The sequence below is a fragment of the Emydura macquarii genome, unplaced genomic scaffold (assembly GCF_026122565.2).
Source record: "Emydura macquarii macquarii isolate MOO-44397 ecotype Brisbane River unplaced genomic scaffold, CSIRO-AGI_Emac_v2 contig_2988, whole genome shotgun sequence".
Classification (NCBI taxonomy): domain Eukaryota; kingdom Metazoa; phylum Chordata; order Testudines; family Chelidae; genus Emydura; species Emydura macquarii.
The window spans coordinates 2,091,828-2,163,916 of NW_027133125.1; the positions used below are offsets into that span (position 1 = coordinate 2,091,828).

At 42.5% G+C, this 72,089-nt stretch overlaps 1 protein-coding gene across 1 annotated transcript; it reads left to right on the top strand.

The window, feature by feature from the left end:
* The first annotated feature begins 9,651 nt into the window (after positions 1-9,651).
* Positions 9,652-43,182, top strand: GYPC (glycophorin C (Gerbich blood group)). The gene is made up of 3 exons (XM_067570097.1): positions 9,652-9,827; positions 34,260-34,310; positions 38,506-43,182. Exons 1-3 carry the CDS (start codon positions 9,794-9,796, stop codon positions 38,700-38,702), a joined length of 282 nt encoding a protein of 93 aa, XP_067426198.1. The 5' UTR covers positions 9,652-9,793; the 3' UTR covers positions 38,703-43,182.
* Positions 43,183-72,089: the final 28,907 nt, after the last annotated feature.

Genomic DNA, 72,089 nt, shown 5'->3' on the forward strand with positions numbered 1-72,089 from the left:
GTCCAGTGGGACTGCATCCACACTGAAAAACAATAGGGCTTGAACCCCAGGTCTCAGCTTGACTCATCATGGGACTCTGGATCTGAGCCCTGGGTTAGTGTTATTTGTGTGTAAATGGAAAGGGGGTGAGGCTTGAGCCTGAGTTTGAACCCTGGGCTTACACTGTAATGTAGACATAGCCCAGATGACCTACATCTCCAGTTCTGTTTTGGATGGGGTGGAAATCTCACAAGATCAAGTAATCTTATGAGATTCCTGCAATTTCTGGGCTAAAATCTTCCCCAGAACACCTGAACCCTAAACCAGATCCAAATCTGAACAGCGTCACTCACACCTACATCATCTTTTACCCTAACTTCACTAGAGGAAGCTTATGTTAGGGTTCTTGGCAGGGAAAGGATAAAAATGGATACTTCAGAAGTGACAATTTCTTCTGAAGATAATTGTATTGTCCCACAAACATCCCTTCAAGATATCAGACCCAGGATTTAGAGATAACCAAAGAAGAAGCTCTTTGTAAATAAACCAACCCAGGTTTTACATTGAGCTTGTAGTAAGAGAAACCTTTGTGTTCTGCTACAGGGAGTGAAGTGGCTGGATCTACTTGGACTAACAGCGTGATCTCTGAGCAAATGTCTGTTTGCTGGACCATCTTGGGTTTTGTTTCCGTGTTAGCTGCCTCTGTGCCTGATAGGAAACATGGGCTGTTAAAATGCCAGTACAGGGTTTTGAGAATGTAGTCAGTGTGAATGTAGTGCAGAAATCATCAATAAACCTCATATGTGACCTTCATGTGCCTCATTATTGGGTCTAATGATCTTAATTTAAAAGCTACATGTACTACAATGACGCATGTGGTTTCTAGAAGCAAAGATCTGCAGATTGCCATTATAAAAGCTACTTTGGCTGAAGTATATATTGGTCAACAAATACTGTCTCTGTATTTTCTACCGCCCGATTTGTTGTGGGTGGTTATAATAACTGTGGACTCGTTGTAATGCTTTTCTTCCCACTGTGTATTCTTCTCCTGCTGAAAGTCAAAAATCTTGAATTAGAGCCAATCAGATACAGCTAAACTACGCCCAGGCTGCAGTAAAAATATGATCAGCATGCAATTTATTATTAGAACAGGCCAGGCTACGTCTTTGCTCACATCACGGCAGGCACATATATCCAATTTTTTAAACGTATTTGACTCCTGAGCAAGTGGAAGGAAAAGGGACAACAGATTAGCCAGTTTTAAAAACATAACATACTTTTAGCTGGAGCCGCTGGGACCCTGTGCTCAAGGACTGTACCATCCATTCTGCTCAGTTATACACTGAAGATCTCGCTCTGTCTCTCTCTCTCCCCCTGCAATGGCCTGAGAATTTTAGCTCTTGAACAGTATGTTATGAATGTTGCCCCTCTCCCCAGTATAGGAAGGATGTGGACAAACTGGAGAGAATCCAGCGGAGGGCAACCAAAATGATGAGGGGGCTGGAGCACAAGACGTATGAGGAGAGGCTGAGGGAACTGGGCTTGTTTAGTCTGCAGAAGAGAAGAGTGAGGGGGGATTTGATAGCAGCCTTTACCTACCTGAAAGAGGGTTCCAGGGAGGATGGAGCTAGGCTGTTCTCGGTGGTGGCAGATGACAGAACAAAGAGCAACAGTCTCAAGTTGCAGTGGGAGAGGTCTAGGTTGGATATTAGGAAAATGTTTTTCACTAGGAGGGTGGTGAAGCACTGGAATGGGTTACCTAGGGTGGTGGAATCTCCATCCTTAGTGATTTTTAAGGTGTGGCTTCACAAAGCCCTGGCTAGGATGGGTTAGTTGGTGTTGCTCCTACTTTGAGCAGGGTGTTGGACTAGATGACTTCCTGAGGTCCCTTCCAACCCTCATCTTCTATGATTCTAAGCTCAATGGAAATGTTGTCATTTGAGCAAACTGCAGTAAATCAAAAATGTCCAAAGCACAAAAGTCACTAGAGCACCTAGACCCAGCTCCTGAAAGGAATTTAGGCACCTAACTCCCATTGAAATCAATGAGTAACGGGCATCTAATGACCTCTAAGTATCTAGACTTCAGCTTTCACGGATGCCCGACTCCCATTTTTGTCTAAAATAATCCCACCTTCCCAAGGCCCCAATTGTGCAAACATTTAAGCGTAAGCAAGGTCTGAGTGGCCCAGCCAGCTGACAGGAGGGGCACTTTATTTGCCTGGGTTCTGTATTTGCATGAGTACAGTTAGGTGCTCTGCATGATTGCACTGTACCTGCACAAGTACACCTGGGAGCTGAGCATGATGGGAAATGGTCAGCCTGGCTGGTATCGGGTTACAAATCCTGTCAGTGTCAACTGCAGGGGAAGTGAAATGTTGTCTGAACAAATGGCAGCAGGCCTGTGCTTCGCCTGGTCTGATGAAAGACTCACTCTCGTCTAAACAGACCGCGATAAAGGTGGCGTACGGATGCTAGAGCACTGTAAGAGCAAGCTGGGAGGGGTGGGGGGTTGTCCTGCTGAGGCTGCAACAGCCCTGAATAAGGGCTGCCCTCAGGCGTGGAACGGCCAGCTCCTCCCACTGTTAAAAGGTGGAGTTAATCATCCCTCATTAATCATTCGGGAGTCTTTTCCTTTTGTTAAAAAGCAGGGATGATGCTCCGGTGTCAGCAGCGGGTTTTCCTATGAACCGAGAGCTGAAACTCACTACAGCTGGGAAACCTCGAGAGACAGCAGCAGCAGAGGTCTGCAGGCAACAAGAGCAGTCAAGGCCTGTGTGCGGCGGGAGCCAACAGAGGGGGCAGTCGAGGCCCATGTGCGGCAGGCGGCGGGAGCCAGCAGAGGGGGCAGTCGAGGTCCATGTGCGGCAGGCGGCGGGAGCCAGCAGAGGGGGCAGTCGAGGCCCATGTGCGGCAGGCAGCGGGAGCCAGCAGAGGGGGCCCGCAGGCGTTAGGAACCAGCAGACAAGGCCCACAGTGGGGACCGGTTGAACACATGGCTGACAGGCAGAGGGAGCCAGCAGAGGGGACTGGTTGAGCCCCACAACCGAGAGATGGACAGTGTCAGTGAAGGTCACTGGGGCAGGGGAAAGCGAGAAGGGGGAGGCGAAGGACACGCCCCACGTACTCTGGGGTGGGGTGGGTTCTGCTCGTTGTGTTCATGAATTCCGTTTGCACTGTTTTCCCAAACCAGTGCTGTGTTACTTCCTTCCTTTTATTAGAAGGTTTACTTTCTACGCGCAGACTCTGTGCTTGGAGAGGGGTAGTATTGCCTTCTGGGGGCGTCCAGGGGATAGTGTGTGATTTCCCAGGTGACGGGGTGGGGGCTCGAGCCGGTCTGGTGTTGTATCATTGACTAGATATAGACCCCAGCCCTTGCTGCTGCCCACTCTGTCTGGCAGAAGGGTTACATAAGCACGCGCTTAACTTTTCTAATGGGAATAGTCCCTATGAAATCAATGGGACAACGCACATGCATGACATCGACCAGACTATCACATCATTGAGTTAAGCATCTGTATGTTTGCAGGACTGGAGTCTGGATCATGTTTTTCTTTTCCTGAAATTACAGAGCCAATTAGATCAGAAATTTAACTACAAAAAGAAGAAAAATAATCCAAATGAAAAGTGGGTTTTTTTAATAATACAACTCTGAGTAGCGAGGAGAATGCGGCTCAGACATCACGGAGTTAGGGCTACCACGAGTTATTTATAAATACTGTAATAATAGGAACTGTGCTAAGACACAGGGTCTTTGGGTTGCCACAGATATTCATTCAGTGCTTTGTTTTCCTCCACTGTAACTAAGTCCTTATTTTAGCACAGAGGCTGTGTGTTAGGACGGTGGGTTGTGACAGTCAAGTTTGCACTGAAGCATCTCTGCTTTTATGATGAATACAAAGCAGTAAAAGGCAGACAGGTACCAAGACAGATGGCTGAGAATTCAAACATCAAAGATGATGGGTATCTCCAGGCACATTATGTTAATCTAATCCTTGCAAAAATGATCAGAATCAAGCACTGGTTGGCTTTGATAGAGAACTACTGTCAAATTAATGCCCTGATCCTTCAGACATCTGCATGGAGCTCACTGGAGGCTGGACATGGTAGATGCATTCGAGAGGGAAATGGATGAAGGAACCTTTCCTCCAACGCATGAGCATAGGAGGCAGATTTGGTGCCCTGCTCGCTCTCCAGGGTGTGGGGGTTTCTAGTACTGAGGAACCTTGAAGGAGGGTGGGGTCATAGTCAGTACCTAGGTGGCATTAAGCGATGCCTTCTTCCAGCTGGGCTCTGCCCCCCAGAGGCATAATTTAGCTCTTAAGTAATAAACCGTATCAGGATGTGCGGCTGTCGGTACTCACATGAGACACAGTCGTGAGGTGGGAGATCAAAAGTCATTCTCTCAGCCACCTCAGAAGTAGCCCAGGAATAGGCACCTTGTTGATATTATTATACTGATCCTTAATGTTAAGCTCCATGCTCCAAAATCGGCTCTCAGGTTTCTCCTCGGGGCAGCACACGTAGACATTTGAAATGTTCCACGGCTACTCCTACATTCATCCGACTTGCCTGCCTGGATCCCTCTTTGAATCTTCCCCGGCCCAGCACTCCAGGCATGTCACATTTAAGCTCAGTCCCCTTCCAGGCTAACAAAAGTCCAGCTAAAGAATCCAAAATAAACATCCACACAAATGGTCCTTCTGCCCCGCGCAAAGGATGATGACGTTCCCTGCTCTCTACCCGTACTCCAGGGCCCGGCAGAGTTCCTTCTTTGCTCCTTAGGCCAAGCGCTGCCTCCCAAGACTTTTTTCCTGGAGGCACTTCTTCCTCACAGGTTTCCCCAATGCCTCCTGTCCCCGGGGACTTTGGCAGGAATTATGCTAGGGAAGTCCTGTGGCTGGTGTTAGGCGGGAGGTCAGACTAGATGAACATAATAGTCCCTTCCAGCCTAGAATCTAAGGAACTATAAGCTTCTTCCAGGAACTTGCCTGTTTTTTTACAGGCCCTATCCCTGGGCCTAGCCTGCCCTATGTGGTTCTCCCCAGCTTGCCTGCCTGCCTGCCTTCAGCAGGTCCTTCCCGGAGAGAGGAAACTCCCCTGGCTCCTCTCTTGGGTTTTTTGACCCTGACCGAGTTCTCCTCTTTCTGTTTGCAGTCTGCCCTGCCCCTTTCACAGCTCGGATCACGGATGTAATTAAGATACCCACTCCAGATCAGCTGGTAGAGAACTGTTATGCAACAGGAAAGGCTGAGTTCCACACCCCTGAATGGGCCAGCCGGCCTGTGACAGCCTGATTCTCAGTTTACTCTGTTGCTGCACCAGGGACAGAGAGGAAGGGCTGGTGTGGGGGGGAGCAAAAGTGGCTTTGAGCTGCTGCCCTGCAAGGGCCTGTTCAACCACTGGAGTAAATTAGAACAGCCTCAGGATGGCTCTTGCTTACGCTGTTCTTCCCATGGCCCCCTATAGGCCCTGAGAAGCAGAGATATTCATAGTCCACTGGACTCTGGCAATGTCCCTACTAACCCACCAAACTGCACCCTATACCAGAGGACTGGGAGCAGGGCCATTTTGCAGCCCTTACTGCCTCTCTGCACCAGCCGGGGTGGCCCTCTCTGTAGCGGGTGTTCTCGGGGGACTATTTGTTCCCACTTTAAGGCCCCATTAAGCTGCGTAAAGTGGACTTAGTGCACTGGGAATCATGAGTATCTGAGGTGTCCACTGTCCTGGGTGAGCATGGTTTTGAAAGACACAGCCTCTGGTTCAACAGCTCGATTGTGCATGAAATATTCTTGAGAAAAACGTAGGACTCCAGTTACTATTGACTTCTGCCAAGTGCCCATCTCCAGTCGTGCTCCTGATTCCTGAGCACTCTTTAGCTATTTGGGAGCATACGTCAAGTGGCTGAAATGGAGGAAAGATGGTGCAGTGGTTAGAGCTAATGTGGATCTATTTTCAATTCTCTACTCTGCCACAGATTTCCGGTGTGATCTTGGGCAAATCACTTATGCTCCCTGAGCCTCAGTTCCCCATTTGTACAATGGGGAAAAATCATACATCCCTACCCTACTGGTGTGTTGGGAGGATAAATACATTAAAGATTATGATATGCTCCGATACTATGATAATAGAGCCATATAAATATCTAAGATATGTAAATAGGAGGACAGAGCACTGGACTGAAGCTCTGGGGACTTGGTCAGCCACAGATTTCCTGTGTTACTTTGCATAAAGCACTTCCCCATCTGTAAAATAGGAACAGTTCAGGTCTCTCCTTCCCAATGGTATAAAGGAGATTGAATGAAGCTGCTCGATGGTTTGGACTATTAGAAGTAGTTCTGATAGACCTGGATTAGTGGGCAGCGTGCTGGAAAGGTGGCCAAAGGTATGCATGTGTGTTGCACCACTGCCACACCAGTGGGACCCCACTATAACAGGAGTTTTCTTCTATTACCAATGAATAGGCTTAAATCGTCTCAAAATTACTGGAACCGGAAAAAAAACGGAAATAATTTTTCAGCGTTTAAGTTGGTTTCTTGCGAAAAGACCAGGGGAAAATAAAAATCAGTGGCTCAAATTCCAGTGGTTCTTTTCAACATTTCTGCTTAATCAATCTGCCTCATTCAAAGCCTGAAAACCATTGTCAATTTCAGATTTCATATAGAGATTTCCAACAGTAACCACGGGAACAAGCGTGATCCTGTGGGATAAAGGCGCTACACAGGCAAACAGGGAGTTCTTGTTTCCATGTTCTCAGGACGGATCTAGAGATGGGAGGATGAACAAATGCCTCCACTGAGGCAAAGAAAAAAACCCAGTTAAATTGCCCTTTCCTCTGTGGTTTAGTGGAGACGCTGCTGGCCAAGAAGGCTGATGTATCGGCCAGTGAAAGACTTCCATGCAGGCTTCTCAACATACCTTGGTTATCGGCTAGCTCTGGACGACTCTGGACAAATATTGTAACCTTTGACAAAAAGGGCTTTTAACCACTCGTTAGTTGCCCTCAGCCTTCCAGCTTTCACTGCCTGCAGGAGCCCCTGGGTGTAAGGGCAAGAGGAGAGTTCAGACCAGGGGGACATTAATGACCAATCAGATTGTTTGAGTCCCCTCCATGCTTCTTATTTCCCGGCTGCCTCTGCTCCTCTCAGTGTAGCTGGTTCTGGGGCCAGAGGAAGAGAGAGCACGCTATGGCTTTCTGTGTTCAGCTTCTTCTCCCATTCGCCTGGGGAAGTGTTGTGGAACTGGGTGGGCTCTCTCACCTTTAAAACTCATACATTTCCTTGCTGGCAGATGGAAAAGGTCCACGATCCAGCAGAATCACTGAGGTTCTGTTGCGTAGCGGCTGAGGGCAGGTAACAGGGGCCTTGTAAAGTGGGCCCCCACCCCCTGTGCACATTGGGTCATCGTCTTGCATGGGCTCCCAGCACAGTGGACAAGCAGGAAGTGGGGATAGAAAATCCACTAGAAAGGATGGATGGTCCAGTGGTTAGGGTGGCCTCCATCACCTTGGAAGACCTGGATTGCATTCCCTGCTCTGCTACAGACTTCCTGTGCACCCCTTGGGCAAGTCACTTATGCTCAGATCCATGCATTTCAATGGAAGTTCAGAGCCTAAATACTTTGAGGATCTAGGACTTAGTTTTACCTCAGTTCCTCATCTATAAAATGAATGGAGATAATAGCAGTTATCACAGGGGTGTTATGAGGATAACTATAGCAAAGAGTGTGAAAAATATTGTGAGGTACTATGGTAATGGGGACCATATCGCCCCTTCAGGGCAGGGACTGTACATCACTTTCTGCCACAATGGGGATCCTGCTTTCGGTTGGTCCCTGGGCGCTACCGTATTAAACATGATTAATAGTAAGTACCTAAAATTAGATAGCTATAGGAATCTACCAGGCCTCTGGCTCACTGTGGCCTGGCAGGTCACTTTCTTTCCCCACAACAGATTTCCCCAGAGTCTAGACAAATTACACCAGCATGGAAACTGAGGCAGAATTTGAGGCTAAGACCAGATCTACTGTTAAAATTAGATTGTTCTAACTACTTTGCTCAGGGCTGTGAAAAATTTTGTGCCCTATGTGATGTAGTTAGGTTGACTCACCCCCCGTATAGATGCAGACAGGTTCTTCCATTGACCAAGCTACCATCTCCCGGAGAGGCGGATTAACGACACTGCTGAAATAACCCCTTCCACTGGTGCAGGGTGCGTCTACACTCTGGCGCTACTGCTGCAGTGCTGTCTCTGTGCTGCTGTGGCGGCCGTAGTGTAGACACGCCCTATGTGACTGTCAGCACTTCAGCCTCCTTTCTTCCCTCTGTGTAGGGCCAGAATGCGATGTGCATGCGGCGTGTCTTAGGTGGAGAATGGGGAAGCAGAAGACAATGATGTAGATTTACTGAAGCCAATGGCATCACATCAGGCTTGGGATTTTTTTTTTTTGGTCGCTCTGGTCTTTGCCTTGCTGGGCTCTGCCTGCCCGTGACTATTTAAGGTCTCTCTAAATACTACGAGAGTCCGTTGCAAACAGTGCTGATACGGATCATTTACAGCATTGGGGCCCATGAACAAGGCTACGTTAGTTGGAGTTGGTATGTACATCGCCACTCGTTCCAGCCTACAGCTGGCAAATAAATATTGGGAGTCCACATACACCGCCGTGTATTTTGCAACCGGTCACTGCGGTGACTTAACAAAAACAACCTGCAACACCTTTGCATAACAGAAAGGGGTTCAGTCTTCATTCTGAATGTCCTAGCTTCCCCCCACCCCGAACCAAACTGTGACTAGATTGTTGACATTGAAGGCAGGATGTGAATTCATACTGACCCATCGAGTCCATGAGAACTGAGGATTGATCGATTCTTGACGAAACCACTTGGGTCTAGATTCTAATGAACTATTATTAATAATAATAATAATTCCATGTAATTTGGTGGTACCTTGAGGCCTTCACTGAAATAAGAGCATTCTGTTAGGTGCTATGCTGACACAGTAAAAAAAAAATCTCTGCCTGAAGAGCTAATTAAGTAGGCAAGAAAGGAAAAGCATAGGAGGTAAGAAGTACTATCATGCCCATTTTACAGATGGGAAACTGAGGCATAGAGAGACTAAGATACATGTGCAAAATCACACAGGAAATGTGAGGCAGAAGCACGACTGAACTCCACCTTCCATAACAAAATCACTGGCTTCACCCTTCCTCTTATTTACACCAGGGTAACTACTCGGACTTCAGTGGATTTATTCTGGATTTACACCAGTTAAAATGAGAGGGACTGTTAGAATCTCAGGGTACGGAGGCTTCCAAACCAGAATGGAACTTGAAAGCCCCATTGTGAAATCATCCCGGCAGGCCTCTGCTCTTTTGGCAGTGGCAAATCCAGCATGGTTATTTTGCACTTCAAGGGAAGAATATTCACGGTGCTGGTAACTGGGTCCGGATGACAGGCTGGATTGAGGTTGAAACCAAGCACTTTTAAAAGCATTTTCTTTCTACTTGTTGCTGAAGATTCAAAAGTTCCTGGAAGGCAGAGGGGTTGGGATACGTCAAACCTGAAAACAGTTACTGCTATCTGAAAGTGGGGGCCCCTCCCTGCTCATGTGAGCTGGAAAGGCAAAAGAGAATGACACATGTACTGTTTCCTTTTCCAGTTGTAAAGGGGTCAGGAACTAGGCAAGAAGTATCTGAACAAGTGCTGCATTCTCCTGGGTCCCTGCCTTTCTGTCTGCTCTGTTTAATCCAGCCTGCGATTCTGAACAGGGGACAAAGCTGTCGGAACAAATAAGGCATTTCTGAAGGCGTAAATTATGAGTAAGCAAAACAATTCGACAACTCCATCATGTGAGTACCTCTTTTTCCCCCCTCCCTGCAGTAATAATGAACTTACAAGTCTGTTGTTTAACCAGATAATTTTTAAACACAGTTCAAGTTCGGCAAAAAATTGCCTGGGATCTCCTTAAAGGAAAAAGATATCAATGACACACTGTGTGTGTGTGTGTGTCTCGAAGTTACAGAGAGAATCGAAACAGACATCTGCAAAGTTTAATTCCTGAATATATCATATGGAAATTTGTTACATTTCATTCTAAGTGCTAGTTTAGAGAAAATATAAAGTAAATGTTTTTCCCTTAAGGAATGAATATATAAAACGTTCAGAAGGCTTAGTGTCTCTCTTCTGAGATATTAATGGTGCCTCCTCCCTCGTATTTAGCGACTCCAAGCTGTCTGTATGTAATATGAGATGCAAGCCAAAAATTGTCAGTCTATATTTAAAGTTACAATCCGTTTTTGCTATGGGAACTTTGGAAACACAGTCTTAGGGCAAGTGACTGGTTCTCTCAGAGTACGGATGTAGGAGGGAAAATTCAACGCTGGCATAACTCTGTTTACTTCAGTGAGTGCCACAGGAGAGAATTTGGCCCAGGGAGTTCCAGTGACCATGCTATTTAATCACTCCACAATAAAATATTTGGGGTAACATTAAAAAATTGAGGGCCAGATTCTGATCTGGTGCAAATCCAGAGTAAATCCTGTGACATCTATGGAAATACTTTGGGTTTCAGTGGTGTAATTGGCAGCAGACTCTGACCCACAGTGCAGATCACAGCTCTGGAACAGGCTTTTCCCTTTTAATTCAAATGTAACCAGTTCAGTAACATGACAGCAGATTTGTAATGAATCCACGAAAACCCCATTGATTATCACAATTGATACCTGTAATAAAAGCACAACCCAGAGTGGAGTGCTGGAAGAAGATTCAACTTCAACTCTTGGTCCTGTGGTTACTGTTGGAAATCTCTATATGAAATTAACAATGGTTTTCAGGCTTTGAATGAGGCAGATTGATTAAGCAGAAATGTTGAAAAGAACCACTGGAATTTGAGCCACTGATTTTTATTTTCCCCTGGTTTTTTTGCAAGAAACCAACGTAAACGCTGAAAAATTATCTCCATCTTTTTTTCGGTTCCAGTAATTTTGAGAAGATTTAAACCTATTCACTGGTAATAGAAGAAAAGGAAATGTTCAGGCAGAGATTGGTACTTTAGAAGAAACTACGGTGTCTGGGAGCTTCTGTGCACTTATTTTCAGACGAGTAAATTACTGTAACTGTTGCTCTCAAATTTTTTGTGGGGTGGGGGCATTATAATCATTAGCTGAAATGCAAGGTGTTGATTGTAAAGTGTTGTTGACTGTGTAGAAACCCAAGGCACAAACTTGCATCCTTTACTCAGGGGTTTTGCATGGATAAGGAATACAAGAGAGGACTCCTAGGCCCTGATTCTGATCTTGCTTGTGCTGGTGTAAATCAGAAGTAATTCCACTGATTTAGTGCCACAAGTTTAAAAGTAGTGTAAATGAACTGGGAATCAGATCCAACATTTGGCTTATCTAACGTGTTAATTTGGTGTGTCAGTGTCTCACTATAGTACAGAATGAGAAAACTCATTTTCTGTAACATCTGGGAAGGAATGCTCAGTTTTGACCATGTCAGACTTTCCAAGCCATTTTTACCACCAATAACTATAGATGGTTATATGCAAAATTTGCACCACCTTAGCTAGTGTTGGATAGAAATAATGTCGCTGTCTGCTTTCCAACTCTCAGAATGCAATTTCTCCTGCAGATTCGGACAGGGTGTTCCTGTATCCTGTTTCAGTTTGCATCACTGTAAATGTGATCCACATTGTTTAAAAAATAAAATAAGAACCAAAGTCAATTAAAGGGGAAGCCTTCTGGTGACTACATACGCAAGCTCAGTGCATTATTTCCATGAGGATCTGTTTTGTTTTCCTGGCACAAATCCAGGAACTTTTGCACCAGTCAGTTTCCAATCAAGGAGATGTTAAAGTTCAGTATGTTGAAAGGTACCGTACAGCATAGACAACAGATGTTTAACAGAGAGGGACTGTGTCTGGCAAAACAAAGTTGTACTGCGTGATAAGCTGCATGAAAAGTATTGAAGCTGGTACAAATATTCATACAACATGAGCAATGCATCAGACAGTGTTAAACATCTTAGACTAATTTTTTGATACATGCTGGATATGCCATGTAACAGCTGTTCTGTGATGTTGATAGAATGGTGTTGGATAACCTAGCTGCTAGGGTGCTCTGGTTATCCTCTTGCACTTACCGATAAATGATAAGGGATTTTTTTTCCTCACTTTTTCTTTGCATACGGTATATTCTTGTTGGTCCTGAATGAGCATAACAGAAAGAGGAATGTTTCCATTGTAAAATACCCAACTTTATGAACTTTGACAGTTTGTTTTCCTTTTGTATTTCCTCTGCCTCTCAACTTCTGATTGTGGTATGTAAGGGGGCCATGTGATAAAGCCATTATTAAACAGAGGGACTGCTCTTATGACTAAGGATTACTCATGGGAGTAAGGGTTTGCAGAATCAGGGGCTCAATCCTGCGAGCTGCTGAACTCTGTCCATTCCCATCTCCTTCAATGTGAACTGAGAGCGTTCAGCAACTTGCAGAGGAGGTGCACAGCTGGGACAGGCCCGTGAGCATCAGCCTGTGAGTATGTTACTAAGGGAACAGTGATCTCGACTGGGCAGCCTCTTATGCTCCACATTGGCTATGTGTCGCAGTAGGAGAGGGAGAGCAACGTCCATGAGGCTGTTATTCCCTATCTTATGCTGATAGGCATATAGTGAGTGGAGCCTTGGTTCTGCCAATGCACGGCACCATCCAGCACAGCTGAGTGGGCTCGGAGGGGGAAGTACTAGGCAAAGGGTTAGCGTGTGACCTCTCTTCTGGAGCAAGAGGGAAATGAAGAACCAGAGGAATCGTGGTGGGTTACACTGACCCTATTTTTAAAGGCACCCACAAATGCATGTGGAATTACATGTTTATTTCCTACGACTCTTCATGCAAATTGGGAATTTCTAGTCTATTTTATGTAGGCTTTTATACTGTGCTCATCTGCATAGGTATCTGTATGGAAATAGATGAAAATGAAAAGTAATTGGCTGCACAAATGTAGGTTAAGACAATCCCATGCAGATAAGACTTTGCTTTTTTAAAATGCATGTCCCTTGATATTTTTCTGGATCACTCTGCCACAAGACAATTAAAACATAAATATTATTCAGCAGATTTGAATGACCCAGGTTATAACTAGTTAAATTCATAGGCCTATTAGCATTAGTGCATGGCTCATAGCAACTTTGTCACATAGCTGATATCACTGTACCTTTCCTTCTGGGCTCCCATGGAATACTATGAATCCATCACTGTTCAGATAGATAGATAGATAGATCCTAAATCCTATTTTCCAAAGTCTCATGGGACCTAGGCTTCTCAATACCTAACTGACTTTTGAAAATGGGACCTCAGCTCCTAAGTCACTTAGGCACTTCTGAAAATTTTACCCACAGGCTGATAACCTGATAGTTCCTGCAAACTATTTGGAAGAGGAATGACGACATTTGCAGAAATCAGGATTGGTTTGCAAATGATTTATGAACCGAAAAAAGAATAAAGGCTATGCTGGATAATTTATTTGCAACCAATAATTCAACCACATCCAGCAATGATACTGTAAGGCCAAAACAACAGGCTGGTAGCTAGAATGTGTGGCAGAAATAAGATCCATAGTCCGTGAGTTTCTCCAAGAATCAGAATCATCCAGTTCACACGAGATTCCGATGAAAAGTGATTATCCGTTCTATGCTCTCATATTGCATGTATGCAGTGGTATACCCTGTGCATGTGTTCACCAGTAAGACATTTGACTAAGTGATTTTGTTCTAATTAATCTTTTAATCTATGAAAGAAAACAGCTACTCACATCTTTTCTCTGTTGACATATGTTTCACAACAGGTTCTTTTCTGATGAAGCAGAAAACTTAGCTGAAAATCGCAGTGGGTTAAACTCGTTCTGCTGGATTAAAGTTTTTAAATAATTTCTCTCTCTCTTATTTTTAGCTTATAAAAAAACCTGTTATTTCATGAGAGTCTAATTCTTTCTTCTTCAGATAAGCCCTGACATGGAGTTAAGCTTTTTATCAGTAAATTGCAGGGGGGCTTTCAAGCACACCCTGAGACAGCTCCATGTCATCCCATGACTGATAAACGACTGTTTCAGGTTCCTACTGGCAGGGCTCATGTTTAAAATGTCCTACTTTATGGGACAGTCCACACTATAAAAGAGAACATGTGAGAAGCCATATATTGCAGAGTCAATATCAACATTGTATGTATATATTCATATACACACATATACACACACATTGTATATAGAAACATATATATACACACACACACATATATATTTGCAAGCTATAAGACCTACAAAGATTTCTGATATAGATTCTGATTTTAAACAGAGAGTATCTTTTAGTTAGTACAGGGAACCTACAAAATGGCTTTCAATGTATGGGTGTATCTTTCTCAATACTCATGCTTCTGCTTGGAGCGACTATGTTTTATTACCCTGTTCATGACACTATTCACAACCCAACGTCCACGTGCTCACCTTTCCCTTTTATAACTTAGATGCCTCTGAAAACCAGAAAAGAATAAGTAGATGTCATCTGGAAGGCTCAGTAGAGACCTCTGGTCAATGTACTGTCACTTTAAAAAAAAGTGCAAGGAGGAAATCAGATTCTGAGAAATCAACGAAGGTGGTAGGAAATAACACAGACATATTAAGCATTTTCACATGAGCCAGTTGTATATCAGCATCCTTAATGGCATAGCGTCTTGGCTTCCAGACAGAAAGGGAAGAGCAATAAATAGAAATGACTTGAGGAAGCAGGTCTTCCACTGAGGAAGAGATTATCTGAAAGACCAGGATTATGGATTAGAAAATGCTGGTCACCCTTAATTCTCATTGATGTTAATGGAAATTGTTTGTGGACCAGTCACAAGACTGGTGACCACCAGGGTGGTGTCAGTGGTCGGGGAAGGTGTGGCTCGACCATACTGCACTCCAGTGATCCCCAGCTTGTGTTATGACCGTGAGGCAGCTGTTACAAACCATGGAACACAGAGCAGTTCTGAACATGCATATCTGGAACAGCTGTTTATGTCAATCAAATTCATGTTCTTCTTAGTGCTTGTCTGTATAGAGAAATTGACCAGCATAGCTATTCCAGAATAACTATTCTGTTATAGCCACTCTGAAATAACTCTCCATCTGGACACTCTGTTCTGAAATAAAGCTGACTTTACTCCAGAATAATTATTCTGTTTTGGAAGCAAAATACTTATTCTGGAATAAAATCACTTTCATTCTGGAATAGACTATCCACATAGGGAAGTTCTTCCAGAAAAGCTAAATTATACTGGAATAGCTATAGCAGAATAGTTATTCCATAATATTTTTGACAGTCCATTTCCCTTATGTAGAAAAGTCCATATTCCCTATTCACAAATATTACCACAGATGGGTTTGTATTGTCCATACAAACATCTGTATTTTCATGCAAACAAGAATGCCTGTTTTCTGCTACTTACTACTGCTTTGATGATTCAAAACTTTCAGTCGTCCGATGGAGGACCATGACCATGTGAACAACTATCACATAAAGCAAATCATGAGTAGTCGAGGTGTACAGTCTATGAACAACTTAGCATCTGAAATGTGCATGTCGAAATATTTGTTTGTCACATATAATTAATAGATTATCTTTGTGGATGAACAGCCCAGGCTAGATGTTGAAGTAGGACACACAGTGACTATGTGACTCATCAACAAAAAACACATTATAACAACAACATAGTCAACCCCAAGCAGTCAAAAATCAGGAGACAGACTCAGCCAATTAGGAGATTGTCTTAAAAATCATGATGAGACCTTTTTAGAAAAATCAATGTTGAATTATTTTTATTTTCCTGCTGGTTGTCCTTCTGAAGTCTTTGGGGTTCAGCTGAGGCCCATTTTCAAGCTTTTCTTGGCAACCCCGAGGGCTAGAAATTCATTTTTTTTAAAGAAAGCTGAAGTTCTTCTGCAATCTCTTTATTCCAAAAGCTGGTGCTTGCAAGCCATGCAATAAAATCACCAGTTCGAAATGTTGTGATGGCCAGAACAAAATGAGAATATCAGGATTTGTTCTTCAGGCTGTGTGTTTGGTCACCTAGGTCAGGTGACATAATTATTCTTCCCCAGTTGGCTGGCCACTGCAGTGCAGGCTGGGAGAGGCAGAAGATTAACTTTTGGTGTCCATCATGGGGCAATCACATGGAGTGTCAAGTGGTCTCTGAGCCATCTGTTTCCTGGTTCAGCCCTAGTGCTGATTTGCCTGTCCAGTCAAGTGCAGTTTGTTGTTGCTTTTTCAGCCTGCCATTTTTTCTGATCTCATCCTTTCTTAGCTCCTCTGGCACTTCTGCCACATCCAAACTGGGGGCTCTTGTGAAGATCATGACTGTTAATGAAGAGTTGTTTCTTCCTGTTCTTCAAGGGCATTCCATACGTTCAGCAGTGAGATGAAAGGAAAGGGAAGCCAAAACCAGATGCGGGGAAGACATAAATCTTCCCTTTTTAGCCTAGGGTTTCCTTTCCTTTGGGAGTGCCCCTGCCCCATCCCCTTCTCCAAAGATTTCTGTCTTGGTCTCTGGAGCTTACTCGAAGCAGAAAAGCTCTATCTCCAGTTTCTTCTTGCAGTCAGATAGGGGCTCTCATTTGCATTCTGGGACATTTTTACTCCATGTGTTGCAAGAGTGACAGAGTTTATCGCTACCAGGCTCCCTTTCATTTTCAATGCCCCTCAGTGGGTTTTGCTTTGGGATTCAGGGTTCCAAATTGCACTTGGAGCTAGTTTTCTTTTCCTAGTCTCATCATGCTTAGTTATTTTAAATAAGAATAATACCTCGCTCTCATATTGCTCTTTTCATCAGCAGACCTCACAGCAGTTTACAAAGTAGCCTTATCTCTATTTTACAGATGGGAAAATTGAGGTACAAGGAGGGAAGTAACTGGGGAAGTCACCCAGCAGGGTAGTGACAGAGATGGGAATAGTACCCAGGTCTCTGGAATCCCACTCTGGGGCTCTAACCATTAGGCCACATAGCCTACCTTCAGTAAGGTATTGACATTTTTGTAAATAAGCACATGGAGGCAGAACTTCTATAGTACCACATATTGCAGTCTACATGCAGGACTAGACTGTGGCTACAGTCTGTGGTGAGTAAAAAGTGCTATGTATCTGCATTACCCTAGAAGCTGACCTGGAAACAAATTGTGACTCAGGCTGTGTCTAACACTATGGAGACTACACCAGTTTGGCTATGTCAGTGCAGTTATGCTGGCTTAACCCTGTAGTATAGACACAGCCTACAGTGATGGAAAGGGGATTTTCCATGAGTGTAGGAACACCAACATTCAGAAAGGATGTTGATAAATTGGAGGGGGTCAGCGAAGAGTCCTGAGAATGATTAAAGGATTAGAAAACCTGCCTTATAGTGTTCGGCTCAAGGAGCTCACTTTAGCTTAACAAAGAGAAGGTAAAGGGGTGAGTCGACTCCAGTCTATTTTAGTTTGTTTTTCATTCTGAATCGGAACAAAACCCAATTTCAAAATACCGAAATCCTCTCCCAAATGGAATACCTTTCTCTGCACAGCTCTATCTCTACCAGGAATAACTTAGGCTCATCATCCTGAGGTCTGAGCAGGTAATTAAAGGAGTTAGAGAACGTCACGTAGTGTTTTTGTAGCCGTGTCGGTCCGAGGATATTGGAGAGACAAGGTGGAGGAGGTAATATATCTTTTATTGGACCAACTTCTGTTGGTGAAAGATACAAGCCTCCGAGCTTAGAGAGGGTTGGACACTGAAGTCTACACAGATGTTCACTTGGGGGAATTGTCATTACTTCCCTGATGTTCATGGAGTTGTGACAATTTTCATCAGCTGAGGGCTGACTCTCATAGACTTCAATGGCTTTGGATCAGGGTCTGGCTGTTTTGGGATCTTAGTTCCCTGGTAATGTTAGCTTGCTACAGAGGGCTGGATTCAGATCAGGGCCTACTTGTCTTCTGCCGGTGTAGACCCTGGCAGAGGCAGAAAGATTTCTGGAGGCTAACCGGGGCTGTTCTTCTCCTGTGGGGGACATAACAGGGGCCAGCACCTTCCAAGAGGTGGGAGAATCAAAAAGACACATCCATTCAGTGCATTCCCAGAGCAGCCTCCTGACAGCAATTTAGAGATGCCTTCCCACTGGGAGAGGATGACTGTGGTCCCCCAGCCAGCTTTCCCTGGGGGTGAGTGTCCCCTGCAGCCCCAGCATGATGCCCGGAGGAACAAATCTCACCTCCTTGTATCAGCAGGAATGAATGCCACTCAGGAGATGAATCATTTTAGATTACAAGTGGGAGGTAGAGACGTGCAGGAGTAAAATATCATTGCATTCCCTTCTGGAACCCATCAGGCTACTTGAATCCACGTCAAAGGCTCATCTTCCTCCTCCCACATGCCTCAAGAGTTCCTTGAACTCTGCGCCCTGAGGACAGAGCTGCTTGCCAGGTCCCTCTGCACTTCAGTTACCTCCCCGAATCTGCTTCGCTTTCGATGAATACGGCCTTTGATTGGATAGCACCTGACCCGTGTCACAGGACTTGTGCCTGACTGAAGCAACAATGTGATGGCCCTTTGAAAAGCTTCTTTGCTGAGTAAATGCAGACTGGCTGAATGCTGGAGGGTGGGGGAGAGGCAGAGGACGAGATGGAGATCCGTTGTGCAATGCTGGTTAAAATAAAAAAGCAGCCTCAGGCAAAGAGTTCCCCCTCCCCACTTCCTGACTTAATTTCCTTTAAGAGGAGGGTCATGCCTTCTGCCTCAGATTGTTAACAACATTATCGATGCAGGAAGTATACCCTGTGCCCCTAATTGACCCGGTGCGAGCGTGGATTCCATATATCTGCTCAATTCCGCGGCTTTCCGGCGGACCGTCTACCAAATCAATGAGGCAGCATCACCGAATGCCCTCTCTTGAAGTGGTGCACGGATAAGCACTATAGCTTACACGTGGTGGCAGCGGTCTAGAGGTGGCCAATCGCAGTCAGCGGAGGTGAAATCCTAGCCGTCTCTTTGAATTTCTACATGACTATTTCTGTCAGGTGTGTAACTGCAACCAGAGCTGAGAATCCACAGCACATGTCCCTGTGATTCTAGATTGTGTTAATGATTAATTCCACAGGAGCTGGGCATATTGTCCTCGTAAATCAAAAGAAACTTTTAAAACCAGAATAGAAAGGCAACAGTAGGATTCAGTGAAGGGGTAATTCTGGGGAGTGCAGGACAGGAATAAGATATCTATGGAATAGTGATAGATTTGAGCCACGACAGAGGTGAAGACTCCATTGTACTGGGCAGACACAAAGAAAGAAATATTCCTTGCCCTGAAAAGCTGACAGTCTAAATAGGCAAAGGGTGCAAGAAAAGAAGTATCATTATCCCCATGAGGAAAAGAAGCGCAGGGAGATTAAAGGACTTCTCCAAGGTCACTAAGGGTATGTGTCTACACTGCATTGTAAACCCAGCTCTGTGGGACCTGGGCTTGTGGACTCAGTGTTTCCAAGCCAGCGCTTGAGCGTCCACACTGCACTGTACACCTGTGATGTGGCTGCAAAGTGGAAGACCATTGGGTATCTAATGAAGTCGTGCTCTAATAGACTAACCTTAAGGCTTAACTCCCTATGTTAAACTATCTGTTTGACTTTGTATTTAGCTGTGACACTCTGAGTACCTGTCCCAGACCTGAGGAAGAGCTCTGTGTCTCTCCAAAGCTTCTCTCTCTCACCAGCAGCGATATTACCTCACCCACCTTGTCTCCAATCTCAAGGATGCGGTAAAAATAGAACTTTTCCTGTAAACCAGCTCTGCTTTCTGAACTTGGGCTGACCCAAATCAGTGGGAGTCCTTCTGTAGATTTCTGTAGCTTTGCATCAGGCCCCTCTTGCTTCAGGCTCAGATTTTCAAAGATGCTTTGGAGATTTGGATGGCCCGTTCATACTTGTTTTCATGGGAAATGAGCATCCAGATTCCACGAGTAACTCTTGAAATATTCACCTAAAGTGTATAACTTCCTCTCTTTTACAGGGAAGATAGTCCAGACTGGATAATAGCAGATACTGTAACTGTACCGAATGCTAAATCCCTTAAACATACAGTATGTCCGTGCATTCATCACATCTGTTCCATATCCCGTCAAGGAGTTATTCCAAAGAGGGTGTATCTAGAAGAAAGAGTACAGGGCATCCCTGTGTACATGACAGCAGCCCTAGCACATGCTATTTCCCATGTAGCTTTCCTTTAAAGCTCGCCCCAGAGGAAGCAGATTGAGAGGTTGACTTACGCAAATATTCTGCAGCTGTTCGCTGACTCAGCAGCAAACAACTAAGAAAGAGGTTGCAGGATGGCTGACAGGAGCCTTCCTGATGGGCCACTAATGAAAGCTTCTGCCCAGCTTGACAGCTGGTTTTCTTTTCCGCTGTTTGCTGTTTCTAGAAGTAGAGAGAGGCTGATATCAGGGTCTTCGAATGTCCCTATTGCTGAGAGCGTAGTATGAGGGGAGAGGTCCCCTGCTGGTTTGTAAGTCGATGTAGGTGCTATGCCGATGTACGGCAACTGAGGGACTGGCCCAGCAACTGCTTTGCTCATCGAAAACAATGGGTCAGATCTCGTTGCTACTGAAATAAGGCGGGGAGGGGACAAGAAGCTAGCACTGAGCAGAAGCAGGTGTAAATTGCCTTGATGCCCAGCAGCACAGTTAAGCTTTGTTGATTACATTTCCAAGGAATGCATCTCAGTAAGGTGCAGCCGCGCCTGGGAGCAAACGTAGGCATTTACCGGGAGAGTAATTTGAAGACCTGAGCATAACCCTCTTGCGAAGTCATTGGGAGTTGTGCCACTCACTTCGGTGTGAGCATAGGCTCAGGGGCAGATGAAACAAGCCCTTGCAACAGTGTTGCCCAGTGGGGAGAGCAGGATTCCCGTGCAACCTGGGGCGCAGCTCCTCGGAGGATGTCCTGCATGGCCGTATGCAACAACTCTTTGGGGGCCAGGCAATGTAGGGCCCACAGACCCACCGCCATGGTAAACCTGCCTCATGAGCTGGGGGATCACAAGTCACATAAAGGCTACTCCAGAACTGAGGCTGGCGCAAAAGTTATAGATCAGCTCCCCTGCCCCTCTGCTCTCAAGGGCGTAGAGTCCTCGGTCTCTCCTGAGCCCCCAAGGACGTTCCCTGGCTCCCAGCCTAGGCATCCGCGCTGAGAGCTGTGGTGCCTGGGACACCACAGAGCCCCCTAACCGAGAAACAGATGCAAATTGTCAAAGCCGATGGGTGCGTTTGCCGTTTCCTAGGGACTTGCATTATGAGATAGAAGCTGATCCTTCCTTGTTATGGGTGCAATTCACTCCAGCACAGAGGGCCCTCACCAACCTTGACGCTCCACGTCATCCCCAACCTGAAGAGTAAGCTGCTACTGAAGCGTCAGACCTGTATACGGTGCGCTCTTTTTAGCCAAGGGGGAAATCCTGCCCTTACGACATGGAGGGTCTCTGAGTCCTCCCACTGCTACAAACTAGAATGGCTTGCGGGAGCCTGGGGGAATATGGTCTAGATTTCCGCACAGTGTCTGCTGCTAAAGACAACACGGGCCTGATCCTCAACTGGATCCTCCTTCCCCTGGTAGCTGCCTGCCAATTTACACCAGCTGGAAATGTGGCTCTCTTTGCAAAGGGCTTGCTAGATACCTAACCTTATCCCTGCTGAACCAGATCATAGCCCTCATGCGGCCCTGGTATGCCAGCTGGTGTATTGGTCAGCCATCGCCAACCTATTGGTCAAGAAAGCCATAGGCTGAAGTCCTTCTCAGATATAGAGTGGGGACACTGGGTGGAGAAAGACACTTCCTTTCCCCAATTCCCTCAGCTCCTCCAGCATACCTGCAGGGTTCTGCCTGACCGTGGGTGTGGTATGATTCACAGACCTCAGGCTAGAAGGGGAAAAGGAGTTTTCCTTCTTGTCCCCATACATCTCTGAACTGTTTCCATTTTCCTGTCCAATGCATCTTCCTCACTAGCTAATGCAATTTGGCACCTGTTCCACCCCACCAGCCTCCTTGATTGCCCTGCAGCTGCATAAACAAGGGGTGTGGTGGTGTAACCAGACCTGCCCATTTATTATCTGCCCAGCTCCACTGGCATTTGGAGAGTGAATTGAGAGGGCCAGGGACTTTGCTATCCATTTCCACATTGCTGGCAGAGTGCGCGAGCAATAGGGAACAGCGGCTTTCTTTGCCAAAGACACGTGCCACCTCTGTCCTTCTGCAGAGTATGATGAGGAGCAGGATCCGGCAGCATCGGCTCAGTCCTGCAAAGTGCAGAGCTACCTGGCTTGGTCCAGCAAAGCACTTCAGCACGTGCTTAATTTTATGCATGCAGATAGTCCCATTGGATTCAGCAGGGCAACTGCCAGGCTTCAAGTTGAAGCTGGACTCAGCCCTAAGCCCCCATCTTCCCACTTGCCCCATTTCTGTACGTGCACGTTCCCCCTGCAATTGCAGTCATTCATTCTTTAGCCAGTCAGGAGCATTGAATCACAGCCTGTGATAGCGGGTAGCTTGAAAGCACATTGCTCCAGTGCAGTGCAGACACAAGGGCCCCAGGAGCCATGCAGAAACACAGCCACCACTACATCCTCGCAGGGGCTGCAGCTCGTCCTCCGCTTTACACTGGCAGGCCAGCTGTGCGGGGTGGGGGAATGGCCCCCTTAACATAGCAGGCAGTGGCCTGGAATGTTCCACCCTTCCTGCTCCTGAACTCTTAACCATCTCACAGAAGCATCTTGGAAAGGGCTTTATAGATGTAATGCTCATCTAGGTGCTTGTTAGCAATAATTATTTCCATCATTATTACGAAACACTTCTGCAAATCCAAGGGAACGCTTTCTGCTGGCTGCTGCGGAGGGGATGGTTTCCCCCACGGGTTAACAGAAGACAGAGCCCCGCAACACTGAATAAATGGCGCGATTTTGCTTCTTTCTCTGTGTATTTAATTCTTGGAGGGGTCAGTGCAGCTCAGCCATCAAACTAGAAAGCAGCAAGCAGCCTGGGGTGAGAAAACACGAAGAAAAACCAGAATAGGGTGGGGGAGGGAGCCAGTGAGCCCCAACATGGAGAATATTTCTCGTGAAGAAAGGGACCCCCTTGTCTGCTGCTTCACTGTCTGTAATTCAGGCCGGGGGCGAGGAGGGGGGTAGCATCTGGCAGGCATGTAAAAGGAGCCAAAAAATGTGGCTCTAAAAGGTATGTGGGTGTGTGGTCTTTGTTCTTGTCCCTGACTCACAGCGGATAAATAGTTTGGCCCAAGCTGTGCCCCTAGATAAGCACAGCACAGCAACCACTGAAGTAAACAGGAGTTGCGCACACACATCTGAGGGAGGAATTTGGCTCTTAAACAAGCTTTAATGGAAGTACTGTGTGGCTGAACTCTGCAGTTGACTTCATATTTTCCAAGCGTTGTTGTTCCCCCCGTCCACTCCCCAGCAGATGTTTCACTGCGATAACTTGACCGAACGACACTGTTCCAATGCAGACCTCTTTGGAGGCAATGATAAATGGTTTCAAGATATGACAGTGATGTGAGAAATTTGCAGTCTCTTCCATGGCGGTTGGGATTAGGGAGATCTCAGTGTGGTAACATGAGGTAGCATAAGCTGTGTTCTAACAGTCTGAGTGGGAGAGTAGAGAGAAATACCAGGACTATCTGTGTCTAGAGACCCACATCCACTTTCTGTTCATTAGTTCTGTCTACACTCTGACATCTTTCCAGTTGAGATTTTGAAAAGCACTCACATTGACTTAACTCTACTTACATTAAAGTGGAATTGGGCTGGAAACAGCTTTCCTAACCCATGAACTTTAAGATTTAGACAATTTTTCCTGCCCCCAAGCGAGATGGAAAGTCAAAATCTCAAAAATTTTGATGATGAGACAAGCCAAAAAAAAATATTCAGGTAGGGTCAAAAAAACTTTTCCATAATTTTGAGACATTTTGTTTCAATTTTGACTTTCTTTTGTTTCAGGTTTGTTTGTTTTTTAAGTGTAAATTTTGAACCAAAAAGTAATTTTGAACCAAAAAGCAAAACATTTCATTTAAAAAATGTCAAAACAGAATGTTTTGAGAATATTTTTTTTTTAAATCTCAAATTTGGGGGTAAAAAAAATAGTGTTTAAACCAACCATTTCTGGCAAACAGTTTCTGTTTTGATGAATTGGCATATTTTCAGGAAAGAAAACCAAAAAAACCCACAACCCTTTTTGCTGAAAAATCCCTGGTTTTGTAATAGCTAAAGAGTCAGTCAACATGTTTTGATATTTTAATACAATTTGAAATTGTGACTTTCCAATAAAAATACACAAAAATTTTCCAAGAACTCTTTTCCTCCTGTTTTTTCCCCAAACACCTGCAGTTGAAAGCAGTGATGTAAGTTGTTTCACCATTCGGTGTCTGAATATCACTTATTCCTGAGTGAATCATTTAGAAGGCCATGAGTTCTGTGCACTCCCAGATAATTCTTGGGGCTTATCTAGAAGAACAAGCTTTAGTATAACTCTGCTCCCGCCCTACCCGGCCACGCTCTAACCGTTCGTAGGGACCCTGCTGCTGCATATTAAAAGTTTCCCAGTACACTTTAATCTACCCGCCTTTGAAACAGGAGTTGATTATCCTAAAGCTCTCTTCGCTCAGAATTTTAAACTTTATGAGCTCATTTCCAGCTAGGCCAGTAGACATCCTCTAGTTTTCAAGGTATAATGTTTGCCTCCATAAATACCACTTTAATTTGTTAAACAAGATTTTGGCACCTAATTCTATATGTAAGCACCCAAATAAAGAACAAAATGAATGACTATTCAAGTTAATGGAGAGGGTACCACTTCAATGGGTGTTCGAAGTAGGTGGTAATTAGCTAAATGCTACCACTGGCACTTACAAATTGTTGAGAGTGCAAAATCATTTGTGGGTGTAACACTGTGCTCACAACAATACAAGGCCATCACTGAAAATCATCCAATATAAGCTACTGATGCAGGATTTTAAGGTCAGCACAGCTAATCCTTTCAACAGATAATATCAGACAGTTGTCCAAGAAAAAATATTAGCGTTGGTCTTTCTGTTACAATAATTATCACACAATCTAAATATAACGATTCAAACAAATGACAGGTGTTAAAGAAGTTTTGCTAATGAAGGTCAAATAAAAGGTTTCTTTTTTTTTTCTTTTCAATGCCATTCAGATTATAAAAGTAGATTTCAAATGCAGCAGATATTCAAATGAAATCTGCACATTCTTTACAAAAGCCTTGGAGAATGAGAAATGTTGTTGCTCTAAGCTGTTATTTGCCTTGTAAGTTTCCAGGGTGTCTCGGAATGTCTTATTTTCCTTTTCATATGTTCAACATTTAAAAATTCAGAAGCTTCTATTTCCATTACAGATATCTTCATTAATAATATTATGCTTGTCAGCACCCCAGGATAGAATTTCATGTCCCTAATGAGCATATGCTACACATCCTGATATTTTGACTTGTGATGCTGTTCGTAGACATGGCCTGAGGCCAGCGTTGAAGTAGGACATAGGAGTAACTGAATACAATTTCATTTAAAATAAACATGGGGGGGGGGAATATTCTTGTTTCCAAGAGTTATCACGTACGGGTCAGCTCTATTACAAACTATGGTGGTGAACCAAAGTGCATATTTTAGGAAAGCTGCTACTGTGCTTTATATGTACAATAGCAGCCTGATCAAAACCCACTGAAGTCTAATAGAAAGGTTCCCATACATGTCTATAGGTTTACATGCATATAGGTGTTGAATCAGGTTCTAGGTTGTTTGCCAGGGTTCCCTTGTAAGTTGAGGACAGGGACAAGTTCTGTATTTTTAGAACCATAACAAAATCATTCATCAACCTTTGCTGAAGTAACCTTCATACTTTATTTCCTTGATTGTCAATGTTATTTTCACAGATGCTGCTAAATGCATTTACTGGAATTATTTAGAATCTTTCTTCCCCTGACCATTTGAGAGCAGATACATTTTAAATGAGCTGGAAGAACGGAAAGGAGGCTATCTTCTCCTCTTCTCTTTGATTCCCATCCATCAGCTCAACAGCAAGAATGGGACCAAATGAAGTCTTCCCACCACTTTCTATCTTGTACTCGCTTCATGGCTTTGTTCATCTTTAAACATTTTTATTCTGTATAATTTTTCATTGTGTCTACCCAACACATCCTCAGTCTTCCTCTGTTTCTAGTTCCTTGCACTCTGGCATGTACTGCCATTTATAGTATCTCCCCTTCCAGGTCCATTCTTAATGTGTGTCCATCTTTCTTGAATTTGGCTGTTTTCTTAACTCTTCCTTTTTTAATTTTCTGCAATCTTGAAACTCCCAGCATTCCTGTCAGCCAGCTCATTTCTGCAGTCAAAATCTTTCGGTCATCAGCTTGCCTCATACTCTAGCATTCCAACCCCTACAGCAGTATCGACATGACTGTTGTCTCACATACACCGGATTTTGTTTCTATTGAAATGTCTTTTGCCTTCCAGATCTTGCAGTTTTCCGAATGCAGCAGTGCCTAGTCTGATTCTTCTTTTGATGTCATCTTCACAATCCCCATTCTTTATACTAGTCCTCCAAGGAGACATGACATAAACCAAAACCAAAAACCAAACGAAACAAAAACAAACCCTATGTTAAAAGAGTATCAAAGTTGCAAAGGCAAGTGTTCAAAAGTTAGAAAATACCAGAATTAAGGTTGCCTGTGCAACCTCAGGTCTGCTCCCACTGTGTATGCATCATGACACAGTCTTTAAATATATGATCACATACTATTTTTTCCACAGGACCCTTGTTCCATTTATAGGCTATAGTCATATAGGCCGCTAACTACTCACCCAAAACACATAGATGTCAACAGGAGATTTTCCTGAGTATTCAGAATTTAAGGCCTGATCCAAAGTCCACTGAAGTCAAAGGATGTCCTTCCACTGACTTCCCTGGTCACTGAATTGGCTTTTAGTATGGAATTCAGGACTGGGTGCATTAAACATACCCAAACGTATGAGGTTGTAGGCATCTTTAGCTCCCACTGAAGCCAATGTGGTTCAGAGAACCCAACAATCCTCAAGAGATGCCCAACTATAAGGCCACTGTAACACTTCTGTGTGTCGAATTCACACCGCCAGCCAATACGAAAAAGCACACAATATGTTAGAACAGCTGGATAAAATCCAACTTCACTGGCAATTCATTGTCCCCACAACCGATCTCATTTTTCACAGGAATCCAGCAGAGTTAATTATGATATTCTGAGGAAATTTAAGCATAACACTTTATTGAAATAATATAGCAGATGCCACAGCAATGGGAGCTGAGGGGTCTCAGCACCTGAAGGACATGGTAAGCACACTGCAAATATCAGGCAGTGCAGAGAGACAACGTTTCCAGATCTATGAACAAGCAGCCACTTCTCCTAATGTTCTTGTTTCTGACATTCAGATCACTGTGAGGATAACTGTGCAATTTCTTTGTAACAGTGCTAGGAGGGGGGCTGAGGTTGGTTCTAGCAGAAACTCTACAGTGATGCAGCTAGTCACAGAGGCTTTAGGAATATGACTATTTGTCTTATTCTAATAAAGTTCCTGGTAACATGGTAGCAAATATTGGCTCCTTTTGTTGTTATTTTTACCAGTGTCCTAGGACAATGCTCAGGAATATTCCTTGATCACAGGTACCTAAGGACTATAATGGATTGATAAATGGGAAAAAGTTTTCTGAACAATGTGTCCTCTTTTCTGAATTAAAAAAATGTCTAAATTGTCACCCAGCTCTACTAACGACATTTATGGAGCCTAAATTCTCAGTGTTCCCCGTTTACTGCCTGATCCTTTACCACTGACTTCAACATGTGCAGGATGAAGCCCTTAGCTCTCAACTAACCAAATACCCAGACATGTGCTTAACTTGGAAAGCATTGGTTGTCCCACTGAGTTCATTGGGGCTACTCAGATGCTTTCTGAGTTATGAACATGCATAAGTATCATGCTGAATTGGGGGCTTAGCACTGTTCCTTTCTGTAACGTTATTAAAAACATGGTGTTATTTTGCTGTTTGCAGTGTCTGCTCGTTTCTTCACTATCATCAGAATTAGCACTTGGTATTGAGCCAACCTCAACTAAATAGTACAAGTATTTAAAAATATTTCTGCACATGTACATTTAGGAAGCAAAGAACCAAATTTGCCTCACCTTCACAATCAATAGATGACCCCAGATGGATAATGAGATCTTGGACATCTGGGCAGTCTTTAATTGTTGCGAGCACTCTTTTAATCTATAAAACTTGAGGATATTTAGTCTAAAAGACCTTGTTTTGGAGGTAGGAGATAAATTCAGATATTTCCACTACAATTCAGATTCAAAGGTGAACTGCTGAGATTATGTGGACTCGATTAACATAATTATACTAATTCTGCAAACACCCCATGGTTTCATTGTACTGCATTAGCAGGGAAAATGTTCTCAAATAGCCACGGCCTTCCTGTTTCATTTTGGTAGTTCTCTGATTAAACTTTTACATCTCCAAACATTTAAAAGTCTGATTCTGTTGCCTTCTGAATCCATGACAAAACACCCACTGACTTAGCAGGGAACAGGACTGGGTTCTAAGTGTTTTAATTTTGGAACAAGTCACGTGCCTGCCTACATTTCTATCTTGGATTCTGAACACAAGCCATTTAGCCACCTAAATGATCATGCAGTTTTGGGGTTTTTTTCCCCACCCCGCTGTTATCCTCTTTGTAATAATTTAGCATATAAATGGAAGCCAAATTATTCTGTCTCCTGTCCAGATTGACAGATGAGAAATCGTTCCTTAATTTTCAAAGAGCAGCACTGATGAGTTTCACTATCTAATGGGAGATGGTGATGAGTTTTCAGCGGAGAGTGTCAGATTGATGAGTTTAGACTGATGACCCTTCATGAAAGGAAGATGCCAGCTCCAGTGGGGCAGCACATGCTTAGTAACAAATATTTAAATACACGATGGATACAGATTTTTTAACTCTAGAAAGACATGTTATTTAATGTAACCAATACTTCACAAAGCAAGTCCAGAGAGTGCTTTGAGAGATTTTAAATGAAGTTTGCAGAAGTTTGCCCTATTCATTCTTACACATAGAGCCTCAGCAAACCAGCTTTAACTGTAGATTGCAAATTACACTGGTAAACGAAAGTTAATAGATTAATGATTTTCTCATGAATGTGATGTATTGGCAAGACACAAACATGAAGGGCAAGAAGGATGTACGGCAATTGCATAAACAATGGGCTTTCATGTATGTTAAGACTATGACCCTGTCTACACTCACCTCTGGGATTCGGCGGCAGTTGACGGGAGTTACGCAAACTATGCAAAAAACTCGCGTAACTCCCGTCGACTTCTGGGCTCCTCTTCTGAGCGCCGTCTTCACTGCACTGTGGTTCCCATCGACGCAGTGCTATGCCACTTGCAAAGGTGGTCTTAGTAAGTCGATTTCTGGATCGACTGAGCGGGTCTTCACTGACCGCTCAGTCGATCCGGAGAAATCGATCTGATGGTGGTGACTTTGCCGCCGTCAGCGTAGCCATAGCCTATGTTACTTCTTGGGTCTTTAAGTGGCAGGATGGATTTTGCATTGGTGATCACTAGAGTCTGGCTAACTCAGAGAATGACTTTTGGAGCTAAGGTGATTGTTGCATGCAGGAAGGTACACAAGAGAAGAAGAGTTCATGGGAGAGGAAATAGTCATTACCCACTGGAACCAGGGATAGATTCTTCATTACTTGATGGAGGAATTTTCTACAGCATTCATTGCTGGCCTCTCTAAGCCAATTACACATTTTACCACTGACTTCTAGAGTAGCAAAGTTAGGCAAATACCGAGCACTTTTGAAAATTCCAGCCAAAGTCTTTAGAATGAGATGGGAAGTCATATATAAAAGATACAATCTTTTAAGTTATTGGGCTTGCTGCAGGTATTAGTAAGTGAAGTTTGATGCCTTGTAGTATGTTGGGGGTCAGATTAAATGTTCTGGCCTTCAAATCTATGAATTTATAAAAGGCTTAAATAGGAGACGTATTAAGAATGGGCAAAATCCTGCTTTCATATACATTCAGAGCTGGCTGAAGTATTCACTTCAAGCCATTAATCCATTCAGTTTGGCCTTCTCTCCCGTACACTAAACAGATCAGGATATCTGTGGATGAATCCATTTGTTTGATGCTTTGTGCAGACACGTTTCAGCCTATGGATTCCTTGCACATTCCTTGCTGCAATAATTTATTTGATATTTGGAATTTGCTCTGCAAGCTTTGTGATTGGACACAAGTCACATGGGATTATTTCTGTTTCCTTATTGGAAGAGCAAAGTTTTATATATTAGAAAGTATTCAGCAATTTGACATTGCTGAACAAAAGATCCAATTGCAATATCTACCCTCAGGATCATTATGTAGACTTGCAACACTCCCTGCACATTTTTGGGCCCACTAACCAGTGCATGGATTAAAATGTTAGGTAATCACTGTATAGTATTTATGAAATGGTATAATCTTGCTCCATGTACAATAGCTGGGATCCATCTCCAACTATCTTACTCCAATAATTACAAAGAAGATATTTCAGAAGCCACTCCCTTCCGCTATGTTACAGCATGATATTTGAGACCTCCTGGAACAAAGCTTCTGTCAGTCTCTGGGACATGGCTTGATGAGATCGTCAGCAAAGCATTATCTGTTGTAAACCCCTGCTTCTGGAACTTAATCCATCACAGAGCTGAAATGTGATGACTTTCATATCATGCAACAAACAGGCGGGCTTTTGGCTGAACGTTTGGTTTGGCTGTTTGATTTGTTTATCGTAGTCTTAATTTGTCTAATACATTGGGGTGGGTAGGAATTTTATGAACAATGGGAGCTTTTCCAGCTCTCTTCATTTCTATACGTTTTAATAAACAGTGCTGCTGTAAAGTGCCCAGATGCAGTATTTGAGCTACAGTGCTATATAACATAACGAGCCAGATTGTGCCTAAAAGATATGAAAGCAAGCACAAATGTGGGAGGCATTTTTTCAAGGACAACTTAATAGGCAATAGCTGAAAATTGTCCCCTCTGAAACATAGGAAAATAACCAAAACGGACACAACAAAAAGCCTCATGACGTGCAGGCATTTGAGTGATCTGTACTTGCAGATGAATGGAATAAAGAATTCGTAGAGTGACACACCTTGCATTCCTTCCCCAGGCAAAAAACTCCTGGAAGTCAATGCAAGTCTTTGCCTCCATGGGGAATTCAGGATTTAGCCCAGTAAATGCAAATTATACTTCTTGTGCATAGCTGAGGAGATGTAGAGTTCTACCTCTACTCCAGATGATGGCTGTCACCTCTCTTTCAGATTCTGAGCAGGTGATCTCATTTCATGAGTACCAAACCCACTGGAATCATCAGCCTCTTACATGCCTAACACTTGGACCAGTCATTATACCTTTCTGTAATGCCCTCAGTCCTATTAATATAGCAGGTCTGGTAGTTCCCGCACACACTTGTTCATCCAGCTCCCAGCTGAGATCCTCAGCTGAGAATCCAGCCTAGTGATGTCAGTGAAGTTACTTTTGATTTACATCAGCATAAGTGAGGGGGGCAGTGGGCCAAATTTCTGACGCAAACTCCCTACTGTGGACTAAATTGGTGCAGCTCCAGTTTACCCAGGTACGGAATTTGACCCTTTCTATGTCAGAGGCCAATGAACCACAATGGGAAGGATAACAACCCCATCTCACTGTGGGATGAGGACATGTTAATGCAAAAGTGAGACTCTCCTCTTGGCAAGCATGGAGAGCTCCGGCGATTATAGACACATAACAGAGTTCATTGGCATAGTTCCACGGACTTCAGCAGAGCAATAACATCAGTTTCCACCAGTGAAGGATCTGGCCCACATTCTTCTGAAAGCTTAAAAAGTACAGTGTCAAAATTAAATCTTTTCCTTACCGCAAAGATACCGTAATACCTTATCGGAAAGTACTTCAGTGTCAAGGGCTGTAGATAAGGCACCTGCTTGTTATCTGAATCAGAAGAGCACTTGGGAATGCCAGGAATGATGGAGAGTTACTCATATACCTTTATAATTAAAGTGAGGATGATCTGATCTGGAATTAATATTTGGAAGGACGCTTTGTAGCTTGATATTTCACTAACCAAGGGAAATGTTCCAGGATTGACACCTTTCAGTGTCTAATTGCTGTATAACGGAAGAGTTTTCTTTGTCAGTGTGCATCTGGCATAAAGAAGGTCAAAACAGCCTGACCTTGAGGGAATGAATCTGTTCTGAGGATTTGGAGGGGACCTGGTTGTAGTAAAAGTGTTCAGGTCGCGTGGAATAGGCTAAACCCTTCCATCACCGCAAAGCTTGAATGGGATCTGGGAAGGGTATGTTGGGGGGGAATCCTATTCCTAGATTTTCCTGCAGATACTCTGGAGGACTCCCACACAAAGGGTGGAACTGCATGGGAGAACAGGATCTGAGAATCCACCCAGAGTGTGTGGGTAATTTGCCTCAGTCCCAGTGAAATGACTGTGCTCTGATATTGAGGGGCCAGGTGTGGGTTACAGAGAGGAGGTGGAAGCAATGGACCTGCCAGTGTGTTACCATTGCCTTTCACAGATCTGGGACATTGTGGAAGATATCACAGTCATGGTCCTTCTTCAGGAGGACCTGGCTTCGGGTTTCTTCCTTCTCCACATAAGCAGACTCTTCTCAGCTACTCAGGTAGTACCTTGATGGAAGGATTTCCCCATACTATACAACTTGTCTTATTAGTAAACCAATAGAACTTGTAATTACATAAATAATACAACAACAATCAAGGTGAATGGAGCCTCTGTAATATACCAAGCATGGGAAACCTTCAGACAGCAATCAACTCATTTGTTGCTCTAAAAAATCTGTTCTTGTTCAAAACAAGAATTCTTTCGGTGAAGTTTTACAGCCTGTGTTATGCAGGAAGGCAGATTAACTGATCAGAGTGTCCCTCCCGGCCTTAAAATCTATTAACTGCCTGCCTTATCTGTCTCAACTGCAGAAGCTACAAGTCAAATGCTTGCTACAAATTTACCTCCAAAATTAATTATTAGTACTGCACGGTGATAATTTCCTTCTGAGAATAAACACAGATTGAGCCTGAATGAAAATCAGGAATAATTCAGTTGAAGTCAGTGGGGTTCCACCAGTGTAAAAAACCAGTGGAACTGAGATCAGAATCAGACCTGATAATGTTGGCTTGTGTCCAATCAGGGAAGCCAATAGGGAAATATCAGTCTCTCAATTTACAGTTGTATTATCAAATATTTTGTCTTTTTCTCCAAACAATATAGTTTTTCATTAGTTGTTTGGGGTGGGCGATTGGTTTGGTTTGGTTTTTGGTTCTGTGTTTTCTGGGTTTTTTTTTTTAGTAAATGTTATAATTAAGGTCGAGATAGGGTTTCCATTCTAACCCTTCATTTTCAGACGCTTAACTTTTTCAACCCAATTCCTTATCTCGGATACTTAAAAGGACATGGTCAGCTCCTTCTTATGCTTTTAAATTGCAAAATTATCTGCTTAGAAGTTATAATCTAGTAGAGAATGTAATTGGGCTTCTAAGGGCCAAATTCAGATGTGGTGCAAGCAAGTACTACTCCACTGAAGTTACACCGTACTCACACCAGGTCTGTCTTTCATCCAAATATACATTCAAAAATAAACACGATGCTGCTGCTGAGAAATAATGGTAATTAAAGTAAATGGAACTAAATGAATTTGCAACAAATGAGGATCCAACCTATATTCTAAAAATCCTCTCCAAAATAGGCACCACTTTTTCCCCCCATTCTGACTTTCCAAGAATAACCACACTGCCAAAATACTCTTCATTTCTTCGTTCATCAGAAGGTATTAAGGTAAGTGATCATAATAAACAGTAGGTGTTTTCCTAGAGAATTTGCACTATGTGCTGGCTATTTCTTTCCTAAGCATTATAGTGATACAAAATCATGACTGTGTACCCAGTTCTAATTAGATATTTTATGGATGCTAAATCAGAGACCTCATTTAAGATCTACATTTCATGTTCCAGAGGTTAAAATAATATTGCACCACTCAATGGGGGAGCTGTAATTACCCCTCACCCAAACCCTTTCTTCTAATTAACTTTTCTATATTCTAATCTATTTATAGCTGGAGGTTTCGGGAGCATTTCAGAGGGACCCAATGTGGCAGTCATTGCAGGTAAGTATTAGACTGTATTTAAAAGTTCCATTAGAAGAAAAGAAACAGGGCTCTTGTCATCTTATAAAATCCCATGTCTGGTCAGCTTTTTTACAGCCAGCGGCGTGCAGATATTATGCAGCGTTCAAAAAAGAAATCAGAAAAGTCTCAAGCCATCAGAGCACTTAAGCACAGACTTAATTTGAATGTTTAATGCTTAATTTTAAATTTTCTGTAGTAGTCACGTGCTTTAAGTTAAGCATGTGCTTAAATATGTTGTTGAATTAGGGCCCCAGACCACACTCTCTCTCTGTCAGGAGACTGGGTGTTACTATGTTCTCTAGAGTCACTCTCCATCCAGAAGAGTTTGAATGATTAAATCTTCCCAAGAAGCTTCAACCCAGCCTCTAATTTTGTACCTGTGGCCAACTGAGGAGAAAAGTGATATAATTTAGACATCCAGCTGCCTGGGGCCTGATTCTGATCTCATTTATGCCAGAGGGAAGCAGGAGTGACACCCCATTGAGGTGGATGGAGTTACACCAGTCTGAGACTGGCATGAGAACAGAAATAGGAAACTTAAATCCAACATTTGGACCTGCAATTAGTTCACCTGCCATTGCCTGTGCATCATTAGTTACGGGGGTCACATTTCAGGTGCAGAATTAGGGGTCACTTTAAATATATGGCTCTGCTTTCTGGGAGCAGATTGAGGAGGAAATGACCTTCCTATTGGGCAAATATTCCAGGACCTGCCTGGATGTTAGGTTTCGGTGCACATGGGCTGTCTATCTGTTAATGATAATGATAACACCTCTTGCTTCTCGATCTAGACAAACTCAGACTAGAAATAAGGTGGACATTTTTAACAGGGATGGTAATTAACCATTGGAACAATTTACCCAGGATCATGGTGGATTCTCCATCACTGACAATTTTAAAATCAAGAATGAGACTTTTTCCTAAAAGATCTGCTTCAGGAATTATTTTTGGAAGTTCTGTGGCTGGTGTTATACACGTACTCAGACTAGATAATCACTATGGCCTCTTCTGGCCTTGGAATCTCTGACTCTATGAAACAATTAGATGTGTTCACCTCAGCAGGATATGTTGGCAGAATTGATGCATGATGCCACTGAGCATAGTTGTGACCCAGCACAACTCATCTGTACCCCCAAATCTGTCCATAGACCGTAGAGAAAGCCCTCTGTGCATCTGGAAGGAATGTGTATGTCTGCTAGCCATTCATTTCCCTCTCTCGTCTCTGAAACAAACTGCTCTATTCCCTTCTACATTCATCAGTGTCTAGATTCCAGTTCATGGCAGAACCTCAGTACTTGGCTTTTTGCTGAGTTACATGTGTTATAGTCACACAGAGTACGACACCCTCCCCATGTCTCAGCCAAGAATGAATAGCCGGGCACTCTAGTGAACTTCACTGAGCCAGCTCATCGGCTGGTGTAAATCAGTGTAGCTACATTGATTAGATCTATGCCAATTTATACCAGCTGATGAAGTGGCCCATTTTTCTTACAAAATATACTACAACTCCTTTCCTAGAGTTCTATTCAAGTGCTCTCATACATTTAAACTAACTACAGCTGTCAGAATAAATGAGCAAAGCACTGTACATGGAGAAATGCATTATCCTGGTCTTTTGCTTTTCATTGTGTTTGTTCACTTCCCTGCTAACGTGTTCATTTCAGTAATTCACAAGGGGCATCCGAGACATTAGTGCAAATTACTGAGGTTCTGATGTATTTCCCTCAGGTTCTATCTCCTGTAACTTTAATTTCAGCTTCCTGTGAACCAGTGGAAGGTAAACTGAATTATGCTTAGTCTCTGCGGCTTATTAATACTGTGCCACATCTATAGCCTATTAAAGCCCATTGTGTCAAGGGATACCAGTGTAGTCCTAAAAAATTAATGAAGCCTCTGTTGGAGCCACATTATTATTGTAAACTCAACCTCTTTACATGACCAACTCTGTTTCTGATAGTAGTCACCATAGAGCCGTAGGAACTGGTTAACACGATAGGACCGTTTTGTACAAATACAGTGCTCGCCTGCCTTAATCCTGAATCTGTTGCCAAAATTCTCCCCTCACCACTGTTTTCATGCCAATATTCTCATATGATTTTACACCCATTCTCATGTCCCTACAATGAAGAGATACCCTTTGAAAGCCCATCCACCCTTTTTCTATTTTGGCATCCATGCAGAGAGGGAATCAGCTGCCCACTGGAGTAATGAGGGTCCCTCTCTTGTCATCTTTTGGATCCCTGGGTGTAAAGAAAATGTCAAAATGGATGACTTGTTGCCATTTTTACTTACAATTCCCTGCTGGGATTATTTCTTGAAGGTCATTTTCAAGTATGTGCTTTTAGATGCTTGTCAGTAAGAGAGAGAAGCCTTCAATCATTACCATCTAACAAGGTCTGGAGTGCAGCCGCTCAAGAATCCTGGTTTCTTCCAGATGCAATATGACTGTCTTGACTCAAAGGGGGAGAAAAAAAGCTGTCAGTGCTGCTCATACCTTATCTAAGGGCTTATCTACATAGACACTGAGTGTGTGGCAAGCTCTGGTGTAAATCTACAGCTGACTCACTTGCCATGTAGTACGTGGCCATGTGGACCCAGCTACCAGCCACTAGAAGTTCCATAGTGCACTTTGACCTACTGCTGTTTGACGTACTGCAGTAACTTCTCATGGCGCACTGTGAAACTGTTAGTCTGTGGTAGCAGGGCCCACACAGGCACTTAGCGCATGGCAGATTTCCACCCTGGCTTGCCACACGGTAAGTCTCTGTGTAGACCTAACCTGATTGTTCGGACAGGCTTTTTTGTGTATTCACTGGTGCAGGTTTCAAACCGGTCATATACATTAAGTACACAGTCTAAATGCGATTAAAAATGGGCTTTGCATGGGGTGATCAGCACAGGGGTCAGGAAAGGCCAGTCCCTGCCCCTTGCCTTGCATCCAGGACAGACACTCAGCCACGTTGACAGCATGCTCCATGCTTGGGATTTGCCCAGTGGGCCAGAATAGTTCACAGACCGACAAGACATGCCTATTTTTAGTGTTGCCAACTCTCATTATTTTCTCATGGCTTTTGTAATATTTGATGTATTCCTTAAAGCCCCAGCCCTAGAGTCCTGTGCATACAGGAGATTCTTGGTCTTCATTTATAGAACAAAATAAGTGCCTCACCATCCTGGTTGTGGATGTGGGATCTGAGTGTACTCCAAAGATTCAAACCCCAAATGGCAAATAAAAAGCCCAAATATATTATTTTCTTTTTATAAACTCATGACTTTTTAGCCAGTCTCATTATTTCAGGAAGTGGGGGGGGGGGGGCTGACATGAGTTTTGAATGCTTGGGGGTGGCTGTATTGCTTCCCCAGCATCTCATTCCTGGCTTTTGTTCTGCTGCAGAGAGGGACAGCAAAAGGAAGAGCTCTGAAGCACCAGGGTAGGCAATATTCCTCATAGAACTGTGCAGGGCTTTTTCACGTTCAGGGTGCCTTTAGGAAGCAACGTTTCTGGTTCGAGAGAGACGTTGCAAACTACTAGTTAGTCCTGGGGGAGCAAGAACCCCTCACCTCATCATTTGCCATTCATTAGAAACTGTGCTTGTTTCATTCGAGCACAGTGATGTGGGAGTTAGTAACACAGAACATGGCTGCAGGAACATCCAGGGGTCTGTTCCTACCACATGCTGGGTGTCACCTCAGAAGCATTCCATGCCTGCAATTCCTCCTGATGTCACGGGGAGTTGAGAGCATTAAGCATGGTGCACGATCAGTCCCACCTAAAAGAATCACCTGGAAGTAAGTTGAATTAGCACCACAGGCTAACCAGCTCACACATTTCCCGGCCGTTTTTGCTTTAGATTGTCTTGTTTCCTCTCAATTTGGGACAAACATGCAGATCTTACAAATTCAGGAATTGAGTATCAACTGATACATTTGGAAGCAATCAATCTGGATTTTTGCATGGATTTCTGCAATACTGTTACTCAGGGCTGAATTTCTGGAAGCCTGTCCATCAGGATATTTATATAGACCCCATCCCTGAAGTATCTGAATGTCTTGTGATACATTATCCATATGCTTTTCCCCCATTGAATATTCCAGGTTCCATTATGTCTCGGTGTAAAATGTAGGTTGTATATTGTTGCTCACTACACAATTCAAATGGTTGTTTCCCTTCCAGGTGTCATTGCAGCCGTGGCTATTGTCCTCATTTGCTTTTTGATTGTGATGCTTCGATACATGTACAGGCACAAGGGCACCTACCACACAAATGAAGCGAAGGGGACGGAATTTGCTGAAAATGCAGACGCCGCTCTGAAAAATGACCCGGTTCTCCAGGAGGCCGTGGATGAGAGCAAGAAGGAATATTTCATCTGAGAGCAAAGGGAATCCTGAGACTGCCTTAGTGCTTCTTTCTGCAAGAGAATCAATCAGAAACACTACATCAACAAAAGCACTAAGATATGGATATTGCAAGGATGGATGCAAGCATCCTAACTGAAATGCGACTTCTTCTTTCTCCCCCGCCATGAAGAACGGAATGCCAGATACTTGGCTGTTGATTTTATTAGCAGCACAGCTGGTCACCGTTGAATTCAATATCAGATCAGAAGAAACCAAATCTCAATCTGAACGATACACCGATACCGGATAATGATATCAAATGTCAAACCTTGACATTCGGTCAAAATAGCAACGCCAATGGAAAACATCCCTCTTAGAATTAATTATGTTGATGTTATTGATGTTGATATTATTGATATTTTACAGAACTACCTGAAAATGCATTTTCAATAGTAATAGAACAAGTGTTAAAACAGATAAAGCTGAGGTTAGTGGAACAAAAATTGGTTTGTAGTCCAGGTTTTTTTCCCCTCTAAATGTGCACTTTTCCACATGTCATTTTTCCTCCCTGGCCCCCTCCATCCCCCAGATTCTTTTTAAGTCAAGGACATGACATGCACATGCACACACACACCCTATCGGAAAAAATAGGGAACATTTAAGAGAGAAGGATTTTTATTTTTAGCTCTCTCTGCATGGCAACTTGAGAATTGTAAAGTGTTGGAATATGGTATATAGTAGGTAATAACCACTAGACTTAAGAAAATGATTCCAGATAACTATTAGGCTCCTTTCATGCACACATAAGTAGGTCAATATTTATTGGATAGTGCAGGCCTTCTGAAGCAAATGCTCTCAACTATATTTGAAATGAGAACTCTTGCCCGGGTGTTTGTTTATTTATTTTACATTGGAGAATTCTTCCAAACACCTGCTGACATTTGGGGGAATTGAGTCCGAGTGCAGAGATAAAAAACAGTTAGAAATATAACTGGAGTGCTACCCTGGAGCAGTTTGTCCATTTGAACTCCATTCTGTTGTATTGATCTTTTTCTCTCTTTTATGCCCCTCCTGGTTTTTAAATATATCTTGGTTTCCATGCAGCCTCGGATACAAAAATTCCATTGAGCATCAGCTCTTTAAAAAAATAAAATGAACGCAAGTTGTAAAATGAAAGATCCCGTTCATCACATAAGAATTCACTGTGATGAGGTTCTTCACTCCAGCAAGCTCTCTGTCACAGGGAAGCCAACAGATAGACCAGGAAATAGGATTCATTGTCCTCTGCATCTGTTTATCACCAGCTGCATTTATGCCTTTAACTATTCAAAATGGGGGGCGGGGGAAATAATGAATAATAAATGTGCCTTTGATCAACTACACTGTTTTAAATCAAGTGTTCTATGTTTTCATTTAAAAAAAATAGGATAGAGAGAGACATCTACAATTGTGGTTCATCTTCTTCAAAGATCTTCACTTAGCCCAGCTTCATTCACCAGCATTGGTCATGCAACCAGGGCCATTTTAAGACCTTTGTAGGTCCTAGGCACACTTGCCTTCGTAGGTCCCCCGACCGAAATAACTAATTTGATTTTAAGCTATTAATAAATAGTTTTTTAAATTAAAAAAAAAAATTATATATAAAAAAATGTTTGTAGGCCCTGAAAGTTTTGTAGGCCCTAGGCACTGTGCCTATTGTGCCTAATGGATAATATGGCCCTGCATGCAACTACAAGAGAGCAACCAGCTCTCCAGGACAAACTAAGGAAGGAATCAAGTAAATATAGTGAAGGAAGGGGACAGTTTGTCTCTTTAATCATATCCTCTGGTCGCTCAGTACCGACAGGAGAAGGACTTGGAAGTATTAGAGTTCTAAAGATTGAAGTTTGGCTAATGTTGAATCTTTGCTTTATGCTTTTAACCATAGAAATCAAAAACCATGCCAACTTCATAAAAGCTTCGGACCAAATTCCACAGATTACTGTAAGCCATATGATATACACCCACACGATACTAAAATCCAATAGTCCAGCACTAACACAATTCAACTTTTACAATGTCATGTACTTGATTTTTTTTATTTGGATTAGCATTTTAATCCTTTCACAGCCACTTTTGAAATAGGAGTAAACCGGTGCTATTATTTCGGAGAGGGGGAAATTGATTAACCTTAGCAGTAGGAGTAAGCTTCAATGCCTGGATACCCGAGGAAAGGAGTTGGGGAGGATGAGGAAACTGAGATTCTCTTCTTGAATGTGCAGAATTCATTCATCTAATAAGAAGTTAAATTACTCATCCACCTAAAAACCCTACATAAACTTAAGCCCTACATAGGCCCAAAACCCAGTCTGAAAACAATAGATGTGAGAGCGGATGGAACAACTTGCATGATATCCCATGTCACACATGAGATCAGGGAGCTCCCCCTCCCCCTCTGAAACCTTCCAGGAGGTCTAGAGATCCCTACTAAGCCTTTTCCTTAAAGCAAACTTCCTGAGCCCACCTTACATCCCCTTATTTCTACCTTGTATCTTTCCAGGCCCACACCAACCAGCTGTGGCTTCTAAAGAGAACTTTCTCAATAAAGGTTTGTTTAAACCTTCCTGGTGGCTGACTGGAAGAGTTGGAAGTTCTCATCTAAGCAGTCATACTCTGGATAGACAGGCAGCAGAAATGAGTTGGTGTGAGGTCCACCGAAATTGCAAGGAACAAATCACCCCAGTGAAACTCTTTGTTCTTCAAGGCTTGGGACGTTTAAGCTTTGCTAAGCTACTAGGGAACCATGGGATACTTGAATAGTTGCACAAGGTACAGCAGGACACATTTTTTATTTGTTATGGGGTGGAAGGACCAAAACAACCAAGCCTGAGAGTCATCTACAGTTTTTGGGTTGGTGGCCATAAGGTAGCTGTTCGTCAATGGAGTTATGCTGATTTGCATCAACTGAGAATCTGACCCTCTGTTTGAATATTTAGGTCCCCAAATCTGAAATGAATGCAACTATTGCCCTTTGAATATGGCCCTACTTAGTAGGTTACTTCAGTTCCGTATGCCATTTTTTTCCATATTCATGCAGCCAGGTGAACAATCCTAGTATCCAATAATTACATCTTCTACCCATCACAAATGAGCCTTTTAGAATATTTCAGAACAGTAACTTTGACGCTAGTCATGTTTTCAGTTGTTTTTTTTCCAGTGTTGTTTCAAGTTCAGGGATTTTGCCTTATTTACAAATGACTCAAGCACTCAGAACAGAGAGAGGAGCAGGGATGTACGGGGGTTTTGTTTGACTTTTTTAGTAATCAGATGTTGCTTTGTAAGGAAAGAGCAACATTTAACAACAGCATCATGAGACCAGCAGAGTAAGGGCCCAATCCATCATCCTTTCCTCACACAATAGTCCCACTGTCTTGAATTGGCTTGGCCTTAAATCAGTGCATTGCAAATTTCTCATCGCTTTTAGGGCTAATTTGCAAAACTTCCCCCTCTGTAAGCCACATGCTGTGCTGAACAGAACACAGTTTGCAATACAATGATGCCTCAGCAGGTGGCCCGTAGCTTTTGATCAAAAACAGCTGACAGATTTTTTAAAAATAGCATTAAAAATTTTCAGTTAGGTACCCGCTCCCCCTAATCTGTAGCCACCAAATCAGGAAATAGGACAACATTCTGTATGAGCGAATGCCAACTATACCTCTGATCTAGAGCTGAGTGGAAATTTTTTGACAAAACAGTTTTCTGTCTTAAAATATCACTTTGTCAAAACCAGATATTTTGGTGGGAAGGGCTTGGTTTCGATAAAACTTTTGTTGGGACGTTTTCTTAGATCCAGGATAAAATTTCTGGTCAAAACCAGAGATGCTCCAGAATACCCTGGTGCTTCAATCCACCTGGGTTCAAGTCTCTACTCCAAATCAGGCAGAGTAAGATTTTGAACCTGAGTCACACGCACCTGAGGTGACTAATCAAGTTACCAGGCTATTCTGGAGCAGGGATATCTAGTTCTCTTTCTTCCAGGTTTTTCACAAATAAAATTCAAAACGTCTTGGTTTCATCCCAGGGCAGAATGGGAAATTTTTAGGAACCTCAAAAATTTTCACGGGATATGAAAATCATTTCTGGCCAACTCTAGTTTGGTACAGATACTCCTGCTGTAGTCCTTTATACTAACTGAGTGCCAGGGGACCAGCCTGGGCCACGTTGTATATAAAGCCTCTGTTTAGAAGCATCAGTCAGTCTTCAAAATGCATTTTCAGTGCCTTTGAAACTTTTTGTGGAATCATCGATATTTGCTATTTCTCAAACGGATGCTGTTTTGGATGCAGTAAGGTTTTATAAAGATAAGATAATAGCTAGTGTTAAGAAATGAGGCTGATGACTTAATTAGAGAAACTTGTCTGGAAAGATTCCTGTTGATGTCAATGAGTTTTAGTTTGGGCCTCGGAGATTTGAACACGTCTCATTGAAACACTGTGTTATTTGTGAAGAAAAATAAAGCTATTTCCAAAATCCATCCTCAAGTCTAGACTAAAGTGAGCTTCGTGGACATATGATGCTCTGCTGGATTTACAGGGCACCAACACTTAAGCTTATCCTAGTGTTTAGATAAGGGTTTTGCAAGCACAAGAGATGTTGAGCTGGTAATGGGTAACCCCATTACCAGCGGTGGTGTTGCACCAGCGCTATTGAGAACAGAATTTTTCCCATAAGCATTCAGTCCCAGCAGTAGTCCTGCCTCCCCTGTTTATGGGAATGCTTACCTAAGTATTTCTGGATGCTGACCCACTAGAGATGCCAATGTGGGACAATCTCCCAGCATTTCATCGGGAAGTTGTGCCCTATCCTGTCATTTCATAGTTCATATTCCCAGCCCCATGTGTCCACTCTCGTCAGTGAAGGTCAGGGAGTTACAACTGAGAGGAATGTGTCTCGTTCTCTTTCTAGGCACTTGGTCTATTTCTGCCATGCCTCCCGCCCCTTGCAATCCTATTGGCTTCAGGGGCAGCATTTGCCCGAATATTGTCCTTCTGAACAAATAGACGCACAAGCCCACAGAGGCCTTCTGAGGCAAAATCATTAGGAGCAGCATGCAAAGCAGACTGCTAAGAACAGAGCCAGTGACCCTTTCCTGCCCAGTACGTGGGAGCTGCAAGATTCACAAAGATTCCAGAATCCAGGTGTTTAGAGCTGTAGCGCTGAAAGCCAGAGGAACTACCCAGGACAAAAGAAGAGCTTCATCTTTACCCTGTTTTGACTCACGTCCCATCCTGCTGTAAAACGGCTCTGAGTGGCCCTGTTGTGTCTATTTATCCCTACCCAATCTCCAGTGTCACCAGCCTCCAGTGTAGAAAGGTACCATTGTGTTACTGGGACATCTTTCGGCCATTTTCCTCAGTTCGTTATCTAATTACAAGTAAAATATGGCAAATTATACCTAGGGCCAGTCTCTGATCTGTGGTGCTGGCCAGGTTGGATACAGGGTACTGGAGCAGACGGCTCAGAGACAGTATGGCAATTCCTACGTTCCAAATGGGTTTAGTGTGTGATGGTATGGGCTTGATGAAGAAGTTATTGGGTTCATAATATTGAGGTTCTATGGCCTGTGTTATACAGGAGGTTAAACTATGGTTTAGTTGGGGTTGGCCCTGCTTTGGGCAGGGGGTTGGACTAGATGACCTCCTGAGGTCCCTTCCAACCCTAGTATTCTATGATTCTACGTTGATAACAGTCCCTTCCAGCCTCAGAATCGATGAACCTAAATTCACAATTATTCCACCATTTTCAGCTGTAATTTTGGGATCACACCTAGAGTGACCAGATAGCAATTTTGAAAAATCGGGATGGGGGTGGTACGTAATAGGCACCTATATAAGACAAAAACCCCAAATATCAGGACTGTCCCTATAAAATCAGGACATCTGGTCACCCTAATTACACCAGAGCAACCAGAGCAGAATTTGGCCTGTGGCATAAAAAAATCCTGGAATGCCTTTGTATTGTAGATTCAAAATAATGCTCTTTGGATCCGTTTGTGCTTCTCCATGGGAGATAGCTATGAATTGCTTGTCAGAGTCACTTAATAGCATTTATCCTATTAGCTATATTTTTTATCATAGCAGAGTGAAAACCACAAGCTTGCTGAAAGCTACAGATCAGTCATAGCATAACTACCACCCTGCCATTTACATTACAAAAAGAAAACCTGCTAGTGCTTAGATCTTTTCATCTCTCATTACATACCCTAAATTTGATTTTTGTTGCAATTTAGCTCTTTTTTAATGGTATGTCTGCAAGCGTCTCTGGGACCAGCCCTGCAACCTGTCACTAATCTAAATGAGCCTGTGTATTTTTATGGTGACATACAGAAACAGCTGGCCAGATTCACTCTCACTTACTCCTGATTTATACAGCTTGGCATTTCATTACCTTCAGTGTCTCCATTTACTTAGTGGAGTTGTTCTGAGTCTACCAGTGGTTAAAGAAGATTTTAAAAAGTGTGGGGGAACCAGCCAAGAAGGAGGCTCTGTATTCTCACAGCACCAACCCAAGGATTTGGCCTATTCTCTTCTTGCTGGTACCAAGCATCCAAGAGACCTGTGAAGATCCCTGACTGCTGAATGAGATCAACAAGAAATCAGATGAATGTCCAACCTTATGTAGCTTTCTTCATTCAGAAGCCTTGATTTCTCGAGTGTTTACTAACTGCATGACCATGGAATGTATAGGCAACATTGCATGCGTAGTCTTAATATTTGTGCCAGACATTTATATTTTTCCCAAGCCACCTCCCCTTCCTTCAGTACAAATGGCAAAGAACACACAAATATATAATGGCCCAGATCCTCAGTGGGTGTAAATCAGCATCTCTCCAATGACTTCAGTGGACTTGTGTCAATTTACACCCGCTGAGGATCTTGCTCAATAACATCAACAGCTTATAAATCACCTTTATATCTTTCTTTGGGGCTGGTTCTAGCACCCATCACCAAAGAATCTAAGGTCTTGTCTTCCCTGCATTGTTAGCTCAAACTATAACTCAAGCTTGTTGATACTGGACATTTAGTGATCAGTGTGGATACCAGTGAGACATGGTACGCCCGATTTGCAGATCAATAAGGTTTAATGTGCAAGGTTTTCTATAGATAGAGCAGTTGAATACAAAGCCTAAAATTAACTACAGTATATCAGACTCACTAAGCCTGGAGAGCTAAGTAGTTACTCAGAAGGCTGTATACAGGAAAGGCTTTCTTGAGGGGCCCCGCTAGGGAGTCAGTGGATCCTCTGGTACAAAACAGCAGCACCTCCCACGGAGTCAGGTGTTGATGGAGCGCGCCCCTTTGTCTACATGGTGACTTCTTATACCCTTCCATAAACAGCTTTCACCTAAATTACCTTTCTGCTCATTATCATATATACTAATTACCTACACTGGGTTTTCACCCTTAACTACATTCCATTCTCACCATAATAATTGGGGTCGTCAAAACAACATCTGGTGCTAGGAGGGGCGGTGTAAAAATATGTCCCTTGGCAATGAAAACGTGTACCCCCAGACGTTCAAGGATAACTTCTCGTTCCCATCACCGTTATCTGTGTGCAGCTGTAAGCAGACACGTTGTGTATTTTTTCTTGTTGTGTGCTGTGACATGCAAAAACTGAGACAGCTGCAAGGATACTCAGCGGTCCTGCTCATCTCTGCGAACCAGAAGAGGACATGCTACAGGGGTCAGAATAGCCAGGAAAGCAACTGATGCTGTGCTAGGCCTGTAGGACAGGGCCAGGCAACTCAAATTGTACTGGGCCTCCAGCAAAGCTTTGCCCCAACCCAACTCCTGTCCCCACACACAAATCTCTAGCTTGAGTTAAATGGTGCTTCAAGGTGGATCAGGCAGGATGGATTGAACCCTGAGTGCTGCCACTGACGCGGTGGGAATGCAGCATCCTGATTTACAACTACTCCGTGATTGCTAATCCAATCACTCTGTGCCACAAATCCAAGCCTTCGGAGTATTTTGAGCATTGTTGCCCAATGTGGTAACTCTCCCTCGAGCTAGGCTAGCTCAGTGGGGATAACCTGAGTGAACTAACGAGCTAATGGTTGCAGTGAAGATGAGCCCTCCTAGCTGAAACATGTACATATATGTGCAGGCACTGAAATGCACTCCTGAGCCTATATCCCCCTTACCGGAGAGCTCAAGTTGCTGAAAACTGACATTTCATTTATTTACTCACAGGAAAATCTAGTGAAACGGGTTTACACAGAAAAACAAACAAACAAACAGCTATGTGAATCCCGGCTAACCCATGAGAATAAGTAGCTCTGTGTCCAATTAGCATGGCTATGGGGACCCACCACCTTCCACTCATAGCAATAAGCTTTCATTAGTGCTGTGTGTTTCAGACCTTTAGGGAGAAGCATTATCATATTAAAAAGAGTTAAGAGCCCGGTCCTTCAACCCTTCCAGGTTCCCACTGACTTCAATATTCATTTGCATGGATGAAAAAATTGGAGAGCTGATAGCAATGAGTACAGATTGATAGGAAACACAGACAATTGGGAGGAAAAGCTAAAGGTATCAATGAAAAAATAAACTATGGCCAGTAGGATTAAGGATAATAAGAAATAATTGTTTAAATATATTAGGAGTAAATGAAATCCAAACAATTCTGTAGGTCCAATCCTAATTAAGGAGGGTAAAATTGTCAGTCGCGATGGAGGAAAGGAAAAGCATTAAATAAATATTTATGGTCCATATTTGAAAAGAAGCAGAATGATGTATTCATGTCTTACAGTGAAAGGGAAATACTTTCTATTCCATTAGTATCTAGGAAGGATGTTAACCAGAGACTACTCAAATTAAATATTTTTAATTCAGCAGGACCAAATAACTTGCACCCAAGACTATTAAAAGAATTGGCCAAAGAGCTCTGTGAAATCTGGGAACACTGGAAAAAAGCTAATGTCATGACAGTATTTAGAAAGGGTAAAGAGGATGACTTGATAGCTATTGGCTGGTTAGCCTGACATCAATCTTGGGCAAAAAGCTGGTATGGGGTGCAATCAGTAAAGAATTAAAGACGGTTTTATGGAAAACAAGTTTTGTCACAAATAATATTGTGTTTTGATTACATTACAAGTTTGGTTTATGAAGGTAACTTTGATGACATAATATACTTTGACTTTTGCAAGGCATTTGACCTAGTCCCATGTGACATTCTGATAAAAAAAAATAGCACTATAAAAATCAATGTACCCTTAATAAATGGATTTAAAACTAGTTAAGTGATAGATTGCAAAAATATTTGTAAATGGGAAATCATCTCTCTATGGGGGTGTTTCTAGTAGAGCTCAAGAGGGGTCTGTCTCTGGCCAGAATTTCACCCATTGTGTTTATTATTCTTGGGAAAGTGAATTATAGGCCTTATATATTTCAGTAAGAATACACTACATCAAAGGATAAACCTTTATAAAGACTGAGCCCTGAGTACACTCTGGTGTTTTCTTTTGTTACTCTTTTTTGTTTCAAGAATATACATCTGCTGGCAAAGGTCTGAAGTGATATTTACAGAAATGTTTGCAATTCAAATCTACTTTAACCTGACAAAGAGGACCATAGAACAATCAAAGATTATTGACAGAATCTGCTTCTACATCATGGCCATCTCTGATCATTATGTCAAAGTGGACTATTATGTTTTTAGTCAACAAAGCTATTAATCAACTGCTGGTATTAATCTATTATATTATGAATGTGGAAAAGAATTGAAAACAAAGAATATACTTTTTAATTAAAATGGCCACTTTCCTTATCCAAGGAGTGTGTTTCCACATTTTTGTTCTCTTTTTAATACATGTCTGCAACTCTTTGGGGAAGAGTTTGTTGCTAAAGCCAAATTACCAGTTATGTTGTTCTCTTATGAGTGTAAATCCAAAAAAGGAATTCTAGTTTCGAGAGCCTTCCTCTTTAATAAGATGAGCAAACTCAAGAGACACAATGCTGGGAGGCATAGGTGGGAGGTGGTGTATTGAAAGTTCAATAGAAGCTTTTAGAACAAAGCAGGATTCAATCTTCGAATCAGAAGTCAAACAATAAAGCCATCAAAAAGAACACAACCAGTTTGATGACGTCATTGTGGACATTCATTCTGGCACATTTATTAAAGTTCAGGTATTCTGAAAAAAAGTGTGTGCTGGACATCAACAGAGATAGGCCCATAAGGTGACTGACCGATTACTAGTGATGGGCAACATGCCGTCACCCACACAATACGAAATCTGATGATGTCTGCTTTGTCCAACCTCCTCCTCAATGCAGGACTAACCTCAGCTAAATCATCCCAGCCAGGGCTTCGTCAAGCCACAGCTTAAAAACCTCTAAAGTTGGAGATTCCACCACCAAGATGAATTTACAATCTCCCTGAGTAATGGCTACTAGGAGGATGCAGCTGTAATAAGACGTACTGTAGCCTCCTTTGTGCAAGTTTTCTTTAATGGGTGGCTTAATCCAACAACTATTATAGTTAATGGAAAGAGTTCCGTTGAATCTAATAGGCATTTCATGTGTACTTTCTTCATCTTCCCCTTGTTAATCCCATCAAATGTGGTCTGCTCTTTGAGTCTCTCTCGCTCCAAAGTGCTCTGTTCAACACCATATCCTCTATCTTCTATCATATCACATGCTAACATGTCTTCTTTTAGGACATCCCAGCACTTCTTCTTGGGTTGGCCTCCTTGTCTTTTTCCTTCAGTCTCAATCTGCTGGACTCCCTTTCTCACATAGTTGTCAGTACTGCACTTCTTATGAGCAACCCATCTGAACCTGTACACCCTCGTTTTCGCATGTGTGTGTGTTATTGTGAGATGTCTCGAACATATACTTTCCTCACATAGTCTTTCTTGCTTACCCAACTCAGCCAGCTTGACATCTACATTTCCACGAGAAAGATCATTTGATCGTGTTGCTTCTTTGTTGCCCAAAACACAGTGTATGGTATTAAAACCCATTTTGTAGACGTTCACTTTTAATCTTACTGCTGCTTTACTGTCATTTTTTTTAATCTTAGCTCAAATTTCATCTGCCATTTTCCTAGATTTTGGAATCCAGATATTTGAAATTGCATTTTTGGTATTGTCTGCCCATATAGTTTCAAGGATAATCCTTCAATATTCACATTATTGACATGACATACCATATGCTCTGTTTGTCCACTGCTTATTTGGAGCCCATCTCTCTCCCACACATCACTCCATGGGATACATCAATTGGGCCAAACTATGACCCTTCAGAGGCACAGCTGTGCTGGGCAAAGTGGCGAAGCTGCACTCCATGGGCTGTGGTGTCTGTAAGAGGTGTATGTCAGTAAGTTGTCACATCCTTAGAGTCAGCGGGGAAGGGTTGATAATACTAGCTCCAGCCAGACATTCACCCCCATGCACTGCCCATTAAGTGTAGGACTCAGAGTTTAAGAACAGTGTTCCTACCAAAGAATGGCCGTTGGAAGTTGCATTGATGTGCAACCACCTTCCCCTGAATGCATCTGCCCATAAGACTGAATTATATCACTCACCTTCATGGTATCTAATTTACACCTGGATATGGAGTAGCAGCCAGATTCTGTGTTGACTTGAACTGAAATCAGAGAGATTGCAGAGCGAGTCAGTCAACACACAGTCTGGCCCCTTGTTTGTGGCTCATATGCCAGGAACTGAATAAAAGGTCCATTGGACCAAATGCATCCCTTTTTTTAATCCCATTAACTCAGACAAGCTTATCCCATGCTTGCACAACAAAACAGAAAAAATGTATCAGAAGGAAAGTAACTGAAATTTTTTGTATGCAGCAACATGTTCGCCCCATGTAACAACAGAATTCAACTCTCAAAAAAGTCCTATTCTCAGGATTAAACGCACACTTGTGGATTTCCCAGCAGCCTGAAGCTAATTTGGAAGAGATATCTAATACATTAATGCGATGCCCTTCACACTGCTGCTATCACTAGGTGGGGACAGGGGGCTTAGAGTGGAAAGTTCTGGCTGCATTGGATAAGAAAAGGATCCAAAACTTATAATAATCAACCTGCTTCCAGGAAAGATTTTGATTAATGTTTCTATTTCAGCTAAAAAAAAAAAAAAAAACCCAAATCTCCCATAGACGGTCTTGTCGGAGCTGTCAGAGTGGAAGCACACTAATTCCTGACAGTTGGATAATGATCAGCAAGATGTAACTGATCTTTTAGCTTTCCAGTGTCTTGGAAAGAAAGTATTTAATCTCCCAAGGGAATTGCTAGCAGTTGAAAATCCTTCCCAATTTAACACATGGATATGCTGACAAAATATAACCCAATACCATCCTCTATGTTACCGGGAACAATCAGCCTTTCCCCCTCTAGCACCTAACAGAGTGATCAATGGCATTTTTACAAGGGTCACATTTAACCCAAACAACATTTTATATTGTACTTCTATTAAACTATATTTTCTGCCATTTTTTACAGTGACAAGGTGGGTGAGGTAATGGCTTTTATTAGAACATCTTCTGTTGGTGAAGGAGACAAGCTTTTGAGCGTACACAGAGCTCTATTTCAGGAAGATGACCCAACAAAAGATATTACCACACCCACTTTGTCTCTGTGATGTCCTGGGCCCAACATGACTACAACACTGTCAACAACATTCTTATGGTGTCTATTTTCTCTTTCTTTTCCATTAATAAATTCTTGTTTTATAAAGGGAAGTGTGATGTCCGGGGCTCTCCAAAGCTTTTCTAATATTCCCTGAATATTATCTTTAAATACAGCCATACACTCAAACTCTACAGAGCTGACATCTATTCAGTGTCATAGACTTTAAGGTCAGAAGGGACCAGCATGATCATCTTCCTGCACAACGCAGGCCACAGAACCTCACCCAATCACTCTTGTAATAGATCTCTGGTCCATCACCAGCACAACTTAGTTTCAAGCACAAAAAGGGAAGTCAGGTAGATTATTATACTTCGCTGCTAACTGGAAAAGAGGCACAGACCATTGCACTGTGAGGTCTCAGGTCTCTATCAATCTTTTGTTTTTTTCACGGGACAATGTTCAGGCACAATGGCCTGAATGAAGAATGACCAAGCTAAGAGCAGAAGCTTCTACAGTTTGAGCTAAAGGGCTAAATACTCTCTAGGGTGCAGTAGCTAGAGGAAGTGGTCAGCAACAAAGAGACACAACATACACTTACACAAACACAAGGTGGTATATGCAAGTCTTTGCCCATCAGAGCACAGCCTTTTTGAAACAATAAGACAATCTCCCCTTCCAATGAGGTATGTTAGAATAAGAATTTTAATGTTCTGCTCTCACCTCCTGCCTGCCGTCCCCCCAGTGGTTAATTACTTTAAAACCATTTTCATTCCAATGCAGCTAGAAAATCATCTTTGGGAGCCTCTGTACAGCTGCATAAAGTGGCTTTGGAACTTGCATGAGCACAACACAGTCCTTACCCAGCTCTGGTGACAGGGAAAACATCATGGCTGCCTTTGCAGATGAGAGACCTTTCCTAGCCTGCGCTTTATTGTCATGCTGACTTTCACACACATCCTGTCTGCTCAGTAAAGCCCTTTGTGATTAAAAGATGATGCACTTCACTGAGAAGTATAAGAAAATTGTGTTGGAGGTGAGAATTTTCCAGCGAAGAGGTTGCCTTAGTGACACGGCAGGCAAAATCATTATGAAAGAGAGCTGCCAATCTATCTCTGGAGCATTCGCTCCATTCCCCATTGTCTCCCTATAAATCAAAGAATCTTGATTTATATTAAACAGTATTTCCCATAAGAAAAACCTCCTAATATTTGTCAAGCATACTTGAAATGTAGAAGCAGCGCCTTGGAAAGCAGAGAGAGAATTCTCATCACAGAGGAACTGTATGCCCAGGTGGTTGACTCGCAATATGTTTTATAGTGAGGGTGTGAAGTTTTTCACAGCCGTGAGCAATGTAGCTAGGTTGACCTAAGTTTACGTGTAGGCCAGGCCTAAATGTAGACAGGCCCCTCACCCCCAGTTACCAAATCAAGTTCATCCCTCTGCAGAGGGACTATGGACTGACCCGTCAGTAGGAGTTGTTGAGATATGAAGTATCCTCTGTAGAAATCGTGGATACACTCAGACAGTCTTTAAAGGGGTATTGTGAGCCTAGTGGCACAGGTTCATCAGGCCAGCCAGGAAGTCACAGCTAAGCAGCTAATAGGGTGAATGACCTCTGGTCTACACTACAAACATATATTGGCATAACTACATCATTCGGGGGTGGGGAAAAGCCACACTCCGGAGCGACAGTTATACTGACAATGCCAATGAGAGAAGCTCTCCCGCCAGCATAGGCAGCTCATTCGCTAAGCTACTACAAATGCAGGGGTTCGGGGATTCAATCTGTCCTGTGAGTGAGACCTTTGTCTTCACACAGATTTTGTATAACTTGTTCAGTCAGTTACCTAATGCCATGTGAAGGGTGTGGGGGGGTATTCCTACATTGACAGAAAAATGCCTTCTGTCTGTATAGGCTGCTTATGCACTAGGGGGCTGTGCCGGCCTACCCTATGAAGGCCAAACTGTGGATCTCAAATATTTTATCCCCATTAGCCTAGAAAAAAATCTCCTTTTAAAACTTCCCAATGTAGCACTTCTACTGTTAGAGGGCAAATGAGGATTTCCACCGCAAGTAGGAACTGCTGTGGGTTTTGTTGTTCCGATGCAGGGCTTTGGCCGAACTCTTAACAGAGATGTAGGGCCGTGTCGTGAGCTGGTGTAAATTGGCATAACTCCATTGGCTTCAACAGAGCTCCACTGCCCTGATTTACTCCTGCTGAGGATCTGGTCCATAAGTCTGCTGGATCAGAACATAAATAAAGCTGGGGGTGTTTGAACCTGGGGGTTTCAGCTGGACAAGATAATGGCTGGTAAATTGGAGGATTAGAGGGCCCCAGGCAGAACAAGTGAGCAACATCCATTGAAAGCAGAGATGATCGGATCCTTTCTAAATTATATTTGGCAGAATTCTAAACCTTCCAAAATTCTGGTTTTCGTTTTCTCTTTCTCGGGCACAGCTAAACTGACAAACTGCTCCTGTAATTAAGAACCAAAACAACCTTTAATGCATTCTGAAGAGGATAATTTTTAGGGAAATAAATGAAACACTTGACCATTGGGCGTTAATGACTTCATTAAACAAATTTCTCAAGGGTTTCTTTTGGGGGGCACAGGAGGAATCCTCTTCGAAACATCTGGGATGACGGCACAGTTGGCTCTCTAGTAGGGCTTGCGGGCTAGGAGCCATGAGACATACCTGAATGCATAAGGGAGGTTCTCATAAAGCTGAATCCTTTGGGCAATTAACACTTGAAGCACTCTCACATACACCATTGATCTATGTCCTTTTAGTGTTGCATACTTAATAGGCTGGCTTTTCCTGTAGGAAGACAGTTCTGGCATTGCAGTTACCATCAGCACGTGAACGTTTATGAAGGGGAAAATACTTCTCTAGATAGAAAATATTCTGTGTGGGTTTCTTGTGCTCATTGGAAATGGATGATTTATTGAAAGATATTTACTTTTTTAAAGCCTGATCCAAAGCAAGAAGAAATCAGTGGAAGTCTTTGGCGCATAAGCAGAGTTTTGGACCAAGCCCAGGAGAGCTTATGTCATAGATTTTAAAGCCCATGATCAGCTAGCCTGACCTCCCACATGACACAGACCCTAGAATCTCATGCATCAATGGTTGCATCAAGCCCAAATTGCGGTTGAACGGCAGCATCTTTTAGAAAGACATCCAGTCTTGATTACAGTCTTGGCACAAACAGCAACAACTCACAGTAATGAAAAACCAGAAAAACAAATGACAAATTAAAAAATGCAGCTTTTAATCAATCAAATTAGTTTGAATCCCAACTCCTGGCAAAGTCATTATTTTGGAAAACAACAGTATTAAAGAGCCAATGTAATTTAACTTGCTGCCAAGTACTCAAGGTCCTATATAATTTAACTCTGTCTCAGAAGTCCTGAGATTTATGAATTGATGGATGGGTCTATAATGCTTGGAAATCCTTAGCAGTGTTTGCATGGCATAGACAGGGATTATGTCAGGCAGATAAAAAGAGATAGTAAAATGTGATGCTAGCCGCAGAAGATTAGAAATGAAAAACAAAGTTTGGTCTAACCTTTGGTTCATAACCTGAATTCCTCAGGGCTAAGACATCACTTTTAATCTTATTTTACATTTGAGTCTTCTACTAATATTTTTCCCCCTGCATTTTGCAAGCTACATTTTTGATGTAGTGCCAGGCTCAACCACACAGTTAGTTGCATTCCTTTTCTACTGCTTGTTTTTCTTTAAAAAATAAAATAAATTTTAAAAAATTGTAATGAATAAACCACCAGACCTTCTCTAAAATGGGCTTATCTTTCACTTCTTAGTGAAAGCAATTTTATGATTTTTTTTTCATATTGCCATTTAAAGGGGATTTGGGGAAGGTTAATAAGAAGAGAAAATGCCTTAGAGTCCAAATCTGTCTTCTGATGAACAAAGTGCGTGATTCTGGTCTTATGCTCTGATAACTCAATTGACTTTGACAGAGTTATTCTAATATTGGTGTAATTAAGAACAAAATCAACCCAAAGACTGCTGCATTAATCATTTCCTCCCAGGGCGGAATTGGGCCCTATCTTTGAAGGTCATAGGACTATTCCTGCCTATAGCTACTCACTAAAGAAAATCAGCCCTGGCCGTTGCACTTAACAAGCATTGTGTAAAGTACTGCTTTCAGGAGTTAAATGTATACATTTGGGAGATTAGGAGAAAGGTAAGAAAGTCTGTATTCACTACTGAGTTTGGCTAATGATAACAAAGAATTTATTTACGTTTCACAGAGGTAACTGACAAAGGCACTTTTCAATCACTGACCTCCTCAGACAAGACAAATTCATTTAGATCTAAAACCCACTAGGCTAACAGTAATCAATATTCCTTCAGTGCTATTCTAGGTCTTAGAGACTAGTTTCTAGCTTGGGTGAGGCTTTTTATGTATACCATCAACTCCCAGCACATTCTGCTTCTTAATTCCAACCCAGTTTCTGGACACCTGAACTCCATTCCCCGGAATATTGCTACCATCAGGAAAGCAAGACTCCTACAGCTCACCTGCAGTTTGCAATCTAACACAGCACCTGGACATAGTTAACTCCCTTTGCAGGCTTCCAGCACACAGCTGTTCCTCCAGCCTGGTGGCTTGTTTAGCTGTAAATACTTTCCTGTTTCGCAAACAGCCTCAGCTGGGGAGAAGCTTTCAAAAGGGGGCTTGTCGTCCTAGCTACTTCACTCTGATAAGGGAGAGGGAAACAGGTTTAATAGCTGCCTAAAGTAAAAGGGGATCTAGAAAAAAAAAAAAACACTCAAACACATGCATGCAGACCAGAGAGGGAAGGTGTAAGGCCTTGAATTAATTTAGGCAAGGGTAACTAAAAAAAATCTAAGAAATGTTCCTTGACACAGAAAAACAGCTCCAAACCCATCTTTGTAGGTGTAGGGGTGTTTCATGCTCCCACAATATCTGCTTCTTGTTGGTTAACACTAAGTTCAGTTCCTGGATCCATAAGCTGTGTACGTAGCTTGTCTTTCAACTTCTCCAATCAGTTTGTTCCAGCTATGCAATCCCTCTTGCCTTACTCAGGTGAGCAATCTTAGGGAAACCCATGCTATGTGCAAGTGTGAAGCAAGCAGGGTCTGGCCCTGAGTGTTATAATGAGACCATGTAACCAGAAATGGCTATTGGATTCTCAGAATATGTACTTCAGGCATGAAACCACCATAGATGCCTCAGACCAAGGGGGAGAAAATTTTAGCAGGAAAATCCTTTTAATTGTGTATTTTTACTTATTGTTTGCAAACTGCGTCCTAATAAACGACATGCTTTTGAAGGCTTAACAACTAAGTTGTGTAAATGGGTGGCAAGACATGAATGGACATATAAGATGTTTGACTCATAGTTATGTGAGACGCTGCATTTAAATCTTCATGGTCTCTCAAGCCTCCAGAGGAATTCCTATAATGTCCCTTTGTGTAGCATGTCCTTTTAAAAAATAGATGTTTGGCTTTTATTCTATGACAAGTTTTTCTCTCTAGAAATTAATGAGCTGTTCTATCACAACTCATTACATTGATCTAGAAGTAATTAGAAAGGCACAATCCTGCTGGGTACTTCACAGGAGTGGGCCCTAAGACTTTTTATCTCAGAGTGACTGTTTTCTGAAGCCTAGAAAAATCAAAGAATCCTCTCTCCCAACCCCAAAACATCCAGGGCCAGTCCCTGGGATGCAGTGTGAATTCTAGCAGCACGGCACTGCCCTCATTTCCAGTCTGCTGTAAGCACAGGGATCATAGTCATGATGCTACATGCTACAATGTCCACCAACTACCATTTCAGACCCTGGGGACCATTAGCAGCTGGTGTTAAGTCAGAGCAGCCCTCTGGCTTTTCAGGCTCATCCCATGTGAAATGGCTCCACACCACAATTGGGGAAGTGCAAATCTAAACCTTACAGCTTCGGCCTGTACGCAGTATTTGCTATTCTTTCTTCCTCAACATGTCTATTATCCCACTGAGGCTAGTCAATCTTCCAATAGACTTTTTTGTAGGCTCCTATCAATGATCTGAAGGTACATATAAAATCACTACTGATAACATTTTCAGATGACGCAAAGAAAATATTTGCAGCTAAAGAAGCCCCAGGCTGGAGGATTAGCTGTGTGCTGGAAAACACTATTTTACCACTAGCACAAACTATCAAGGGAAACGGTGGTGTCTTCGTTTCTTGATGTCTTCAGATCAAGACTGGATGCCTTTCTGGAAGATACGCTTCACACAAACACAAGTTATTGAGCTCAAAACAGGGGTACCTGGGTGAACCTTAGTGGCCTGTGATATACAGGAGGTCAGACCAGATGATCTAATAGTCCCTTCTGGTCTTAAACTCTATGAATCTGTGAAACGTTTTGATTCCACTCTCAAAAGCAAGTCTTGCTCACAAATCTGAATGACCTCTATTGAGAGTAAGCCCCACAAACATTAATAAACCACTACTACAGATCAACACAATGTCAAACCAAGTTATCCCATTAATAAGAGCAATGCAAACCGAATTTGTCCCCAAGCAATTACAGTACAAAAGGCTCAATGATCAATATCTGGGGTTAAATGATACCTTTAGGCACCGGCTATTTGCAAAATAACTTTAGAGCTTTATAACTCACTCCAACACAGAAATAAGGCTGCTAATTATATTGCTACAGACTCACTCAGTAATGGTATAAACAGACATGTTAATGTTGTCAGTCTCATCCCACAGTACCAAATAGAGAACCATCAGTCATCTGCATTGGCTATCCATAGACTGGGTATGTTATGCACATCATTTTGAAAGGAAAGAGGGTCATTTTAAAGACTAGGGCATCATATTTTTCTTCCTAGGCCTAGAGCTGTTGCTGTTTGCTTGAATCAGGTCAGTGTGAAGTGAAGGGGAAAAAATCTGTTAATTTCATGCAGAGATAGATGAGCTGATAAATAAAAATATCGGTGCAATTCAACAGAGCTATCAGTTTAGAGTTTGCAGCAATACATGTCGCCGTGGGCAATCCTTCCCTGAATCTAGTTCCTGACCTGAAATGCAAGGGCTTCCAGCACAATCCCAGGCAGAAGATATGAGAAATAGGTTTAATAAGTAATGTGACGTTAAATATGTTTGGGTACTATTAAAGCTTGGGGAAATTATATCTTTTCCTTTCTTTCTGTCTTTCTACAGAAACACACATACATTAAGAAAAAATACATGAAAGGCAAAAAATAAGGAACATAAAAGTGGAGCCCATTATTAGTATTATTATGAGGCCCTTTAAGGAAAGATTACAAAGAGTGGCACTGGTCCAAGTGCAGGACATAATATCCGTGTATAGGGGCTAAGTGATAGGAAAAGCTAGTGCAGTGAAATTAAGCAAAGGAAGATTTAGGCTGAATATTAGAGAGAGCTTCCTGACTGAGACCTACAGTATTAAGTTCTGGAGTCTCCCAAAGGCTATGGTAAGAGATTCACTTCTGAGGATTTTTAAAAGATGACTGGAGAAAACATACTATAGAGGACAATTCTGGATTGACACTGTGGAAAGGAGATAGAGATAGAAAAGACATTCAATTAACCAGGCTAACTTCTAGGAATACCTTATTATGTCTATATATTGCCTTTCATCCTATAGCACATTACCAGCACACTCTCACTCTCTCATATATAAACAAGCTGCATTAGTTATGGGTGATGTGGTTCCTTGTCATGTCAGATTTAGCTCCAACAAAGAAATGCAGCTACCTCTAGGTTGATGTCAACAGATGTTCTAACAGTGCATAGAGACACTTCACAACATTTTAGGCTAAACAGTGAAGAAAACAGTGTGTCTAGATGGTTGTCAAATTGTGGCCCATTCTCCTTGTTTCCAGCTAGTCAATTGCACTGAAAACAGTTCAAAATGCATTATATGCTTTCCTAATGTCTTTTTTCCATTTGTGCAACTGTATCGGTTGCCACAGGGATGTTGTTTGATTGACAGCGGTAAGGGAGACGGTCCACTTCATCATGAATGGGAAAGGATATGTTCACAAGATAATCTCTCTATTAAGATGTGGTCCACAACATGATGAAGGTTGAGAACTGAGCCTAGAGATGAGAGAATTAAGTAGGCGGAATGTATTCAGTGGATTTTGGCAAAGACATAGTAGTTATCCTTGAAGGTCACCCCTAGTTCAGCACATGGGACATGGGGATCAGGTTGATTCTTAAAGATGTTTAGGAGACTTTGGTTCAAGATAAACAGTCTTTCTATTACCTCCAGTCATTCACCCTGGAAAATAAAGTCCCTATTAATGTCAGTGGGGATCCATGGGAATGAGGCTAATAACGGCAGTCTCAGCCACTGGAGAGATGGGTTAGAAAGAGTTAGGCCCATGTGTTCAGGACGTTTTCAGGCCATCTGTAAATGGAATAGAAAGTGTCTGGATATGAATTACACACAGTGCTGCACGGACATTTGATCATAAAGTTTGGTCCCGGACAATAACATTGCTTTCCTATATTATGCATAGCTGCTGATACTCACCAAGGGGCTCAGAGAAATATAGATGAATTGCACAGCTGGGCAGCAGGCATTTCAGAACAGCTGGACTTGAGAAAGGCCCAGCACGGTTCACCTTTGAATCCTTCTTTCCCAGAAACTTTGGAATTTGGAACTAAAAATAAAGAGTGGGGTCTTAGAATAGAACCAGCCTAAATCAGCGTTGTCTCATGCTACCAGGAGCTTCCGATGTGATGGGCTAATGCAAGAGATAGAAGTGCTAAGAAGAAAGCACCTGAACCTTATGTGGCAAAGACAGAAAGGACAAAGCCGAAGACAGCGACAGGATGTCACATGGTGGGGGAGGGAGTTGGAAAGGAACTTTGAGATTTGCTTTTCCACAATTGGCAATGCTTGAGTTCTCACCTCCTCGGGTGTCGTATTGTTTCCATCATGGAATAGCTCTGTAATCGAAGGCTTATTGTCCTGCTCAATCTAAGTAAAACCAATGATCAGAGATTCTGGGAGATGCATTGGATGATAATCTTAGGAAGGAAACAAGTAGTCCAGGAAGGATGAGGTAGATGAAAACCCATAGCCATTGCTCATGCCCACTGCCCATCTCTAGCCAGGTAGGGCTTGATTCTCCATTCTATTCAAACTCCCTGAAGACCTAGCAGAAAGAAGGAGCCACAGGAAGCTGGTGGCAGCTCCATGATCCTCACATGTCTGGCCCCAGTATCAGTTAAATCTGTGGGGAGTAGCTTTAATCTTCAGCACTGGTGTAAGATATGACTAGGGCTGGTCAAAAAAATTCTGTCCGAAATCTTTTTGAAAGGAAAATAAGAGTTTTTGACAAAACAAAAATGGCTGCTTTCCACAGAAAAAATGGAATTTTCACCAAAACAAAAAGCCCAAACACCTGAAACTGAAAAATTTCAATTTTGAAATGCTGCTGCAATGACTTCTGGGAATTGTAGTTTGCATGGATCATGTTTCCATTCTTCTCCATGGGCTATGTTTTCCAGTTGGACTATATTTCCCATGATGCACTGTGCAGCCTCTCACCATCATGCAATCATCAACCTCTCATCATGCAATTCATAGGCCTGCAATATAGCATATTACTGAAGGTGTGGAAGTTGCTGCAATTGAATTCTGTAGGATATTCTTACTGTGCATTCTGCTTTGCGACTAGATAAATCCTGTGGCTACAGAAAAGTTTCATGGTTCAGCACTATTTAGCTACCTGTAACTACAATATGAGTACAACTCACGTTAGTACAGTTTCCTCTCAAAATTGTGCTACTATTTCTTTTCAATAATCCCATAGCTGCCATGAATACGGGATGTAAGCCTACCATGCAGGTTCTGTCAAACAGAGAGAGCATCTACCCATAGCACTTGATCTATAATATTCATTAGTATCCTACATAGTCCCAGGAAGTTGTTGCTTTGTTTTTCATCTAGTTTTGTTTAAGTGTATTTGAGTACATGGGATGTTTTCCTTGTCTCGTCAATATTTTTGGGGTTTTTTTACACAAGCTGTGTGCTATAAAGCTGCCATCTGTATCTGAAATACGTACCAAGGTCTCTGGGGTTTTCCTCCCTGGAGAATTCTGTTCTGTCTGAAACACTGAATAAAATTCCTATGGGTGTTTCAAAGAAAAAAAAAAAAAAGAAGGCAAATGGCTTTTGCAGTGTAGAGTGCATCAGATGTAGCCATCTCTAGGAGTGTTAAATATCACCTGCACTGTGATCTAGCTACAGTAGAAATGCAAAGTATTATTATTATTATTATTATTATTGTATCTTTCATCCACATACTCTGCTACACATGTTCATGCAGCGCCACAACACTATAGTAGGTATGTGTGGGTCTTATGCGCATTTTACAGATGTGTAAAAAGAAACATTTAAAAAAAACCAAACATATAAGCATCTAGGCCTTAACGATTTGAACAGTGAGTCAGTGGTAGGGCTGATTGAAGAACCCAGGAGTTGTTCTTTCTTAGTCCCTCTTAGTTTGACCAACAGATCACAGAAACCCACTTTATTGTTGTTTATTAACTGGATTACAATAATACCCAGAAGCCCAAATCAGGATCATTGCTAGGCACTGTATAAACAAATATTAAAGACAGTCACAGGCTCAAAACATTTCCAGTCTAAATTTCTCCTCCTTTCCGAAGATTTGGGTGTATTGTGTATGTTTCAGAAAGGAGAGACCAGAGGATATTTTAACAGGATTTCCTCTTACCAGACAAGAAGCTGGGGACAGAATGTTAAACGCATAGCTGTGGCAGGTCATGATATTTGCATCTATTATCTAAGTATCAGTTATATAAGATAAACCCCACCAAGCAGAAATCCAATCACTTGATGATTACCTGTTCTGTCCATTCCCTCTGAAGCACTGGCATTGGCCACTGTCAGAGGACGGGATACTAGGCTAGATGGAACATTGGTCTGACCCACTATGGCTGGTCTTATATTCTTATGCTTGCCAATGCGTATTTGCAAGCATTCCATTCTGCCCTGAGAGGACCTTATACTTGGGTCAGAGAGCAGCAAGCTGCGGTACTGTGGAAATGAATCACTGCTTTATTCTGATGATGAGCTCAACGAAAGGCTCAGTGCCGATGCACAGAAACCATCAGAGATAAGATGCACTAAAGACAGGTGCTGTGCTGTGAGGACCCAGTAAGGATCTCATTGGCAGCAGATACAAAGAGCTGCACAGAGGAAACCATTTGCTGCTCACAACAACAGTAGGTTCTACTGGTCCTGCTAACCCCAGGAGCTATGCTGCATAGATTTGAGCGCTATCTACAACAACTTAATTATTAAATATGAATTTATATTCTGCCATAGTATGTTTCACTAGGTGGTGCTGTTACAAACCGTTTCCCAAATTCTTTTTTGTAGCATGCGAGCAAATGTTCAGTCTTGGGAAGATATGTCGTTACATGTTACTTTTGTTATGCAAGGTTCTAGGCAGAGGGAGCTGTGTAAGCAGCCAGAGAATTTGCTGTCTGCCTTTGTCTCAGGTTGGAGTACATTGCTGAGGCAGAGTTGCACTGTGGAAACCAGGCATTGGTGTTCATTTGGGATTCCTGAAAGAAGGAATTACCTGCATATTGTTTGTGACCATTTCTGACCCAGGATTGGTGCATGAATGCAAATCAAACAAGTTACATTCATATATCCAGATTCCACATCACAGGGAAGCCAGTTTGTGAGGCCCTGGACATATGCTACAGTTCAGTCTAGGGACCGTAATATATGGAGTTCTCTCTCATTTCTGCCTTCTCCTTTCTTCCCTCATATCCATGGGGCTGTACCTATATTTTAGTCACAGTGCAAGTTCAGCTGATATGCACTCGGAAAGAAGGAAACACAAAAAAACCCTCTGTGCAGTGCTTTGTGAATAACAATAACATACCTTGCAACCTACCTAAGAATTTCCAAGCACCATTGCTATCTTATCTGCACGACGTGGTATGTCTGAACAGCGTCTTTCCCGTGAGGATCTCCAAGCACTTTTCCACCTACTTGACACTGAGACAGAACAGAGGGTGTAAATGATTTTTTCAAGGCCAGGAAATAAGTCTGCTGCAGATCTAGGAATAGAACTCAGATATCCTGACTCCAGGCAACACTCCCATCTATCTCCGCTCTATAATCTAAACAGAAACAACGTTTCACCTGTAACAACATTGCAGCTTCATGTTTTGTCACTAAACTAAAGCAAGTTGTTTGGTTTTTTTTGACCTGGCACATCCAAGGCAGTATTAAAAAGTGACAATGCCCTTAATAAAAATGGCATCTGCCACCAGAAGCAAATAGTCTACAATACACACACACTCATAACACAGCATGCAACTTTAGAACCTGATCCAATGTTCTACTAGCGTGACTCCACTCACTTCCTCGGGGTCACACTAGTGTGAAACCTCGGATTCATGCAGGAGTGGTTCAGGAGTATGCCTTTTTAAAGGAATAAACCTTTTAGAAGAGGTGAATCTCACTTGGCTCTTTTTCCCACTGTATCTCAGTGACTGAATGTACTAATGTATTTTCCTTCAGGACAAAACTTGACCCGCAGTCTGTAAAAGCTCTTAAAGTGGCTCATACTCCATTGAGCAAGAGATGGGCAGCAGGTTTGTGAGCTGCACATTCACTGAACCCATTCCTACTGATGCAGCTAAGTCTGGAAAAGCCCTGATTTTGTGCCGGGACCAGCATCATATGGAATGGCAGGCCCCCTTTCCTGGCTCACTGCCTCAGAGGTCTCATGATCCACTGCATCTCTGGAATGGTCATACTGCATCCTGGTAGCAAATGAAGGGGTGCAACAAACCATGTCATCATTCAGAAACTTTACTTGTATTACGTAAAAACAACCTTCTGTTAAAAGAATGTTATTAAGGTCACAAAGTCATACTCAAATGGCAGGAAATACCAACACTGAGTGCTTGTGCGGCCTTAAATCCAGAGCTGGCGCTGGGCATAAGCAGACTAAACAATTGCTTAGGGTCCCAAGTAGCTCATGGGGGGCATCCTATTTGCTTTTTTAATATGTGTTGGGTTGGGGGAAATATTCCAATGGGCCAGCACCCCCAAATCATCCTACTTGTGTGTATTGTCACAGCTAGAGTCACCAGGGGGTGCTGTTACAGACAGTTTTGCAAGTTTTTTCTTAGCGTGCAAGCAACGTATAGTCCTGGAAGAAATGCCGTATTGTTGTTAGCTTTGTGATGTGCACTGCGTTGTGGGGAGCTGTCGCACACAGCTTGACTTTGCTCTTTGCATTGATCTCACTAACTAGAGTCAGCTGCTGGGACAAAGTGGCTTCCTATGAATCAGGCATTGATGTTTGGGCTGGGATTTCGGAAAGAAGTGGTGCCTGCTATTTGGACTGGTGTTTATAGTGTAAATAAAGCAAGTTACACTGACAAAATACCCAGGTGCTGGGTCATAGATTTCTCCTGAAGTGGGAAACCAACTGCAAGGCCCTAACAATCTGCTTATGCTCAGCAGAGAGATGCAATATGCCCAGATATTAGGCAGCTGCTACCTACTCAGTGTCCCATCTAGACAGGTTACTATTGAGCTGGATGCAATCTGGGCCCGGAGGCTGTTTGACACCAATGACCAGGGATTTAGTTTTATCCAGGTTAATAACCAGACCAATGTGACCTACTTCTTGCCTGCCCTCTTCAGCCAACAGCAGCAGCAACTCACCAAATTGAATCTCATCAGGGTATTCAAGATTCAGCAGCAACACGGATTGTTTTATGGAACATTTTACAAACAAGCCACAATCTAAAAATTCACCTTCTGAACTATTCAGTGAATAATTACAGCCAACAAAAGCATTCAAATGGCTGGCCGAGAATGTGGATGAAATGTGTAGCAAATATGAATATTGTATGTAGCTGAAACCCAAAAGAACAACAGCAACTAGGCACGGGATATGAATCAGTTCTGGGGCAGAGGTTCTCCTACTGCAGCTACACTCCTCACACAGGGAGTTCACAGAGCTCTACTGATACAGTTGGAACAGCATGATGCAGTGCAAATGTTCCATACTCGTCTTCCACCTTTCAGGATGTCAGTCCTGTTGGATCAGCTAGATAGAAGTGGAGCACATAGTATCATTCCTTCTCAGCCCCTCTTTCCATGTTTTTCAGCAGCAATTACGAATCCAGAATGGTTCAACTTTCAGGCTCCTCTGTTTGATTATGGAAGGTCTAATGATAGAGACTTAAAAAATTCAGAGATTTTTTTAAGAGCTAATGAGTTGGAAAAAACGCAATGTTTCCTCCCTCAGATTATTAAATAATCTATTTCTAAACAGCATTCCATCCATCCATCTACCCTTTCTTTCTTTCTTTTTCTTTTTCTTTCTTTTTTTCTTTCTATGCTGTATATTTCAACAGAGGAATGGATTTTGTTTCACCTCCCAACTACCAATGGAGTAAATACATGAGTAAAGTTTACACGTATGCATAAAAGTTTTCGTGATCAGAGCCTTAACTGGTTATACCAAGTGCCTAGCTTCATAGCAGGGAATTTCTACTCTGGTATTTTGAGACTGTATATATGATGGAGATCAACCGAAAACCTAGACTTAATCAACCTTGAATTTTGTCAGCTGAATCTGGATCTAAATTATGCAAATGGTTCTTAACTTTATAGCAGGCGGAACCAAAATCTTGGAGCCAAACACTAAATCCAAACCTCAGAACAAAATGTGCTTTTGGGTGTTTGAAATCTGGATGTCTTGAGGCCATTTATATTCTGTGTGAACAGAGATAATTTGACACCAGACTAGATTATAGCCATGGTATAACTCCATTGCCTTCCACTGAGTTGCACCAGGAATGAAATTGGCCCAACATCTTCTATTTGTAGAGATGGAAGTCTGGAAAATGCTCTGCCCCAATGCAATGATTTAAGAGTAAAAAAATTCTATTAGCATAAAGTATATTGGAAGTTTCTCTCTCAGCTAATGAGCGAACATCTAAATTGTGTTCAATAAGCCATCTGGTGTGTATATGGCTTGCTGCTGTGAAACATAAATTGTTACTTTCTGGTTTTCCCCTGCTTTTTTGCACTTCTTCGGCATCAGTAAACCACTCTCCACAAAGTGCCAAACTATGTCCGTGCTTCTTACTTATCCACTGATTTTTAACAAGGTTGCATGTGCGTAAGCCATAGAGGAATTTAGCCCTCTGTCTCTACCTGCAGCATATAATTATGTAATTAATGAAGGTCTAGATAACCATGGGAGCTGCTGGGTGTTCAGTATTCTTGAAAATCAGGCCACTTATGTAGGCCTAATTGTTATATAACACCCAAAAGTGTGCACACACGCAAGCGCGCACACCCATCCATATATATATATATTAAAGTCAAGGTAACAAAAAAAATGGACTAAAAAGTTCTAGGTCAGAGTTATGGTTGTTTTTTGTGATGAAATATGTACTGGAGCAGAAGAATATCTTACATTTTCAAAACTAGGAGCCTAACATTAGGTTTCTAAATCCATATTTAGGCACCTACATATATATATATATATGCTTTCTTTTCAGTGGTACTAATCAGTGGGAGATACTATCATTCACTTCATCAATTGACAATGGAATTTGTTGGTGGCAAGAAACTTAAAAGTGCTGTTTCTTGAGAATAAAGATTGAGATCTTTGAGTGCTTTGTACAGCTCAGTATTAGGGAACTGTAAACCATCTTTGTAGTTTCTTGATTCAAGGTCTGTCAGGTGCTGAGCTGTTCTGAAAGTACCTTTCTATTACTACCCTTAAAAGCTGTCACTTTTATGGTCCACAATCTTGTCGATATTATCAAAAACCAATTTATATTTCAAATGTTGGGACATTATGTGGCATCATTGAGCAGTTAAAGCAATACATAGAAACAATAAGCACTTTGCAAAAAAGTCAGTCTCTGAAAACACGCAATAAGTGTAATAAGTCTGTTACAACTTTTATTACCTGCCGATTTTCAGCTGGCCTTAACTCCACACACACATTTATTTACTGGGAAGTTATAGCTTATGGAGAAACAAGAAGAATGTGTCCACCTCAGTGGAAGGCAGCGTTACCTAGTGGATAGAGCCCTGGGACTTGGGAGATGTGGATTCTCTTCCCAGCTCAACCAGTGACCTTTCCTCAGTTTCCCAACCTGTAAAATTGGGAGACTGAGGCCAATCTCCTTTATAAAGTGTTGTGAGTTCTACTGATGAAAAGCAAGGTACTACTATTATTATAAGCATCATCACCCTTTCTATATTTCATAGTAATATTTGACAGTCAGGTACATTTTCTTCCTGGTAAGTAAAGAAAAGTGTTAGTGATGTATGAGGGCAGAACGTTTCAGTGATACTGCTAAATAATAATATTGCCTTGTAACTTTTGCTCCATTAGATGTTTATAGGATTTTTGCAGCTGACTTCAGTGGGAGCAGAGCTAGGCCAATGCTAAGCGCTTTTGCAAAACCCACCTATGGAACGTTGTATTTAATTCATGATTGTGCATTCTTTTCATCTTCCAATTCTAAGAATACCATGAATTTAAATATTTTAAAGGATTTGAATCGACCTTTCAATAAATAACTAGGTAGGAACCTCATTCGCTGAGCCTTGGCTGCAAAACAACTTTTCAAAAGACACAGATGTGCACAGGGCTGTATTTAGAGAAAGGCACAAAAGATGGCTACCCAGAGTGTCATGGAGGGAGCCCTCCATATTTTGACAACAAACCGATGGCTTAAGGCAACTGAGTACTATGTATTCTTACTATAATTATTATAATTTTCAATTTCCTGTGGACAACTTCTTAAGTGCTTCATCAAGGTGGGGAAGGATTCATTAGCCCTGTTCATAGGCAGGGAATGGAGGCACTGAATGGTTAAATGATTTGCTGAAGATCCCACAGAAACTCTATGGCATAGCTGGGAACAGAATTCCCCCGGATCTTAATCCTGGGCCAAATCCACTGCACTATCCTCCCTCCTTGGACCAGGTGCGGTGGGGAGGGGCAGTGTTCTTAGTCTGGCCTTCACTGCTGGACATCTCTAGCTTACTGGGCCCATTGTGTAAGTAGTCAAGTTGGGGAACTTGACCAAGTCATCCTTGGCAGATTATGGGTGTGTTGCAGCCAGCCTGTGTGTGCAGTTTCAAATGGCTAGCAACACCCTCAATACAGGACACTGAGCAAGATCCCAATCTGGCGTGAATCAGCATAACGCTGTTGATTTCAGAACAGTGTGCTGATTTATATCTGCCAAGAATCTGGCCCACTCTCCTTTAAGGGTTTCTGTCTCAGGTGTGTAATTCTGTGACCTCCCTTACTGGAGTACTGAGCACCTCACAATCTAGAACATATTTATCCTCACAACACCCTGTGAGGTAGGGTAATACTAACATCCCTATTTTACATGTGGGAAGCTGAGGAACAGATTGTATGTCTACACTGAGCACTAAACCCACGGTCTGACTCGGGTTTGAGCCGAAGCCTGACTTCTGTCCACACACAACTCAGTCTGACTCCGCTCAGCAAGCACTCAGGACCCAGGTACTCGGATCCTGCTGAGGGGGTGGGTCAGAGCCCAAGTTCCACTGTCGTTCGGGTCCAAGCCCTGTCATTTTGCAGTGTGAACACAGCTTAAGCCACAGAACCGAGTCAGAAGGTCGGCGTAGTGTAGTACGGCTGGGTTAGCAAGGCTGTGAGACCTGAGACCAGAGATTGAAAGCCCAGCTTTGCAGTGCAGTGCAGATGCACAAGCACAGACCTGGAAACACTGAGTCCACCAGCCCGGGTCCCACACACCCCGATTTACAACACAGTGTAGACACATCCAGGGAGACTAAATCACTTTCCTCCGGTCAAATAGAAAGTTTGTATGGAGCAAGGCTTTGAACCCAAGTCCCAGGCTAACACCCCAACACTAGACCAAAACGTTTAAAGGCCCCATCATTTTCCTTCCTCCTCCATAGGTTCCCTGGGGTTTGAATCAAGGATCTTGGCACAACCGGACCCGATGTAGCATATGGAAACATTTTGCCACCTTGTAACGGACTCCTATTATATGCTGAAATTATTTAGAAGGTGGATCTCTGAAGATGCTATGTATTGCCTCTTTTCTGTCGCTCCATCAGTTATCTTTCAGGTTGGTTTTCCTTTCAAAGCAATTTACACTTGCTACTGTGAGTAGATGAACAAAGCAGATAACTTTTTCAGGTTTATTAAAAACACACCAGGGAGGGAAGAAAAATCAGTTAGGTTAAAATCTCTGAAAATAAAATCCACATTCATTCTAAATGATTTCCTGTCCCTTGCTTTTGAAGTCAAAGTGAGTCTTTTTGGTTTACAACTCTATTATTAACAAATGGCCTTATTTTTGGTTAAAGGACCTGCTAAACGTTGAGTGCTGGCTCAGTAATTTAATTGGTTGAGGTGAATCCTGCTTGTAAAGAAACATAAGAAGCACTAGGAGGGGAAAGAGAAGACAAAGGAAAGGAAGACACTTCTGTCTGTGATTTATGGTTCGTTTGCTGAAGCACTTTAAGCAGCAAAGACAAACAGGTCATTCAACGTCTAGGTCCCAGTTCTTTATTCCCCAGTAAAGGATAAGGATATTTCACAGTGGGTTTGCATTGGTCTCTTCCCACTGGTTTCCCATACACAGTGCTGCTCACCTGCTTCCTCCAGCCCACAACGGTGGTACGAATTTGGATCAATCTCAGATAGGAATTAAGAAGAGAAAACATTAAGGAAAATAGCATGGCATGAAGTTACACTTAGGGATGGGGGAACAAGACACCAAACACACAGATTCAAGCTCATCGTTGACGTAACTCTACTGACTTAACTGATTTTAAATGCGTTTGAATTCCTCCTCCCTTCCATTATCTGGTCATCTGGACGTCAATGGGCTTGTGTCTTACTTAGCTCCTTTAGATGAACCCATTGGTGGCCTGAATGAATTCAGACCAGAAAACATCCCTGAAGTCCAAAGATGACTTCTCAGCAAAACTCATCAAATAATTGGAATAACCCCATAAACACTTGCAACCAAACACGTTTCTCAGCATGGTTTTCTGGTCCCTCAGTTGAAGGTACTTTCCAAAGGTGTCCTTGTGAAGGTATTTTTCACTTCAGCTGTAGTGTTGATAGCCCAGGGTGAGGTTACATAGAATCATAGAAGATTAAGGTTGGAAGGGACCTCAGGAGGTCATCTAGTTCAACCCCCTGCTCAAAGCAGGACCAACCCCAACATGACCTGTGTTATGCAGACAGTGAGACAAGAGGATATGAAAAATGTATGAGTCTGAGTTTTAGTCTAAACAAGCCCTGATTAGAACAGTTGAATGATTCCATTTTGCCCTTATTTTTACCAGCATTTCCGTAACAATGTATTTGTGGGTCTTCTGTCTCTCTTCACATAATGTATTCACAGAAAATACAACCATCTATTGAAAAATGCTATTTTAATACTTTGGGTGTATGCCTCACGGAATGTTCTTTCTGATCAGCTGGCATCCAAAGATAATACATACGACACCTGTCCTTCAGAAGGATCCCAAAGAATTTCATAAACAGTGTGTAAGAATCCACCATCTACATCCAGCACCGAAATGCAGCACTTCTGGGCTGAAGTATGTTTGCTGTTTAGTAGGCCTAATTAACACCACACTCCAGTTTTAAGAAAGGAAGTGAAGCAATTGAACTGAAACGAAAGGTAACAATAAATTAACATACTTACCTGCATTGTGATTTAGCCAATACAATGGGGCTAACACTCATCTCTTGCCAAATGTGTCCTGGGATCGTTAAAAACTACAAATGGTGAAGACCTTGTTTTCCATTTCATCTGACAGATCGCGCTGTGGGATATTGCTTCAGTACAACTGACTCAGCAGGACCCATGTCACCTATTGCATCATTTCTTTGGTGTGTAGACGTCTCCCATCCTTGCACTAATCGGACTGGCCCCTCACCTTGGTTTAGAGCAGTGGTTCACAACCAGGGGTCTTCCAGGGGGTACATCAACTCATCTAGATATTTGAGTCCCTTGTAACGGGGTCTTGGCTACCCCAAGGCCCTCTGATCTAAAGTCCCTCATATGAGGGTCTAGGTTACCCCAAGGCCCTCTGGTCCCAAAGTTCCTCTTCTGTCCAACAGTATCACCAGCCTCTTTGGATATACGTGTGTATATAGATATATAACCTAGAAGTGGTAGCTATACCAGCTTTGTTTGCTAATCAGGATACTATGTGGGGCCAGCATAGTTACTGAGGGTTTATGCTTGGGAAATTGAGGCTTATTAGGGAGAAGCACTGTATAGTCCTTCCTGTTTGTCTGTGATACCTGCTTTCAAATAAATAGCTCTGCATTGAAGAAATTGAATCCTGGTCTTCACTGGTACAGTTATTGGGTGCCCAGCTGTGGGTACGTAAATCGATCATGGCCCAACACCTAGTTTTATAACAGGCTACATAAAAAAGCACTAGCGAAATCAGTACAAACTAAAATTTCATACAGATAATGACTTGTTAATACTGCTTTATAGACTATACACTGAAATGCAAGTACAATATTTATATTCCAATTGATTTATTTGATAATTATATGGTAAAAATGAGAAAGGAAGCGATTTTTCAGTTCTAAGTGTGCTGTACATTTTGGTACTTTTATTTTGGATTTTGTAAGCAAGTAGTTTTAAAGCGAGGTGAAACTTGGGCAACGCAAGACAAATCAGACTCCTAAA

Coding starts and splice junctions, on each gene's coding strand:
- GYPC (XM_067570097.1), top strand. CDS start 9,794: ATGAGTAAGCAAAACAATTCGACAACTCCATCAT. Junction 9,828..34,259: donor CAATTCGACAACTCCATCAT/GTGAGTACCTCT, acceptor ATCTATTTATAG/CTGGAGGTTTCGGGAGCATT. Junction 34,311..38,505: donor CAATGTGGCAGTCATTGCAG/GTAAGTATTAGA, acceptor TTTCCCTTCCAG/GTGTCATTGCAGCCGTGGCT.